This window comes from Capsicum annuum, chromosome 4 (genome assembly GCF_002878395.1).
Source record: "Capsicum annuum cultivar UCD-10X-F1 chromosome 4, UCD10Xv1.1, whole genome shotgun sequence".
NCBI lineage: Eukaryota > Viridiplantae > Streptophyta > Magnoliopsida > Solanales > Solanaceae > Capsicum > Capsicum annuum.
Genome location: NC_061114.1, coordinates 163,687,175 through 163,759,263, shown reverse-complemented (window position 1 = coordinate 163,759,263; position 72,089 = coordinate 163,687,175). Strand labels below are relative to the sequence as shown.

General features: G+C 36.6%; 1 protein-coding gene across 4 annotated transcripts; it reads right to left on the bottom strand.

Moving 5' to 3' along the window:
* Positions 1-17,409: 17,409 nt before the first annotated feature.
* On the bottom strand, positions 17,410-48,640 carry LOC107852487 (peroxisome biogenesis protein 1). Of its 4 annotated transcripts, XM_016697515.2 has the most exons (17): positions 48,281-48,640; positions 47,628-47,801; positions 45,987-46,086; positions 44,968-45,453; positions 43,683-44,405; positions 42,131-42,222; positions 34,348-34,421; positions 33,988-34,210; positions 33,352-33,445; positions 33,071-33,225; positions 31,290-31,520; positions 30,037-30,237; positions 29,438-29,563; positions 29,296-29,357; positions 19,216-19,333; positions 18,008-18,292; positions 17,410-17,911 (listed from the first exon to the last, which is right to left on the bottom strand). In XM_016697515.2, the coding sequence occupies exons 1-17, from the start codon at positions 48,482-48,484 to the stop codon at positions 17,873-17,875; spliced, it is 3,387 nt and encodes a 1,128-aa protein (XP_016553001.1). In that variant the 5' UTR covers positions 48,485-48,640; the 3' UTR covers positions 17,410-17,872. The 4 variants fall into 4 exon arrangements, 3 of the variants coding, with proteins under 3 accessions (XP_016553001.1, XP_047266312.1, XP_016553004.1); XR_001669448.2 differs by lacking the exon at positions 19,216-19,333; XM_047410356.1 differs by lacking the exon at positions 48,281-48,640 and having other exon boundaries at positions 47,612-47,731.
* Positions 48,641-72,089: the final 23,449 nt, after the last annotated feature.

The window sequence follows — 72,089 nt, the reverse complement described above, 5'->3', positions numbered from 1 at the left end:
TTGGGATCTTCTTTTTTTCCTCCTCTGGGTCTTCCTCTGGATCCTCCTCGATCACCGAAATTAGGTAATCAATAGAACCTGGGATTATCTGATTATACATGGGCGTAAACACTTCCTTCTTAACCCATTCAACCCACCGAGGGTCTGTGAGTCCTTGAAAACCATCTTCGCTCAGTCTAGCTATGTGACTAACAGTGGCGCACCAAATATAATATTCTGGTGTGCACCATTTCTCGCCTTCAATCTATAGCATAATTATGTAATCTCACTCCATCTGGAGGTTCATCACTCATGCCGTTGGAATCAAAGCGTCATAACTGTCTTCATGAAGTACCATGGTAGACCAAAGCGGGATATCCTGGATGATGCCAAATTATCTAAGGACCCGCAGAGGCGCATATGGCTGGATGCCACATAGCCCAATCAGCTTAATGAAGTACAGATGACAAGTTCTAATGAAGGCAAATATCCCCATCCAAGAATATTTCCATTGGATGGAATCCCCGGTAAGATTGGTTAAAAACTCGTGCCACTCCTCTTCTCCAGTTGGCACGATCCAATACCTTAGGCGATCCTCGTGACTTTGAATTTGGCTGTGTGCATCGATCGTGTAATCCATCTATGGAAGGCGGTGATAGAAGTGTTCTATCACCCAAATCTGTAACAGCAGGTTGCAACCCCCAAAGAAGTCATATCCCCTAGAGCAGGCAGATAATGATCAGAATACCTCTGCAAGTATCATGTGCACTAATGTGAACCTCTGTGGATCTGCAGATACATTCATTACTACTGGCAGAATATTAATGTCAACACATTGTCGTTTCATTAGGAAAATCATGATTCCAAAAAATGCCAAAACGAAGACCCTGGTCGCATATGCACCCATTGTCTGCGGGTATAAACAAACTCATTCTTGTGCTCGTCATAACTCTCCACACGGCCGAATCTTCTAAAAAGGCAATATAGCTTTACCTTTCCATCCTTAACATTCCTTAGGGAAGAAAATATATCCAATCCTAAAAGCCTCAAGAAATCCTCCTTCCTTACAGGTGATGGGAGTACCGGCAGCCTCCCTTGAAGCGGCAACTCAGCAAAGCTATTAATTTTCTTAGAGTAGGGGTGATCTCGAAGTCCAAAAATCTGAAGGTCACTGTGTTTGGGTCCCAGAACTCCGTTAATAATGTAATGAGGGTCTTATTGGCTCGAACCTTCATTAACGATAATAGAGCCCCCAAATATTCCTGAACCTCCACACCAAGTGCCACACGAATGTTTCTCCACTAATTCTGTAGGCTATCAGGGGCAGAGATGACTATTTGGATGTTTGGCAAATTTGGATTGATATTCATCTGGAGGAAAAAAAGAGGGTATAGTAAGTCGTTTATCTCAAATCCATTCCGTGTTTTAGTTTACACCGTTAACATCAATCTTCACATAAAAATATGTCGACATGTTTGTAACCTTTGACAAAAGGGTGGTTTCCTAATTGCGATGACGATGTCTTGGACCGTCTCGCCTAAGGTGTATGCAATATGACTTATTACTAGAGTAAGATCTTTCCCTAAATGTTTGAGAGTGGGATTAAATAGCTGCGAGAGGTTACACTAACCTAATTGCGCCAACTTTGAAACTAAGGAATCCAACGAAGGTTTATGGGAGTGTAAGACACCCCCCGCGTGAATTACAGTGTGTGAATTGTGTACGGCCAAAGACTCGATAGGAAAAATACAAGTGATAAAGCAGTAACAAGTAGTGTTGTTCAAACAAATAAGGAATCCAAGTTTGGATTTGGATTGCGTCCTTTCACACAGAGCATGATATAAAGATACGTAAAGCAAACAAAATAATAAAGCATAAAAATCCTAAACTAAGCATGTTAAGGTTAAAACCTAAGTTCATTATTCCCCAGCAAAGTCACCATTCTGTCGCGCCCTATTTCGAACCGGTCGAAACAACACACAACATATGGTGACGTGTGTCGTGACTCTTGGGTTTTAAAAATTATTTTTTAGAGTCGCCACCTAACTTTTTAAGAAAATTAGGAAAAACTATTTTTTTATCAGAAAAACTCTGGTTTAGTCTATCGAGTACATTTTGAGATTCTGAGTAAGGATTTTGGTTACTCGAGGTGAAGGCGTTAGGCACCCTCAGAGCCTATCCGAAGATAGTCCTTACACTTAGTTTAGAAAAAAAATTATTCTGCTATTTGCTTAAAATAGTGATAAGAAAAAATTTGTCATTATTTTTTATTTATTTCTTAGAAGAAAATTTAAGGTATAATAAACATGATGCTATCATGTACAAGAAAGTAATATAATTATCACAAAATATATGTATGAGTATTTTTTAAATACGAAAAGGGTAGTAATGTAATTTACACACATAAGAAGGTGCAAAATCTTACAATTCTATTTCACACATGTGAAGTTTAAGTGTACGACTAGAATATAAACAAATATATTTTTCATGACGTGAAAATTTATTTGCGAAATGTATATTAAGAGTATGTGAAAAAATATATGAAAGATTAAGAATGGGTTTAAATTAATAATAATAATAATATAATGCAAAACCTGTGAAATTGTTTAAACCCTCATCATCATCATCATAATAATAATTAAGATAGTGGAGATAATTGCGGTATAGATAATAACGATAATAATAGCAATATTGGAGATAATAATGAAAAATTATCATGGTAGTATATAAAATAATTTACCTTGCACGTGGTAGCAGATGAATATATATACCTCGCATTTCTATCTTGAAAACTCGAATAATATTAAAAAAAAAAAAAGAATAAAATGTAGTGCAAAATATTAGAATTATTTATTAGAAAAAATAAGTTAAAATTAGTAGGTGAACCATTTTAAAAAAAAAACATAAATTTAGTGATTTTTTTCCTATTAGTTTTGAAAATTTTATTTTTTTGTTGTATTTTAAGCGAAACGTGGTGGTTCCCCTGTTAACTTTATTTAGACATATTGGCGAAAAGAATTACCCAAGCATGATAAGATATGTATTTTAGCAACAGTCATGTGATTTGTGAAAACCTATACGCTAAAGTTACTTCTAAGATGACCAATGAAGAACAAAGCTACACAGATTCAATAATCAAATAAAGTTATCGTAAGTAAAATTAACAACAAGATTTAGTAATTAAAACATAAATAAAACTCAACATAAATTAAATCGAAAGGCGATAAAGAATAATAAACTCGATTTAGGAGCTTAGGCTCCTAATTTGCGGTACTCCGAGGCTCTGCGATCCTAATGTGGTTGAACCGATGCTTGGGACAAAGACGAGTTCCGTTACGAAACTCCAACTCCTAAATGTACATGTAAAAGAAAAGATAAAGATTAGATACTTTTTTAAGTTCAAATAAATAAATAAGGCATGGAATAGAGTATAAAACATGAACATAGAGCATTCATACAATTATATTTGTGGTCACAGGGGAAGACATGCTACCATTATTCATCTCTTTAGTTGTTACGAAAGAACTTTACTGTCATGAGCATCAAGAGAAATCAATTCAATATCCACAGATTAAATGTCGGTCAAAGAAGCACTAAAATAGTCCAAATCAACATACTTCCTTTTACCAATGTTGGGGATGCAAATGTGAGGTTTCAACATCGAGAGTTTTTCGGCCGACGAACTCAACTGTAGAATTCTGACTTTTTCACGAAACTTTGCCCTTTTTTCTCGATTCTTTTCTTCCCTCTGTTCGATTTTTAAAGCCCTTTTTCTCAAGTTTTTCAATCTCTTTGTTTTCTTCTCCCCCTAATTCTCTCTGCTTTTCACTTGTTGTCTGTTTTCCTTTTTCTTCAATTGTTTCTTCTCCTCTTCTTGTCTTTGTTTTTGATTTTTTTTAAGCCCCTTTCCCAATTTTCAAGATTTCTTTTCAATTTTTCCCCTCCCCTTCTGAGGTTGACAACACCCCTTTTTATAGGTGAAATCCGGACTTCAAAAGTCCGAATTTGAAACTACAACTTTAAGAAAAAAAATATACTTTCAAATTCAAACCCCATTTTTCCACAGCTATCATGATTAATTGAAAGATTTTGAGTTCTTTTCCTTGAAATTGAGTCTATTTCACTGTTTGTGGATTTTTGAGGGGATTTTTGAGGTATGGAGGATGGTTGCGCAGGGGGTAGTTGAGGTTTGTCGGTGGGGTTTAGGATTTGGGAGCGTCATGTAGGAAAGGGAGAAGGAGAAGAGAGAAGTAGAGAGGAGAAAGAGTACTATTTTGATAGGGAAGATAGGGACTGTGTACGCGTGACGGCAGATAAGAAAGGAGAAGAGACATATTACTACTTTAGCAGGCGATCGCTTCCATTTGTGTAAGAGGACCGTATTTAATTTATCGGGTGTGGGAAAAGCCTACTAATAGGCTGATTATGGTAACTCAATCGTAGGCCGTCCGATCGTTTGATCAGACGGATTAAAATAGACATTCTAAAATAAATAAATAAAACATATTTGAATATATATGTGTATATATATATATATAAATATAAATATATATAAATTTAATTAAGAGTTGATTTAAAATGTGGTTATTTTTGTCCGTTCAGTCTTCGATCGGAAGGGTCTGGACTCAATTTTATAGAAAAGGAGGGAAGAAAATAACTACAAAAATAAATAAATAATTAAATAAAATAAATTATATATATATATATAGCGATAACTGCTAAAATTTCGAAATCCTCGAATTGAAAAGTTATCCACGGATTAGATTCATTCGAGTTTATGGGAATAAAATTTGGTGTGTTTTTGTATGACGTTGCAGCGTGTGATGGGTGATTATGACGTGGGAGTTGGTCCGAGTTTCGAACTGATTTTGGACTTGTGTGACTAGAATTTATGAGAAATAATAGGTCTTGAGTAATAATATCAAATTTGTGTTACTGTTGGCTTGAATACTTTTTTTCTACTGAAATTAGTTTTGTCAATGCTCCCTGTTATCCTAAAATTATTTTAGTCTAATATATATAAATTATATAAACAATTTAATATAAACGTCTAATATATTTTTTTTTCATTAACCAAAATATATGTGTGTGTAAAAAAATAAGAATATATAAAAATATATATATAATATCGCCGTGAAATAACATTAGAAAGAATGCAAATGTAATTACCTAAAGATATTTTTATTTTATTTTATTTGCTAAAATATTTAATCATATTTGATTGAAATATTTTATATTATGATAAATAAATAAATAAATCTCATTTTACTTAAATATTAGTAGAAATAGATATAAAAATATGAATTTTATTTATATTTAATTTTTATAATTTATTTAGGGTCAAGGAGCATCGGTAAAAAATAATTAGAGAAAAAGGGGCGAGGCAAAATTGGGTGTCAATAATTACCTACCTATTGCAGCATATGTCTAAATCTGTTCGATATTTTCCAATAGATGTACCATCTGTTGCAACAGATACATTACCAGTTGCAATATTTGAATCTAGTATTCCATTTCAATTAACAAGTTCAAATCTAAGGAAAAAATAAAATTCATAGATAAAATAAAATAAATCGAAGCCTTAAGAATTAGCTGAAATAAATCAATGAATAAATAAAATATAAAAAAATTATTATTGGTACAAATCTCAACAAATACATCAACAATTTAAATATTGATGTAGAGGATGATTCCTAGGGAGGGATGAGGTTATTACTTTGACAGACTCAAGCTATAAAGATCTACTCAATATGGATAAGTTGTTCTTTATCCGGTGTTATAGAATTCGGCTTTGCTCATCGTGGATCTTTATTGTCGCTTACGTACGATTTCTGCACTTTCTGTTCTCCGTATTTTCATAAAAAGAGTAGCATATTGTCAATGTTGTTCAGCAGTAGCTTTTACATCCACACGGAAAGCCAGAATTGGTCAATGTTAATCACGGAGATACAACAAAATGGAAAAGGATAACTCATCTGTTCCAGCAAATCAAACAGGTCTTCCTCCTATTTTAAATTATCCCAAACAAATTATATTTCTGTTGCAATAATGAATCAACTATTGGGACAAATTTCTACATGAGAAAGACCTATATGATAATTTTCAACGGATGAACCATCTGTTGCAACATATGACCATCTATTGCAGCAGATAGGTCATCTGTTGGTATAAATAAAAGAGGTACGAAGAGCTGTTTGATTTGCTAAAATATACAAGACATATATCGCAACAGATACTTTATCTGGTGCAATAAGTTAGTCAGCTGTTGCAACAGATGTATATATCTGTTTGATAATTTTCAGCAAATGTATCATCTGTTGAAACAGAAATGTGTCTGTTTGTTAGTTAGAAGACATATATATTCACCTTTTTTAGCTCGTGTTGCTCTCCTTCGGACATTGCACATTGCTCAGTGCAACACACGAACAGAGGAGTTGCAATTTTGCTTTTATGGATGCTTGATAATGCCTTGGAAATCACTTTCCTTATCCTCTTAGCCTTAATCTCTAATGGAGTTTATGGAAATAAAATTCTCTTTGATGGAATAACACCCCTCTTAGATGTCAATTCCTTTACAGAAGCAGTTAATGTATTAATAACATTAATCACTACATCATGTTTCCCCCTGCAGTCTTGACATTTGCATGCAAAACATTCGCTGGGAGAGACAAAATCTATGTAACTAGTATGATCATACTCATAATGGTTTATTTTAAATACTGTAAGAGGAGCATCATTAGTACCAACAGCAGCACCACTACTACCTCCAACAGCTCCATCACCACTGAGATCATCAACAACAAGTTCACCCTCCAAAAATTATTTTTCCACTAATGATTGTTGCTCTAAATAATTTTATTTTTATTCTGTCGATGACCTTAGGGTCCGATAAAGTTTGCACAGACCATAAAGTAAGAAAAAATGGAATCTTCAATTCTCGATTGGTCGGAATTAGCGACAGATGCACAATCTAACATAAATCATTACATACATTAGAATGATGATTAGATCATTCAAAAAAATCATTAATTAAAATAAAAACTTAATTATAATTATACTTACTGCATCCTTCGGGGGTTGAAGAGATTAAGAAATTTTGCATTTTTATCAGTTTTCGCCGACAACCATCTCAAGATTCTTGGACAGGAAACTTCTTCCTGGTAGTTTACTTGTTGTCTCAAATAAGAAACGGCTTCAAACGTTTAAGCCTATAAAATAACGCCAATAAATCAAAACCATTATTGAGTAAAAAAATAAACGATATCATAATAAAAGAAAGAAACATTTACCATGAAAGCCCATGAAAAGCCATATATGTTGACTGTCTTTGGCACTAACGGAGTCAACAAATATTTGACAGTCATTTTGAAGCTTTCATAACCCCAAGGATAGCTGTTAAATGCCTCAAGATCCTCGGAGAGCTTTATTAAACCAACGCTTATGTTGTTATTAACGTCTCTCGTCCAAAGAATATTATGTATAAACCAAACCAAGCACAATGACTGTCTATGCTTCTTTGAAAGTCCTTTACATTTCAACGTTTCTATCAAATTTTTGTTTTTAAAGCTTGGACCAACAATGGACACCAGGTCATCATGATCACACGACTTGTCTTTGTCTTTTTTGGGTGTGCGGGGTACTTTTTTGGGGTTAGAATAGGTATAACTTGAGAAGGAGGATAACATTTTAGTCCAGTAACTATGGAAAACTCCTTCCAATCAAAACAAACAAGCATGCCACATAATTTATCCATACTTCATCCACCTTATCTTTGTTTTCATACATAAACCTACGCTTGAGAAGTTCATATATCACTTTCATTTGGAAACGAGCATTGTTGTCCTCCAGCAAATCAAGATACTTCCCAAAGCAGCTATCCCTGAAATAAGCATTTAATTTTTATTCTCGAAATATTTTTTTGAAGGCGTTGAAAGATTTTTTCATGGCTGACTTAACCACGAAACCCGTTCAATCTGTGGCACTATCGCACTGCATTCTTACAGGATAATGATCAATTCTGAAGGTTTTGAATAACTCTTCGGTGGAAGGGCTATTAGCATTTGGATCATCTCTTTTGAAATATTTCTCCTCCCCGTGTTCATCATATTCTACTCCTGATTGAGATAACACTTGTAAAGGAAGCTCATAGAGTGGAGGATATAGCCTAATTGCTTCACTTATTCCTTTACTTGGACTTGGTTCAATTTCTGTTCTTTTGGGAGCCATATTTTATAAAATTAACAGGAACATAAAAAAATATATCATAGTTGATTAATGCATTGTTAAAAATAGATAACAGTAAATCTAGCAAGCAAAACAGTAAAATAACAGTTCCAACAGATCACTTATCTATTGCACCAGGTAGTATATTTGTTGCAGCATATAACAAACCTGTTGCAGCGGATGGGCAACCTGTTGCAACAAAACAAAATGTATTACTCATCTTTTAAGACAGATGAATGGTCTATGCAACAGATCACACATTGTTGTAATATATGAGTGATCTGTTGGAACAGTTAAATAACCTGTTGCAATAGATGAGTAATCTGTTATAAAAATACAAAACATATCACTCATCTATTGAGAAAAATGAATGGTCTGTGCGGCAGATCACATATCTTTTGTAATATCATCTATTGCAACATATGAGTAATCTGTTAGAATAGTTAAATAACCTGTAGCAATAGTTGAGTAGTTTATTGCGATAATACAAAACATATCACTCATCTGTTAAGAAAGATGAATGATCTATGCAACAAATCACACATCTGTTGTAATATATGAGTGATCGGTCGGCACAGTTAACTAACCTGCAGCAACGACTGAGTAATTTGTTGCGACTATACAAAACATATCACTCATCCATTGAGAAAGATGAATGGTTTGTGCAAAGATGAATGGTTTGTGCAACAGGTTACACATCTGTTGCAAAACATGAGTGATCAATGGTTAATATTGTTTAGATTTTTCCAACATAGGGTCGTTTATCGAGGCAGATGAATGGTAGTTGGAAAAATAAAGTCTTGGACATGTCCTGTTGGAAAAGCTGATAGGATTTTATCCAACAGGAGGTTCATCTGTTGCATCAGATCATTAATTTGATGATTCTTTCGTTGCATCAGATTGTTAATCAGTTAAATCAGATTTTTTATCCGATGCCTAATCTGTTGCAACATATGGTTAATTTGTTGCATCAGATAGTTAAATTGTTGCATCATATGCTAAATCTGTTGCATCAGATAATTAATTTATTGCATCAGAATTGTAATCTGATGGTTCCTCTGGTGCATCAGGTGGTTGATATGTTGCATCATATGTCAAATTTGTTGCATCAGATGGTTAATATATTGTACTAGAGAGATAATCTGTTGGAGAAAACAAAAAATAGTAGCACGATTTTGTTCAACAGAAAAACAACAATATCGCCATTTTTACCAAGAACAAGAATAAAACAGATCAACCCAAATCATTGTTTTATTTTTATAAACACAAACAACAAAAATCAAACTTCAAAAAATACAACAAACAACAAAAAATCATAATTCACTTCGTAAAGAGAAGAGAAGAAATACCAGAAATTAGAGTTTTATTCAGAACGCATTTCAAATGAAAGCAACAAATATTGAAATGGTTAATCAATACCATAAGAGAAGTTGGCTCAAGTTCATCATTTTCTTCAAAACTAAAAAGGCCATAAATTTTTACCTGTGAAAAAAGAAAAGGAACGATGATGAATTTGAAGCTATTGTGGTCGGAGAGCTAGGTTGTCACAACGATTGAAGGTTGAAGAATTCAAAGCTATTGTGGCCGGAGAGCAAGATTGTTACGTCTATTGAAGGTTGAAGTCGAAAAGAAACTCGAAGCCCAACTATTTATCATTGGATGTTGAAGTCATCGAGGATTGAAAGGAGAAATTTGCAGAGCTGTTGGTTGGGAGAGAGTTGAGAGAAGCTGTCGAATCCCAACTATTTATCGTCGAAGGTTGAAGTCGTCGAGGATTGAAAGGAGAAATTTACAGAACTGTTGGTTGGGAGAGAGTTGAGAGAAGCTGTCGAGAGAGAGGAGAGAGACTGATTGATTTGGATTGAAGAGGGATGTGGGTTGGGTTGATTTGTATTTTTAAAAAGATTAGAAAGTTTTGAAAATATTAATCAAGTCCACAATTAACTTAGTCAAGTTTTCTAATGATGTTTGACCCTTTAACAACAACAACAACAACAACAAACCCAGTGTATTCCCACCTAGTAGGGTCTGGGGGGGGGGGGGGGGGGAAGATGTACGCAGTCCATACCTCTACCTCTGATGAAGTAGAAAGGTTGTTTCCGATAGACCCCCGGCTCAAGGCACGAGATACCACACAAACACATAGTAAAGCACAGAAGCAGATTACATAACATAAATACGGCACCCATAAGTAATATAAAACAGAGGAAAGCACACAGAGTCGTAATAAAACATGGAACACGGAACACGGAATCATAACGGGAATAAAACCCCCACCAAGAAATTCCCTACACTAGCGACCCAAACTGGCCCTAATCCTCTGCCGTAATTCGCGCCCTCCAGACCTTCCTATCTAGGGTCATGTCCTCGGTGAGCTATAACTGTTCTATGTCCCGCCTAATCACCTCACCCCAGTACTTCTTCGGCCTACCCCTACCCCGTCTAAAACCATTCAACGCTAGCCTCTCACACCTACGGACCGGGGCATCCATGCCCCTCCTCTTCACGTGTCCGAACCATCTCAATCGTGCTTCCCGCATCTTACACTCCACTGAAGTCACACCAACCTTCTCCCGGATAGTCTCATTCCGAACTCTATCCCCTCGAGTCAGTCCACACATCCAGCGCAACATCCGCATTTCTGCCACCTTCATTTTTTGGATGTGGGAGTTCTTAACTGACCAACACTCCGCTCCATACAGCAAGGCCGGACGGACTACCACCCTATAGAATTTGCCTTTAAGCTTGGGCGGCACCTTCTTATCACACAGCACCCCCGACGCGAGTTTCCACTTCATCCATCCCGCCCCAATACGGTGCGAGACATCCTCGTCAATCTCACCGTTACTCTGGATCACGGACCCAAGATACTTGAACTTATCCCTCTTACATACCTCCAGTGCTTCCAGCTTCACTACTACCTCATTCTCCCGCCTCACGTCATTAAACTTGCATTCCATATACTCTGTCTTGCTTCTGCTCACCCTGAACCCTTTAGACTCAAGAGTTTGCCTCCACACCTCTAATTTGTCATTCACACCCCCTCGAGTCTCATCTATCAGCACTACATCGTCTGCAAAAAGCATACACCACGGCACCTCCCCTTGAATGCGCTGCGTCAACACATCCATCACCAATGCAAACAAAAAGGAACTAAGAGTAGATCCCTTATGCAATCCTATCAGGACAGTGAAATGCTCTGAGTCCCCTCCCGCCGTCCTCACCTGGGTTTTCGCTCCATCATACATATCCTTAATTACTCTGGTATATGCCAGCGGTACTCCACTCACCTCCAAGCATCTCCAAAGCACCTCCCTGGAGACTTTGTCGTATGCCTTCTCCAGGTCGATAAACACCATGTGCAGATCCTTCTTCCTCTCCCTATACTGCTCCACCAACCTCCACACCAGGTGGATTGCCTCCATCGTCGAGCGGCCGGGCATAAATCCGAACTGATTTTCCGAAATAGACACTATCCGTCTCAGCCTCACCTCGACCACTCTCTCCCAGATCTTCATAGAGTGACTCAATAACTTAATCCCCCTATAGTTATTGCAACTCTGAATGTCCCCCTTATTCTTATAGAGAGGGACCATGGTACTCCACCTCCACGCCTCGGGCATCTTTGTCGTCCTGAAGATTTCATTAAACAATCCAGTCAACCACCTTACACCAGCCTCTCCAACGAACTTCTAAAACTCCACCGGTATCTCATCCGGCCCCGTCGCCCTACCCCTTCACATCCTGTGGACAGCCTGTCTAACCTCTTCTACCTTAAAACGTCTACAATAGCTAAAATCCCGACACTCCTCTGAGTGCTCCAGTTCCCCTAACACAATAGCTCTATCCCCTTCGTCATTCAAGAGCCTATGAAAATACGACTGCCATCTCTTCTTAATATGGCCGTCCTCCACCAACACTCTACCGTCCTCCCCCTTAATGCACCTCACCTGATCGAGGTCACGACCCTTCCTCTCCCTAGCCTTAGCGAGTCTAAACAACTCTTTCTCCCCTTCTTTCCCCTGTAACCCTGCATACAAGCTCTCAAAAGCGGCCGTCTTAGCTGCCGTGACTGCTGACTTTGCCTCCTTCCTCGCTAGCTTGTACTCTTTCTTGTTTACCCGCTTCTCCTCTTCGTCCTTACTTTCCACCAACTTAGCATACGCCCCTTTCTTGGTCCTCACTTTCTTCTCCACCTCTTCATTCCACCACCAATCCCCCCGATGGTGCCCGGCCCAGCCCCTAGAAACACCCAACACCTCACTTGCATTCTCCCTGATGCACCTTGCCGCCCTGTCCCACATACTATCTACGTCCCCCCTACACTCCCACACCCCCATTCCCGCCAACCTCTCCTCTATCTCACACGCATTCACTGGCGTCAGGCCGCCCCACTTAATTCTCGGTCTACACTCCTTAGTCCTCCTCTTTCTATTCTTCTTTATACCCAAATCCATAACCAAGAGCCTATGCTGGGTCGAAAGATTCTCACTCGGGATGACTTTACAGTCCTTGCACAACGCCCTATCCCCTTTCCTAAGCAACAAAAAGTCAATCTGAGTCCTGGCTACCGCGCTTCGAAAGGTGACCAGGTGGTCGTCCTACTTCGGGAAGCCCGAGTTCACCACCACCAGCCCAAAGGCCCTCGCAAACTCCAGTAGGGTCGCCCCCTCTTCATTTCTCTCCCCAAAACCAAAACCACCATGCACGTCACCAAAGCCTCCCGGTAGCGCACCGATGTGCCCGTTGAAATCCCCTGCTACAATGATCTTCTCCGAACTAGGCACGCCTATCACCACCTCCTCCAAAGCCTCCCAAAACCGCATCTTCTCCTCCCCCTCCGATCCCACTTGCGGCGCATAAGCACTGCACACGTTCAGGGTAAACCCCCGAATGACCAACTTAATAGTCATCAACCTATCGTTGATCCTCTTCACCTCCACTACCTGACCTCTAAGCTCTTCATCTACTAAGATGTCAACTCCATTCTTACGCCTGTCGCTCCCAGAGTACCACAGCTTGTAACCATCCACATCCCTAGCCTTAGACCCTACCCACTTGGTCTCTTGGACGCACGCACTGTTGATCCTCCTCTTCCTAAGAATCTTCACAAGCTCTATAGATTTACCCTAAAAGGTCCCTATATTCCAAGACCCAACCCTCAGCCTACCGTCACGCCTTCCACTACACCCCACCCCCCCCGACCAAACCTTGGCCTCCTTCCCACTCCCGCCTTCTCCTCATCCCTCGCCCCCACCACGGCCCCACTCCCCAACCCCCTCGGACATGACCCTATTCACCCATTACCGCCCACAGCCACAACTACATGAAAGTATAGGAAAATATACAGATATACACGGTGGTAGTATCAAAGCAGCAGCAAGGAAATACAAGGCTCACACAAATTCAAAAAAATACTCCCGAAACAAAACTATACTCAATTAGGGGGCAAACATCACCGGACTCAACACCCACCGCCCCAAATACAGGTTCCCAGCCAATAACCCAATCCAAAGCAGTGGAAGAAACGACCACAGCAACAGCAACAACAGACAACAGGCAATGTCCACAAATTCCACGCAAGTCAAGGTACAGGGGCTACTACTAGCATAATACTAAGAATGGAATATGAAATAATGAAATAAAATGGAATATGAAATAACGAAAATAACAAAGGTTAGAAGTCACCGGATTACGCTTGGAGCTGCGGCTGCTAGAGACGGAGCGGCGGGTGGCGGCTGGAGACCGGGCGGCGGGTGGCGGGTGGCGGCTGAAGACCGGGCGGCGGCTGGCTGTCTGAAGGCCGAGGTGGGGGGAGGGCTGGTGTATCCCGCTGGGGGAGGGGTACGAACAGGACAGGTAAGGGTGGGGATGGGGGGTGAGGGGGGTGCACAGCGGGGGGGAAACGGCTTGGAACCGGCGGTCGGCGTCGGAAGGTGGCGGGGAGCGGCGAAGGGGGTCGGCGCCGGGGACCGGAGGTCGGGGCCGGCGGTCGGGTCGGGTCGGCGCCGAAGGTCAGCGACGGCGCCGGTGACCGGGGACCGGTGCGAGAGAGGGGGAGAGAGGGTAGAGAGAGAGAGAGCCGTTAGAAAGAGAGAGAATCGTTAGGGCGGCGCCGGGGGCCGGAGGTCGGGTCGGGTCGGCGCCGACGGTCGACGACGGCGACGAGGCCGGTGACCGGTGCGAGAGAGAGAGAGGGTAGGGAGAAAGAGAGAGAGCCGTTAGGAAGAGTTAAAAAGACACCTTTCCTTCAATTTTCTCCACAAACTATGATGCAATTTTAAATAGAATGGTTAATTCTACAAAATTCGAAAGGGCAAGCATTGAAGAGTGATGGATGTCTTAGCAAACAAAGTTAAAAATCAGTAAAATACCATACCACATATAAACAATTAGATTAGATAGTTGGGTTTGAGCATATTTTTTAAGAAACGAAACTTAAAAGTGTTGTATTGCATCTGAAAAAAGTGGACTAAAATTAAATTAATGATTAAAAGATATAAAATATTTATAATTATTTATAAAAAATTAATATCACATATTCAAATAATCATAAAATTTATAATATAATTTATCCGATTCAAATTGGTTATTTATTCGATTCTTTTTTAGTAAAATCAAAACCAAATTAAATATTATCAATTTTTAAAATTTAAAACCAATTAACCAAACCCCTGCTAGTGTTTAGTAATGAATATTATTTTAGTCACAATATTATTTTGTTCCATTCAATTAAAGAAGGAAAAGGAAAAAGAAACCAAAATCCTATCTCCAATTCAAAAGGGAAAAGGAAGAGGAAGATTTACCGGATTTGATAAATTAACATGGATGAGTGTCAATTTCCTTACCCTAAATTAATTTGCTGAGTAAAAGGAAGCTGAATAGATGGAGGAAAAGGCTAAGCTTTTCAAATTTGTGCTTAAAATAGTTGGCTTTTCTGTTGTTGCAACTTTGCTTGCTTCATCCGAAAAAAGATTATTTAACTACTTACTCTCCTATCAAATTCATAATGAGAAAAGAGCATCAAAGAAAGCAAATTTTGATAGGAAGAGAGTTACTGTGACATCGTTAAAGAATAATATAAATCAGGCTGTGGAAATCCACTTACCAAGGGAAATAACTATGGACATCCTACAGTTACTTGTGCGGTCTCTTCTTTGATTCAAAATCTTGGGAGACATTAAATTTTGAATTGTATTTTAAGATGAAGCATAACAACGTGCCAAGAATAATAAAAAATTTCTTATTAGCCCTAAGGTTGGTACAATGTGTACTATTTTCTGCGTTCACTTTTACTTATCACTAATTTTCTAATTGTATTTCTGCATCTACTTGTTATTTTTGACAAATCAAGAAAAAGATTAAAAAAAATCTATTTTATGTTATTAATTGTTTTTGTGCTAAATCAAAATGTGATAAAGTAAAAGCGAACAGAAGAATATTCTTCGTCTTTATCCTCAATTCAACCGATTGAGAATGTACAAAAGTTTGATTGCCCTACGAATGATAAATCATGCAGTTACATAATACAATGATGTTGCGATGGCTTGTTTATCTCTTCTTTGGTTTCGTCGTGATCATTTCTTGTGGTGCCCATCCACGAATGAATCAGTAGTACTTCCTAATCCCGAATTTCCACCGCACTTCTCTTGCACTTATGGAATAGGATATGACTCAACTAGTGATGATTATAAAATTCTTAAGATTGACAATAAGGGTGATGATGTCAAATCATATTGTAAAATTCTTGCGTTGAAGAGTGGTTCGCGGAGAAAAAATGATACTTTCGCGATTGTATGTGAGGTAAGAACTCATTGGCATTTATTCAAGGCGCATTTCATTGGATCAGTATGAATATTTTATCTAAGTATTTTATTGTTTCATTTACTATATCAAATGAGGTGTACGGAGAGATACCATTGCCGGAGGAAATTTGCAATCTTTCCATCCTATTTTACTTGATACGAGATGTTTCAGTATTAAGAGGACTGCTTTGTGCTCGTTGTACTTATAGAGATACGGAGTTGGACACATAAGTTATGGATAATGAAACACTATGATGTCAAGGAATTTTAAACTGAATTATCAACTATACGAGAGACTCATCTTTATTTAGTCATACCAATATATATGTTTTTGGACGGAGAAGTGCTGCTCTACTGCGAAGGGAATGGATATTTTTGGTTTTGGACATTGAAAGGACCATTTCGATCGCTGCCTCCACCTTCTACCATTCATCTGGGATTCATTTACATGATAAGTTTGAGCGCTCCAAAATGGTTTACTTATCGGGAGTGATCTAGAATTTAAATTTTATTCATTCAACTGTTAGAGTTTGTGGCAACGAACTCATTATATTTGTAATATTCTGTTTTTTCTATATTTATTACATTTCTCTTTGTGCTTTTCAAGTCTTGATTAAAGTGTTTCAAGGGAGTGTTGGGCCAAAAAAAAGAAAACGAGTATCCAGTTTTTTTTCTTCTTTTGGAATTTCTATGTTAGAATAGCAAATGATTAGATAGAAAAAAAGTACATAAAATTAGAAAGATTGTTAAAGATGTGCAACGAAATCTATTTGCTTTTCATCAATAATTTTTATTTTTTGAAAGCTGCTTGCCCCTAAGTTTACATATAGTATAAATTCTTAGCATATTTACATGTACTTTTGAAGTGTAACCATAAGACTAGAAACAGTAACATAACAAGGGAAAAATCGGAGCTTAAATTAATTAAATCTTTTCAAAGTTCCTGAGATTCCAAATATATAGATTGAGAGCATATTCACCTTGTCCATGTGTCTGGTCTCTTTGAGGGGAAATGTTAGATTCATGTGTTTGGGAGTTCAACTTACTCCAACGAAGTGGAGCTGAATTAGTCACCCGATCAAAATTAGAAAGCTAGGATGAAAAAGCCTAACGTAGTCTTGTATTTAGAATCGAAAACAATTGATCCTAATATTTCTCCTATATATGCATACTTGTACCATCCTTCTTTACTGTAATTTAAACAGAAAATAACGATGACTTTTTTATAGAACAGCTAAAACTAAAATCTTGCCAAGTCTTTCTCATCCTGCACTGAGCACCTTAGATAGAGACATTTGTATATTAATGGAAAGAACAAAATAGAAATTGAACGATAATGATAGGAAATCTAAATAGTTGGAGAAGGGGGGAGGGGATTAATTCCATTCCTTCTGAAAATGAATTTCAATCAGGGAATCAACCTCAGCCTCGTATATAAATCAAATTTGATAATCCAACAATCTTGTGTCAATTCTTTTGTGGTTCTAACTTCTACATAATTCTTTCATTCTCAAGGGGGAAAAGGAGAAAACACATACCTGCAATTATTGTCTGATTATTCAATCATCGCTTCTTTTTAGACACATTTCAGCTGAAGAAAAACATATGTAAGATATCGATAACACATTTGGCCTAGGCTCTTCTCCTAAAACTAAGACAAATGGCCATAATATTATTGGCAATTCAGCAGATAACTTTCACTTTTCCCTTCTAACTGTTGCCCCACAGAGAGATATAATGCTACAACAAGACATTTCCAACTTTAAAAGACAAAACTTCAACCCAAAATGCAGCTTCTATAAGTGATCAGGCTGATGTGTCTTTGGCAAGCTCTTGCACATAGAGCTTGATTAGCAGTCAAATCATTAAGCAAGGGTTGCTCTTTTGCCTTTTGCATCTCTTGACTGTAAATAGACATGGTCGTTGGTAGTTAGCAATATTAGAAAGCAATAGAAATGTAAATCGTCAACCACACCAGTGGTAAGCAAAGAACAGAGTACCTGTGTAGCCACTGATCGTTTTGAATCCAAAAACTGACTGTAGATATCATATAATCGCTGTTTTTCAGCATCAGAAACAGATCGCTTTGCCTTGGATGCAATAGATTTCAGGAGAGCATCAGAGATGACTGGCTTCTTATCATGCTTTCCCGCATTTTCACTATCCAGAAGATCATGGACAGCCTCAAGCTGTGCATCGGAGAGAAGAGCTTGGAGGTCAGCTCCACTGAACCCTTCTGTCAAACGAGCTATGCCATCCAAATCGACATCACTCGCCAATGGTAACTGTATATCAAGCAAGTAAATCAGTTAACCGTCTTCATTCAAATAAATGTATGCATAAGAATTAATTAATGGGCCATCGTCAAAGCAAAAGCTTTTACTTGTTAGAAACTTATCCCAAAACGTCTTCATCCCTCCCAAAACTACTCATAGGAATACTCATGTTTCCCTTCTACCATTTCTTTAACACCGGCAATGAAATCATTTGAAAAACACTTCGCTGTTATATTTTGTCACTTTGCAAAGATGGGAAGAAGAGAAAACCAAGTCCGGAAAAGCCTTTTCACTCCACTTCCAAGGAAGCCTGAGTCAGTGTCAGAACGCAAATGAAATCTTTCATTGGTAAGCTCTTTAGTCCAGTCATCCGTTTGTGTTTCAAGGTTATTCCTAAGTCGAATTCAGCCACAGTTCCTCCAGTAACTATGAGCAAATCCAACCAGGTCAAGCCCCCATTGCCGTGTAGCTGAACAGGGAAGAAGCATGTAAATTTGGTCTCGTCATAAAGGAACTAAAGGCTACCAGCTTGGGAATTGATGTAGTCGAATTTGACACTCACCAACTTGCTGAGTTAACTTGAAACTTAGATAAGCTGATAACTAATAATCCTGTTGCTTTCATCTGCTCTCTGGTTAATTTTCATTGACTGGGATTGATTTTCACGGAAATTAAACGATAAACTGAATTATTGCATTGAGTTTGGTCGAGGAGAGTATAAAATATTAGATTGAAAAAGTTTAGTTGATATGATTTAGTTGATATGACACCACAGCAACACTGTTGCATGTATTGTTTCTTTGCAAAAAATTAGAATAGTCACATAAACTAATCTGGAAAGGCATACTGAGGACCTACTGTTCATGATGAAATGTATTTAACATCTATTTGAGATTGATTGTAATTAGTTCCCAATCAGAATTTGGACTTACTTTTCTTGACAGAACTGAAAGAATCTCCGACCTCTCATGCTGTGAAGGAAAATCACAAAAGAGAAGGCGATCCAGTCTTCCAGGTCGCAAAAGTGCAGCATCAAGCAAATCAGGTCTACTGCTTAAAATGAGGAAAGGTCAAACTTGATCAGAAAAATTGCATCACTATGATTCTTCCAAAGAAAAGAAGGCTAAATGAATCCTTGTTCTTCATAAGGATCCTTTAGTAAAATACAAAGGTATAGCATGATCAGACAACCTCAAAGGTTAAGAGAGATGGTATCGCTGGGTGTTTCTATCCAGTTGGCTGTTGAAGTTCCATTTGAAGAAGGCCAAATAACATTATAGTAATGAATTCAATTCCAACATTCAGACTCACAAGTCATTGATGTACCTTTTTACACTAAATGCCATTAGGTCAACAACAACAAACCCAGTGTATTCCCACTTAGTGGGGTCTGGGGGGTAAGATGTACGCAGTCCATACCTCTACCTCTGATGAAGTAGAAAGGCTGTTTCCGAAAGACCCCCGGCTCAAGGCACAAGATATCACACAAACACATAGTAAAGCACAGAAGCAGATGACATAACATAAATACGGCACCCATAAGGAATATAACACAGAGGAAAGCAGAGGAAAGCACACAGATTCGTAATAAGCATGGAACACTGAATACGGAATCATAACGGGAATAAAAAATCAAAAATAAAAAAAAACCCCACCAAGTAATTCCCTACACTAGCGACCCAATCTGGCCCTACTCTTCTGCCGTAATTCGCGTCTTCCAGACCTTCCTATCTAGGGTCATGTCCTCGGTGAGCTGTAACTGTTCCATGTCCCGCCTAATCACCTCACCCCAGTACTTCTTCGGCCTACCCCTACCCCGCCTAAAACTATCCAACGCTAGCCTCTCACACCTACGGACCGGGGCATCCATGCCCCTCCTCTTCACGTGTCCGAACCATCTCAATCGTGCTTCCCGCATCTTGCACTCCACTGAAGTCACACCAACCTTCTCCCGGATAGTCTCATTCCGAACTCTATCCCCTCTAGTCAGTCCACACATCCAGCGCAACATCCGCATTTCTGCCACCTTCATTTTTTGGATGTGGGAGTTCTTAACTGACCAACACTCCGCTCCATACAGCAAGGCCGGACGGACTACCACCCTATAGAATTTGCCTTTAAGCTTGGGCGGCACCTTCTTATCACACAGCACCCCCGACGCGAGTTTCCACTTCATCCATCCCGCCCCAATACGGTGCGAGACATCCTCGTCAATCTCACCGTTACTCTGGATCACGGACCCGAGATACTTGAACTTATCCCTCTTACATACCTCCTGTGCTTCCAGCTTCACTACTACCTCGTTCTCCCGCCTCACGTCATTAAACTTACATTCCACATACTCTGTCTTGCTTCTGCTCACCCTGAACCCTTTAGACTCAAGAGTTTGCCTCCACATCTCTAATTTGTCATTTACACCCCCTCGAGTCTCATCTATTAGAACTACATCGTCTGCAAAGAGCATACACCACGGCACCTCCCCTTGAATACGCCGCGTCAACACATCCATTACTAACGCAAACAAAAAGGGACTAAGAGTAGATCCCTGATGCAATCCTGTCCGGACAGTGAAATGCCATTAGGTCAAAATAGGAAAATATCCATGAACAGAATTACTTTCCAGTAGAGACAGAAAAGTCATTAGACGAATGTCAATACACAACAGAGATAATTATAGGTCATTTAAGAAGGATTAAGTCAAAGAGAAAGCAGATGCTGATCTATAGAATATTTTAGATGTATGTTTCTCTTGTGCACAAGCTTGCATGTACAACCTATCCAAATATATACATATCTGTGGGCTAATTATGAAGTAAATCACTTGATAAAAATCTCGTCATTTCAAAGACAGACTGAGACTACCTAGAACCAATAATGTCAACATGATAAATAGAAATACAAAAATGATGTTGGCTCCCAGACACGAGTCCCAATGCAACTTTAAACTTCCCTGATTTCTCCCTCTGCTCCCCCTCCTGTGGTCCTTGTGAACACCGGTTTCTTCCCCCTTTCTTTTTCCAGAACTCACTATTGTGAATGATGGATAACACCATCTATTTCGCAGTAGGTTTTAAATCCTTTGACATAGAAAAGCTATCAGGGGCCACCGGCACATGGTACGAATGAATGGAGAGGAGTAGGAATGCCATCAACAGGACCTCTTTTAGCAAAAGATCGATAGAACGGATAGTGCAGACCATGAAGGAAGCAATTAAAACGAAGGGAAGCATTGTTAGAAGATGGAGGAAAACATAGGCACTATCTGAGAGTTACTTAGCACCTAACTTAACAAGTTTGGACGCTACATTAGCCAGATAAACGTGAGGGGTAGTAGGAGATCAGTTCTTATCATCCCAGAGCTGATGACTAACTCTGAGTGGGTGGACATTGAAGAAAAGATATTCAGGTTCATAAGCAGGCTGAAGAGGAGAGGAGAGATTTATTTTCATCTGTAGGTTTCAAGAGATCCCAAGTTTCAAATACTCTAATTTGGTCCCTTTTATGTTGATTAATTAAGTTAAGTAAATGGAGAAAAAGAAAAAAAGAAAAAGGGGCCCACTTCTCCCTTTTATTTAATTAGAAACTTGAAAGGGCTTCTCAGCCCATTTTTCTCCTATCATCCATTAAATCCTTAACTTCTCAATTTCTTGAAGCTCTTAAAACCTGTGAGACAGACTCCGAGGGGAATATGAAGGAGGCGATGACAGGAAAGAAGTTGGTGCGAGCTCTCACATGAAAGCACAGAATTCAACACAATCCAATGAGGAGAGAAGTATTATGGACCACGAAGAGGATGGGGACAGGTCAGAAACACCAAGTAAAACAGCAACTAGAGAAACAGAGCTCCAGATACAACAAATACTGGAAGCAGAACCAGCAAATATGCAGATTTGGCAGAACAAGAAACGACTGAAATGGTGACACCAAATTGGGTTGAATCTAATGTTCTGGAATTGAGTAATATGTATGGGGTGGCCTTTGAAGGGTTTGAAGAGATTCTTGCTCTCCTCGTGAGAATTGATGAGCGGAAAACAGAGCTGAACAACAACAAACAGGGGCAAGAAATCAACACTCCAAAAAGCAGGGGAATAGGCAAGAACGAACTCAAAAACCTGCAGTCTAGCCTTAACAAGGAGGTGCAGGGTATCAGAAACAGGGGGAGGGCACTTAATCTGTCTTTTAAATGAATATAAAGCTGATTACATGGAACATGAGCGGTCTTAACAACAACACAAATAAGAGGCTGGTTAAGACTTGTTTGCTGAAATGGAAGGTAGATGTTTGTTCGCAGGAAACCAAGGTGAATAAGGGGATTGAATGATAGTACGCCAACTCTGGCCTGGCAACAACAACATACCTAGTGTATTCCCACAAAGTAAGGTCTGGGGAGGGTAAAGTGTACGCAGTCCATACCACTAACTCTGGCCTGGCAGATGGATGAGATTCGGGTACACTGAAGCAGGTGGCAGCAAGGGGGGGATTATTCTCATGTGGCACAGTAGAGTATGGAATGGTAATTGGGTGGAAGAAGGTACATACTCGATCACTTACAGATTCGAATCAATCCAAAATTCCTTCTCCTGGTATTTCACTGGAGTCTATGCTCCACATAGTAGAAGTGAAAAGTTAATTTGCTGGGAAGAAATGGCTGCATATATATATATATACAAGGAATTGTGTGAATGACCTTGGTTAACTGGTGGAGATTTCAACACTATAAGGACCATGGCGGATAGACCTGTGCAAGAGAGTCACCAACATCATGAAAGATTTTTCAAGATGGATAGAAGAGTTGGAGCTTCATGATCCTAGCCTGATTGGAGGAAAATTCACTTGGTTCAGGGGGGGAAATCAACACAGTGCGGCAAGATTAGACAGGTTTCTATACTATATGGAATGAGAGGGAAACTTTTAAGAGCATTAAGCAAAACATTCTCCCCAGGGCCGGCTCAGACCACAACCCTGTTATGCTAGATAGTGGCAACTGGGAACAAAGGAATCTTTACTTCAATGAGTCTCGAAATTGATGGTTTCACTGATATAGTACAGGAGTGGTGGAACAGTTTTGAGGTTGAAGGATGCCAAGACTACAATTTGTGTATCAAACTGAGAATGCTAAAACAGAAATTAAAAGAGTGAAGCAAGAAGAATTTTTCTGACACAGCCAACAGAAAAATTGGTTTACTGGAAGAGTTGGTCGACTTCGGCAGGACCAAAAATGAAAGAACCCTCAATGATGAAGAGTTGGTAGACTTAGCTGTTAGAATATGAGTAGGAATAGGAATAGCATATAAAATCCTACTTGGAAAAGGATTGTAATGTAGTGTCCTATTAGGAAAAGGATTGGAATGTATTGTTTATAAATAGGGCCTCAATGTAATAATGTAGTTACAACAATTCAATAATATTTTTCTCTTGTATTTTCTCACATGGTATCAGAGCTTCCACGATCTTGGTAAAGAATCAAAGAGTTTCCGCTGCCGGCGGACGGCTATAATCCATATATGCCGCCCGTCTGGCCAATGATTATGTAAGCAAAAGTTGGGTCACTGACTCACTGTGTATCTTTCTAGCGACTATTTTCTCATATCTTTGCGTAGCATCATGCATCTGTCCGGTGACTACTTTTTCATATTTATTTTTCTTAGCACCGTACTTCTTTTCGGTGACTATTTTCTCATATCTGATTTGCGTAGCACCGTACACCTTTCCGGACTACTGTCTCATATCTGAGTTGCATAGCACCATGCATCTTTCTGGTGACTCCTCAGATTTAATTTACATAGTTCCGTACGTCTTTCCGGTGACTCCTCAGATCTTTTTCAGTAGGGTCGTGCCATCATTCCAACCCTGCCCATATAATTTCTCTTTTCCAGTAGGATCGTGCCGTCATTCCGACCTACTCATATAATTTCTATTTCTCAATAGAGTCGTGCCATCATTCCGACCCTACACATATTTCACTTTTTCAATAGGGCGTGTCATCATTCCAACCCTACCCATATACTTTTCTTTTCCACAGATTGTAGTCATTTTTCAGTCATCAAATCTAATAATCCGGTGTGTGAGCATGTTTCGGCTAAGTTTCCGGTGACTTTCATGTTCAAGATCTACTCGTCTCTTGATTTCGAGATGACCCATGTATTTTATACCAGTTTTCGACAATTTTCCAGCGACACAGACTTTACGGCAATATTTACTACTTTTCGAATCATTTTTTCAATTTGTTCCGTTTCAATTAAGGTCTCCCAGACGTCCAAAGCAGTCCTTATCAGTTTTCTTGCAGATATCTTCACCAAGTCCCTCACCGATTCTCATATTAGTTACATCCATAACAAGCTTGGTACATATGTCTTCTATGCACCAGCTTGAGGGGGAGTGTTAGAATATGAGTAGGAATAGGAATAGCATATAAAATCCTACTTGAAAAAGGATTGTAATGTAGTGTCCTATTAGGAAAAGGATTGGAATATATTGTCTATAAATAGGGCCTCAATGTAATAATGTAGTTACAACAATTCAATAATATTTTTCTCTTATATTTTCTCACATAAGCCAGGACCCAAAATGAAAGAACCCTCAATGATGATGAAATGGTGGTAAGAGCAACAATTCTTCTAGAACTAAAAGCACTGGCCAAGCAAGAGGAAGCTAGTTGGATACAAAAATCTAGAGTACTGTGGTTGAAACAAGGTGCAAGAATACCATATTTTTTCAAAGATTAGCAACAGCTCATAGGAGATGCAACACAATTGATAGGTTGGTTGTAAAAGGGGAGGAGATACTTGAACCTGAAGAGAGAAAAAGCAATGCTAAACTTCTACGCCAAATTATATTCCGAAACTAAGTCTTGAAGGCATGCCCTACAGTGTCCACAGAAGAAAATGAATGGTCATAGAGACCATTTACAGAAGAGGAAGTGCTACAAACCATCAAACAATGTGATGGAGAGAAAGCTCCCGGGCCTGATGGCTTTACTATGGAGTTCTTCAAAGTATGTTGGGGAATCCTAAAAGAAGACCTAATGCAAACTATACAGAGTTTCCATCAAAGGAGTGTGTGTGAGAAATCCTTCAATGCTACATTCACTGCATTAATTCCTAAGAAGCCGGGTGCAATTGATCTAAGGACTTCAGACCTATTAGTCTAATAGGAGAAGTCTACAAAATCATTTCAAAGTTGTTGACAGAGAGAATGAATTCAGTGATGGGGAAGTTGGTCGATGAGCACCAAATGGCTTTCCTGAAAGGGAGGCAAATACTAGACGCAGCTTTGCTGGCAAATGAATTGGTAGATGGCAGGGTCAAACAGAAGAAAACAGGACTTTTGTGTAAACTTGACATCAAGAAAGCTTACGACCATGTCAATTGGAATTTCCTCCTAAAAATTCTAAAGGACGTGAGATTTGGTAGCAAATGGATCAGCTGGATCAAATATTGCATATCAAGTGTGAAACTCTCTCTGATTATAAATGGGAACACTGAAGGTTTCTTCCATTCAAAGAGGGTACTTAGACAGGGGGCCCTTTGTCTCCTCCTTATTCCTGCTAGCTATGGAAGGGTTAAACCATATGTTTAGGATAGCAAAGTCAAATGAATGGTTAAGAGGTTTTAGTGCACAAATTGGAAGAGTTATGGCCTGGAGATTACTCATTTACTCTATGCCGATGATGCTCTAATTTTCTGTGAGGCAGAAGCAACTCAAACCATACACTTAAGAGCTATTCTCACAATTTTTGAAGGAGGTCTCAGGCCTCGTCCTCTGGTTAAAGAGTCACATTTTCCCCATCAACCAGGTGGACAATCTATCTGGTTTAGCGGAGATGTTGGTTCATCAAGTAGATACATTGTCAACAAAATACTTGGGATTACCTTTGGGTGCAAGAATAAAGAGTTGGAAGTGTGGAATGCGGTGATGGAGAGATGTGAGAAGAAGCTATCTAGATGGAAAAGTCAGTATTTGTCTCTAGGTGGCAGGGTAACTCTCATCAAATCAGTGCTTGATGGGCTACCTATCTACATGATGAGCTTGTTCCCAATTCCTTGGAATATTGAGAAGAAAGTCAATAGACTATGGAGATCCTTTCTCTGGAAAATCAACAAGGAAAAAGGAGGCTACAACCTGGTGAAGTGGGACTCTCTCACACTTGGTAAAAAACAAGGTGCTCTAGGTTTGTAAAGCTTGAATATCCAGAATGGCAGCCTCTTACAAAAGTTGCTATGGAGATTTTGTTCTGAAGACACAGCCCTATGGAGAAGATTTATATCAGATAAGTGTGGACTGCTCAACCAGTGGACAACTGAAGAGGTGATGGGTACTTTTGGATGTAGTGTTTGGAAGACCATTAGAAGACTCTGGCTGCAGTTTAACACTAACATCAGTATTATTGTTGGGGATGGACAGAGAACAGAATTTTGGAATGAAATATGGATAGGAGAGAAAAATTTAAGGAGCCAGTTCCCCCACTTATACACTTTGAGCCTGCAGACCAATGCTACTGTGCACAGGTTTGGAGTCAACATGGTTGGATTTTGGTGTTTAATAGAGCCTTAAATGACTGGGAAATTGAGGAAGTTGCTAAACTCTTAGGGGTCCTTAATATTTTCCAAGGTGTACCTTTAAGATCCGACAAACCAGTCTGGAAAGTGCACAGTAAAGGAGTCTATACAGTGAAGTCCAACTACAGGAAGATGAACCCTACCCTATCTTTGACTGAGAAATGGCCCTGGAAGCTGATTTGGAAGATTGATCGCCCACTGAAACTTTCTTGTTTTGCTTGGTTGGCGATCAGAAAAGCATGCCTTACTCATGAGATTCTGCAGAAAAAAGGCATGCAGATATGCTCAAGATGCTTCATGTGTGAGAATGAAGTTGAGATCAATAGTCATCTGTTCATTCACTGTCATAAAGCTGCCAATCTTTGGAATATGTTTTTGAGTATCATGGGAGTTAATTGGGTGATGCCTAAATCTACTATGGAGCTTCTGAGCAACTGGACAGGAATTGGTAGCAGGTGCAGAAAAGATAATGGTGGAAGATCATACCAGCTTCCATTTGGTGGACCATATGGAAGACAAGAAATGCTAGGTGTTTGAAGAACAAGAGCTTAATTTCCAGAAAATGAAAATGAATTGTATTAGTCTTCTATATTTTTAGTGTAAGCAAGAATTGTTAGGGGAAGCAGTAGATGTAGTTGATTTCTTAGGAAACTTGTAATTTGAAAACTCCTATGGGGGTGTGCCCACCACTCTGTGGGATGTAAGTTTCCAATTCATCATCTCTTGGTTGATGGATTTTTTGTGGATATAAAGTTACCCTTGTTTCAAAAAAATAAATAAAAACACAAACTTGAAAGACTCTAGCTTGGTGTTTAAAGCATGACACACTTTTGAACCACCTAAGCTTGATATAACCCCTGTTCTTGATTATCTCCTCAACTAAGATGCTAAACAAGACGGACAATAAATAAATAAACTAACCAAGCTCTTTCAATTTTTCCTTTCTGGCCTTTTTTGCCCCTTTTTATAGCACATGGTGCCCAGGAAGTAGCTAACTTCTAGAGAGTACAAGAGAAATTTCTAAATCTCATTTTTTCTGAACTTATCTTCCTACTAATATATCAAAAATATAAAACAAACTAAAAAATCTTTCTACTACATTAGTAACATTGTAAAATGAATGCTTAACTCAAATTTTAATATTAGGGTGTGTTTGGTTCCAATTTTTCTATGCTTAGTTGATCAAAATGTTTTGGAAGACAAGTTCCTTAAAAATTAAGAAAATGACTTCCATAGTTCATTTAGGGAAAACAGATTCCATCAGTGGCATTCCAAGCTCAATGTCTCCTCCCCACATCCCAATGCTCACCAACCCTCAACCAGTGGTGGATTCAGGGGTTCAAAAAATAAAAAAGTAGTGCATGAGATTAGAACTTCGAACTTCAAGATGAATTTTGAACACCCTCAACCACTAAACCAACCTCTAATTTTATGTTTAGGTGGTTCAAAATCAATTTATATACATGAAATTTTTTTAAAATAGTTTATATACAGTGCAGTTTTTTGCCAAGGGGGTTCGGGTTAACTCCCTCGCTACCCTCTAGATCCGCCCCGCTCTCAACCCTAGACTAACCAACCCCAACCTTCCACCCCTTACCCAACCCCACCCCCCATAGTGTTTTCCTAGATTACATATAAATGCTTTTGGGACAATATTCTTTTGCTTACTTACCAAGCAGCAGAAAATTTAAGTAAGAAAATCACTTATTTCTAAGAAAACATTTTTCTTCATATCAAACACACCCTCAATCTTTGTGCTTATTGTAAGGAAAAGGTCCAAACTTCCCCTAGTACTATCCAATTGCTCAATTTTCCCCTCAGTTTACACTGTTGATCCATTCATACCTTTGCACAAAGCAAACTGTTTCATATTTGTCCTTACCATTAGCGAAGCTCCAGCATGAAATGGGAGGACTCCACGTGTCCAAATTCTTCAAGAAAAAGGTCCAAATTTATCCTTCAACTTTAGACAATGCTTAAATTACCCACAAGGCTAAAGCTCCGATAAAGGGGATCAACAGTTTTAACGGAAGCAAAGTAGCTCAATTTGGGTTGTACAGACGTATGTTGACCATTTTACCTTTTTAAATGTTTACTCTCTGCTGTAGAATGAAGAAAAAGGTTCAAAAAATGGCTTTATTCTATAAATTCCTCAGTAGTGCATGTCTTGGTGTAAAAAATTTCCATCCTAGCAATTAAATTACTTTCTGTGTGATCAGGAAAATTCACTGTATGGTATTAGACTTCAATGTCAGCAAACTTGGAAACTAACTGATGAACTGTCCATCCTATTCAGTGATGTGAGTCTGTTTCAATCAGCATATCCTCAACCGATTATTAGGCCAAGAACGACAGAACTTACCAGTGGATGGAATAGAGATACCACATTATTCAAGTGAAGCCAAAAACATGAAAGTGATAATAAACAGAGACATCCTGTTAGTAGGCGCTAACCTTGTGGCAGCAAAAACAAATACACCCGTTAACACTTCAACACCATCCAATTCCGTGAGAAACTGCATCAAATGAACTAGGATGAAAATTATGCAAGGTAAAAAGAGGATAGAAACAACAAAATATATGAGCAAGAAATAACCTGATTAACAACTCTATCAGTAACACCAGTGTTGTCATGGCCTCTCTTTGGCGCGATAGAATCAAATTCATCAAAAAATAGAAGGCATGGTGCTGCTGCAGCTGCTTTTGAGAATATATCTCGGACCTAAAACAAAATAATTAGTGCCAACAAGCCAAAATATCCAAGAGCTAGAACTTAGGGGGGTGACAATTAGACTTGGCAAGGAAGATTAGAACTTTTGACAAGGGAGAAACACATCCTACTTCAGATAGCTATAGGATCTTTGGAACACTTAGCTTTGACCTATCTACCACGTGAAAACTTAAGGATGTGACTAGGAGCCACAAGGTTTAACTTTGTCCAGTTTAGCCCTATCTATTACTTAACCAGTCAACCTTCTGGGAGATGGGCTGGGAGATGGATAAGAGCAAAAAGTTGGACCCAAAAGAATTAATATTCCATATTTTATCTTGATGTTTAATATATTTTTTGGTTTTTACCTTTTTTCTTTTTTTATTGGGAGGCAGGATAGTAGTGATGGCTGGTGATGCAATTTTGGCATCATCATCATCATAAAAAAATGTAATCTGAAGTGGAGAAGTTGCAAATTCACTTACAGCTTGCTCAGAAGCACCGATGTATTTATTCAGCAGTTCAGGACCTTTGACTGAGATAAATCTTAGTGAGCATGCAGCGGCTGCGGCACCAACAATGTGTGTTTTGCCACAACCAGGGGGACCATATAACAGAACATTGGACCGCATCCTTAAAGGAGCTTGTGCAAAAATATTTGGAAATTTGGACGGTAACTCAATCATCTGACAGAGGCAAAAACAGGAACTTCATATGCTGAACAAAATGATCCAAACTAAAATTGATATGAAATATGAAAACACACGTTTAAATAAGGTTCATGCAACCCTTAGAACATGACTTCTGTTCAGCTCAATATTCACACTACTTAATACATAGTTCAAAGGGATCTACAATCATTTATCATAATTCAGTATCAAACGGTGTTCAATCCATCTTTGCTATGAGTGAAAACATCAACATCATACCCAGTGCAATCCATGCAATCCAACCAGTGGACTAGTGTAGTTTATGAAGGGTAGGATGTACACAGAAGAGAGGCTATTTCTGATAGACCCTCGGCTCAAAAGAAAAGAAAAGAAAAGAATTCGAGCACGATAGAGAAAAAATATGACAGCAAACTAGCAAGATACAAAGCAAATGAAGCAACAAGAGAGTAATACACATTGAAGAAAAAGGAACAACGCGACTACTAAATAATACTACTTCTAAGGAGAAGGCGAGACGAGGTTAGCCCCTGCCTTTCCCACACAAAGTGTGACACCACTCGGCTACCTACTAGCCTTCTAGACTAATTCTCAACCTCCACACCATCTTATCTAGGTCATGTCCTCAGTAAGCTGAAGTAGTGCCATGTCCTGTCGAATCACCTCCCCCAGTTCTTCTTCGGCTTATCTCTCTCTCCTACTCATTTCCGGCACATAATTTAAAATTTCCATATCCAATACCTTCATTGGGAACAATTTTTTACTCAATCAATTAAAAGGTTATACGAACAATTTATTAAAACCCAAAGTTTTGAAAAAAAAATAGGAGGATCAAAGTTAACCTCCATGTGTCAAATTAGTGTTGATAATGCAAAAGATGAAGTAGAGAAAAACAGAAGAAAACATAAAAGGGGAACATAAATCATAAGTCGACGCATAGACATCAAAATAAAGAACTGATTGGTTACAATTACATCAATGTGTAGAATGAACTATGACAATAATTAGTTTACTAATAAAGGATATACAACCACAGAAAAAAGGATGAGAAGAAGAACATAAACATTTACCTCTATAATAGCATTCCGGATGTCATTAAGACCTCCAACATCCTCCCAACCAGAACGGCCACCATCAGCAGCAGGTTTAGTGATGTCACGCATTGCCACTGGAACAAACTCATCCATGGCACGGAGGAAATCATCCTTAATCAAAATAGGTTTTTCCTGTCTCCCAATACCCAAATCACTAGACAAAAATCGGGCAGTTGCAGCATGAACAGACCTATCAACCAGTATTTCCTGAAATAAAATAAAACCCAGCATAAATGCAAGTGTACCCTCTGATAGCTAAAGAATGGAAATCAGAAACTCCATCAACTTATGGTCAGAACACAAAGAATAAAGCTTCACATGAACACTAAATTTGGGACTCAAAACTTCAAAAAGATACAACTTTTAAGACATTAATCATCGAGATATATGATACAACTTGAAAATCGACAATATTAAAACTTTCTTCAGAAGTTATAATACAGATTATGAAGTACAAATAGTTCATTGTGAAGGGATGTGGCCGAATGGTAAAGGTTCCACTAACCTTATCTAAAGGTCTCGGCTTCATGCCCTAGATATGAAGTCTCGTTTGGTAGGGGAGCGCTAAAACCCCCCAATGTGGGTTTCCTATGGTACGAGTTCCAATTAGTCAGGCCAGTGGGTTCCGAGTACCATATGGTTAAACCAAAAAAACAATGGGAAGAACAAACACTTCATTCTAATTGCCATGCTTATCTAAATGACTTTTTTCTGGATGACTATTGCTTTTTGAACAGAAGGATAGAGAGGGGCAGTTGTACTGATTCTCAGTCCAACTGTGAGTAGGAGTACTAGAAAACCGAATCATGTGCATGATGTAACGAAATATTGAAAATAGGTGGTCCAACTGTTAGCTACCCACACAAAAAGGAAATAATTCACCAGACATACAACTATTCATTCTTGCACAGAAAAAGTCAGCTACTTCGTGATCCCCCAATTCATGTTGTACATGGGGATGGAATATTAGGGCTCGACCATGTAATCAGTTAATAGAATGTTGTAGCCCAACTAAATAAAAGACAAGTAAAATACATAGTTATAGCAGCTCAGGAACTCATCCTTCTAGTTGAGAAAAAAAGTTTCTGATTCCACTTTTTCCTGGATAGACAGAACTTAGTTGTCTGCTACTGGCCATCTCTCAATTTAGATAGCCTTTCACGGTCCTAAATTAAGAGGAAGTTGTTGCCTCAAAGGACCATTTGAAGTGTTCTATAAAAAAAGACAGCTCGCAATTCTACTGTCATACCCATTTATAAAGGGACTTCCTAAAATAAATTACTTCAGCACTTCTTTTTTATAAGGAAAAAAAACATTGAATTGATTTATTTTACTTCGGCATTGTTCCTTAGTTCTCTGTTTGCAGGAGGCAGGAAGTTTGGAGTTTGGACATCTAAGCTAAATTTGCAATTCTTCTGAACATACTTCAATGCCTACTGTAAGCAACATATATTTTCCCAACACTACTCTTAACCAACTAAATTAATCAGGGAAAATAGCATAGAAAAGATAGGTGGCACCAAATCAACTGAGTAAGCCTTTCAGTTTCCTATTGAGAAACTTCGTACCCACAATGTTTTGCTTTGGTAGGGAATGCTAGAATGTTGGTGTTTCAGTTGGACGGAAAAGCAGGAAGAGATAGATTTATACATTCCAGATCAAACTAAAAGCTAATCATATGCTGCTGAGGTAGTGGCAAGCAATCACAGAGAAGTGTTGTAATCAGTTATTAACAAAGCTTAGAGCTTAATAAGTACCAGATCATATGCATCATATCCATCACACTTGGAGGCTATATCCAGTAAGGTGTCATCAGAACACTGCAAAGAACGCTTCTGAATTATATGTTTTAGCAAGGCACCACGCTCTGTGGTAGCAGGTGCAGGCAATTTAACATGAAAGTCAAACCTCCCTGATCATAATAAAAACAATATATTAGGATTAAGAATAAAGTGTAGTGATACTAAAGCTAGAGTAAGACAGTTTAAACTGTCATAAGCAATAAAACTAATTTCTCCCTGAAAGATGATGGACTAACCAGAAGAGGTCAAGTTCTGTGGTAAATTAGTCAGAGACTGTGCACATGCAAAAAATGCAACTGGGCCAATCCCACACGTGTTTCTCCTCTTTTCCTATTTAACATACAGAAATAGAGTTATCAGTTAAAAGGATCTGTGATGAAATCACTCAAGAGCCCAAGAACTAAGTGAAGTTGCAAATAATACTCCAAACCGTGAATGTTCTCAATGCATAGAGAAATTGATTTTTAATAATGATGGTGTTTGGGTCAGTTTGTGTGCACCTCGACTGTTCCACCAACTACTAGAATATGAGAATTTTCTAGGTTTGTCTAAGTTCACAAAAAAATAATATGGGAAAGAAGCAAAGTACAATCATAATTCAAATAGAGAAGACACATGAATTCCACTGTTTCATAATCCTATATGTTCTCATCAGTTGTGTTATTTCTACCCCATTTAGAAGAAACTAAATCTCCTGCCAATTTTTGGAATAGAGGAACTGAGTTAGTGGAGACCCTAAGATGAAAACAAAAATCAAGCTGACTCTGGAAGTTCTGAAATCCCAGCTCGTTTAAACCCAAACACCATTGAACACAGATCACCCCTCGGATAAATATTAAAGTAGCTCCCTACACAGGGTTCAAACAAGTCACCTCATATTCATCCATAATATCAGCAAAATAATCTGCAAGCACTGGTGATGAGGATGAAGGTTGAGAAGTCTCAGATTCAGAGGAGGCTGCAACAATGCTATCAAGATCATCAAATACCACAACAGAAGGTGCATGATCCAAAGCATCAGCAACATAGCTCAATAGAGTTTGACGAATGGCTGAAGGTTTTTCCAAAGCAAGCTTAGAACAAGATAAGAATATTCTGCAGAAAGAAACAAGAGTCAGGCCTCATCCCTTGATACAAAATCATTAATGCTCACACTGAAGCTTCAAAATGGAATAAAGATGATGTCAAACAGAAAACAAAGGTTGGGTGGGATTGGCGAAACAAATCCTTACATATGGGCCAAGATGTTCTCACTTTCTTCAGCAAATTTAGCAGCGACTGTAGCTAATAATGTTTTCCCGGAACCCTAAAAACAGAAATGTCCAATTAGGGTTCATTCAACAGTGTGTAAAAATTGTAAGATTCACATTAGTCAAGGTCAAAATAATACTAAAAACTAGCCTAGATAAAATGGATATAAGAATTACACTTATCCACTTACATCCCACATATTACACAAATTGCAGTTCTACGCATTCGCTTCATTTGGGTACCGTAAGTTCCAGGACATATCCTAAAGGATACCATTACTATTAAAGGAAGTACAGCACTTTGTGACCATACACTTCCTTACTACACATCCCTTTCATAATTGTTGTATTCAGCTTGTATCACCAAGGATAATATACAAAAGATTATACCTCAATGTGCAGCTGCAAACTATCTTTAAAGGACAAATGGATGAAATGATACCTTTAACAACTTTTGCATTTTGATATTTGGCTTCATCTTTTAAGATGGTAAAAGGAGTGAGATGAAAAACTAAAAAGTAACAGTTCGCAATTGACGATTAACTTAGTTTGGGATTTCCTAGTTAGCATCTCCAAGTTAATATGATTTAGTCTATGCTTAAGTAGTCTGAATCTCTGAGAAACTCAACGAATCGGCATTTAGGGAGCTACTGATCCAAATAAGGGTTTCCTAGCTACTAGCATCTCTTCTTCTTCCATTAAGGCCAAACAAGAAGTTAAAGCCTAATTAGTTGCATTCAACAAATAGATCCAAATTAGATAAATAGATCAAGCTCCAATGTAGATTAAAACCCCTTTTTACAAGTACCAAGATGGCATGTAGATTGAAAGCCTATGACAAATCAATTTTGAAAGTTGCTAATACAAGACACACTACCCGTTTCTTCCCTTCTAGTGATAAGTTTATTAAAGCCTTTTGTAAAAACTAAACCTGTTTGTCCCTAAAAGAGTGAACCAAGTGTATTTTTCTCAAACCAAATTGATTTTCAATCACCATGGTCTCCTCAAATTTTGAATCTCAAAATCATAGCATTTTATTTCTGATAAGTAAAACAGATTTTTTTTTTGTGATAAGGTAGATATTTATTAAAAGGTACCAAGGTGGTACCTTAAACCGCCGACCATCTCCGGCGATCTCTTTCTTTTTCAGATCTTGATTCGTCCAGCGACTCTCTTTCTTTTCCAGATCTTGCTTTTTCCGACGACCATCTCTCTCTCTCTCCAGTCGGATTTTTCCATCGGCGACCACCTCTTTCCGGCAAAATCGACCAAAAATCTCGTTGGAAACAGCACTTTTGTCTTTTTTGTTGTGCTTTCTTCCTTTTACAGGATCTTCCAGATTCGGTGTCCCTCCGGCCAGCAGCTAGACTGACGTGCAGCAGCCCCGCCAACAAGTTCCGGAAACCAATTTCATCATCAAATTGCCGGAACCTAACAACTCGACCAAGATCAGGTGAACGCTGCATTCACATCGCATCAAGTGCACTCGCTCCTCTCATCTAGTTCTTTCATGTTTTCGGTTTGTTGGTGACTGATATCTCCTATTTCAGCCATAGTGGTATCTCTGTCTATTGATTCCTCGTCTGTGATTATCCCGATTATTGTTTTTGTTTCTCTGTGGTGTTGTAGTAGTTAGTGGAGACACATATCTTTTGGTCCTTAGCATATAGTTGACACAGCTTCACACTTCATTACTGATTTCATTCGTTATAAACCATTGTTTCTTTTTAAGCCTTGTTTTGTAGCCTTAAATATTTGTGCGCCTTCTTATTTCCTTCTCTTATTGAGTAGTGGCTTTGGTGGTCGATGATAGACTAGAGTCATGTCATATGTCGGGGTTGGGGTTGGGGTTGGGATCGAGTCCAGGGTGAGATCGGGGTTTGGGTTAGGGTCCAGCCCAAGGTTGGGGGTGAAGGGTAGTAGGGTTAAGTGGGATAAGGGAGCCTATAGGTCGAGTGTTGGGTCTTGGAACATAGAAACTCTTCAAGGTAAGTCCATAGAGCTCGTGAAGATTCTTAGGAAGAGGAAGATTAGTATTGCTTGTGTCCAGGAGACCAAATAAGTAGGGTCTAAGGCGAAGGATGTGGACGGGTATAAGTTGTGGCACTCCGATAGCATGAGGCATAGGAATGGGGTAGGTATCTTAGTAGATGAAGAGCTTAGGGGCAGGTGGGGTGGTTAAGCGGGTCAATGATAGGTTGATGTCTATTAAGTTAGTCATTGGAGAGTCTACATGGAACGTTATTAGTGCCTATGCTCCGCAAGTGGGCTTGGATAAGGAGGAGAAGAAAAGGTTTTGGGAGACTCTAGATGAGGTGGCGAGAGGCGTGCCAAGCACCAAGAAATTTTTCGTAGGAGGTAATTTCAATAGGCATATAGGGTCATTATCGAGAGGTTGTGATGATGTGCATGGAGCGTTCGGTTTCGGGGAGAGGAATGAAGGAAGAGCCTCAATTTTGGATTTTGCTAGGGCCTTTGGTTTGTTGGCAGCGAATTCGAGCTTCCCGAAGAAGGAGGAACACCTTATTACCTTTCGTAGTTTGGTGGCCAAGACTCAGATAAACTTTTTGTTCCTTAGGAAGAGTGATAGAGTGCTATGTAAAGACTGCAAGGTCATACCTAGCGAGAATCATTCGACCCAACATAAGCCTATGGTGATGGACTTGGAAAGGCAGAAAAAGAGGGGTGTGGAGGATCGACTCAGGATTAAGTGAGGTAGCTTGACTTTGGCCAGTGTTTTGGAGATAGGGAGAAGTTTACGACTATGGAGGCTTAGGAGAGTAGTGGGGGTGTGGATAGTATGTGGGAGACGACTGTCAGTTACATCAATCAGGGAGACAGCTAGGGAGGTGTTGGGTATCTCGAGAGGCCGATCTGGCAAGCACCGGAGGGAGAGCATGGATGACAAGGAGAAGCGAACGAATAGAGTATAAGTTAGCTAGGAGAGAGGCTATGTTAGCGGTTACCGCGGCAAAGACAGCAACTTTCAAGAGCTTGTATGCGGTTTTAAAGGAGAAAGGTGGGGATAAGAAGTTGTATAGGCTTGCCAAGACTAGGGCCCGTAACCTTGACCAAGTGAAGTGCATCAAGGGTGAGGATGACAAAGTATTGGTAGATGACACCCTCATTAGGCAAAGGTGACAATCTTATTTTCATAGACTTCTGAACAACGAGGGGGTGGAAGGTTTAGAGCTAGGGGACTTGGAGCACTCAGAGAGTTGTCACGATTACAGTTATTGTAGGTGTATCAAGGTCGAGGAGGTCAAGGATGCTATTCGTAGAATACATAGGGGTAGAGTAATTGGGCCAGACGAGATTTCGATGGATTTTTGAAAGAGCACCGGCGGGGCAGGCATGGAGTGGTGGCTGACAAGGTTGTTTAACATCATTTTAGGACGACAAAGATGCCGGAAGCTTGGAGATGGAGTACAATGATTCTTCTATATAAGAACAAAGGGGACATTCAGAATTACAACAACTATAGGGGTATCAAGTTGTTGAGTCATACTATGAAGGTTTGGGAAAGAGTTGTAGAGTTGAGGCTGAGGAGGATCATGATTATTTTCGAGAATCAGTTTCGTTTCATGCCAGATTGCTCAACTACCATAGTTATTCATCTTGTGAGGTGATTAGTAGAGCAATATAGGGAGAGGAAAAAGGTTGTGCACATGGCGTTCATCGATCTTAAGAAGGGAAACGATAAAGTCTCAGGGAGGTTTTGTAGAGGGGAGGTTTTGTAGAGGTGTTTGGAGGTTAAAGGTGTGCCTGTGGCGTACACTAGGTCGATTCAGTACATGTAATACGGAGCGAAGACTCGTGTGAAGATGGTAGCAGGAGATTCGGAGCACTTTTCTGTTTTGACAGGGTTGCACCGGGGATCGACTCTTAGTCCATTTTTATTCGTCTTGGTGATGGATGTATGGACACAGCATATTAAGGAGGTGCCTTGGTGTATGTTATTTGCTGATGGTAGTGCTTATTGACGAGATCCGAGACGAGTTAATGATTAATGATAAGTTGGAGGTTTGAAGACAGACCCTAGAGTCTAAAGGGTTTAGGTTTAGCAGGACCAAGACGGAGTACTTAGAGTGTAAGTTTAGTGATTTGACCATGAGGTTGACATGATAGTGAAGCTGGATTCTTCGGAATAAAGATAGTTTCAAATATCTTGGGTCTATGATTCAAGAGAATGGAGAGATTAACGACGATGTCATGCATTGTATTGGTGCAGCTAAATGGAGGCTCGCTTCGGGAGACTTATGTAATAAGAAGGTGTCTCCTAAGCTTAAAGGAAAGTTCTATAGAGTGGCAATCCAACCGGTTTATGGAGCGGAGTGTTGTCCAGTTAAGAACTACCATATCTAAAAGTTGAAAGTGGAGGAGATGAGGATGTTGAGATAGATATGTGGACTTATGGTCAGGGATAAGGTTAGAAATGAGATTATTCGAGAAGGCGGGAGTGGCTTCAGTGGAAGACAAAATGAAGGAAGTGAGGTTGAGATGGTTTGGACATGTGATGACGAATGTCCCAATATAGAGGTGTGAGAGGCTCGTTATAGATGGTTTCAGATGGGGCAGAGGTAGGCCAGAGAAATATTAGAGGGAAGTGATTAGGCATGACATGGAAACGTTACAACTTACAGAGGACATGCCCCTTGATAGGAAGGTGTGGAGGACGTAGATTAGGATAGAGGGTTAGTGGATAGGAGTGCGTAGTGGATAGGAGTGCGTCCTTACTAGTAAGGAGGAGTGCTTTATTTATCGATGTACCTATAGTCATAGTGTTATGTGTTATGCATGTGCCTTGTAGTTTCTTGTTTGGGGTGTTTTGGTGATGTTTGTGATTTTGGATAGATAGTTCATAGTATTACTCTGTGAGCATCTAGTTTCTGATATTATCCAGTGGTGTGTTACTCCATTTTGTTGTTTGTTTTTATGTTATACTGTTATTTGTCACGAGCCGGGGGTATCAGAAATAGTCTCTTTAATTCATCTGAGGCAGTGGTATGAATTGCGTACACTTTACCCTCCCCAAACCCCACTTTGTGGGAATACACTGGGTATGTTGTTGTTGTTGTACCAAGATGGTACAAGAAAAGAAACAGAAACACCATAAAAACAAAAAACAGCTCCTATGCTCTTCTTCCTAGCATATCCACTAAACCGATATACATATACTGGTTCAAACTTTCTATTAAGCAACCTTTACTCCAGAAATACAAATTTCGTAAACATCTATCCATATTTCTAGAAATGTGTGTTCTCTGCCCTTCAAATTGTCCATAAGATGCACAGCGGAATTTTATTCATCAATTTGGAGTGCACTAAACAAGTGTTGATTTGTTGAGAGCATTGTTACAAAAAGATACATGTACGTTCTCCTATAGTTTCTCAAGAGTGTGAAGTAACTCAAAGTACTACTATATACGTTGTATAAATATTTCAAATTTGTCCAAACAGCTAATAATTACATTTCCAATTTTGTCCAAAAAAGTGTATCTATGTTGTATACATGTGTTGCAGCCTCTTCATTCTCAAAACACCAGCTTGTTTTCCATTCTATATCACCCATAAAATACAAGTTGTAATTATAATCCATAAGCCTATACACCTTCTTTTCCCCCTTTTTGCCATTCAGCATATAATAGCATCCTTTAAGCTGGTTCACGTCATTATTTTACATTGAAAATACCAAGGAACATATGCCATAACTGAGATGCTATGGTCCCAGTCTTGCATGTCTTATATCCCAAGGAGCCAAATTTTAGATACGTGTTAGTCTTAGTCGACTTCCTCAAGAGAGTGGAAGCCATTCAGCTTCGTTCTTTCCTTATATTCTGGCATTTTGTGGTTCGGAATTTTTTATTTTTTTTTCCTTTCTTGTTTTGGCTTCTTCCTAAATTTCTAAGTTCACAGGTTAAAGAAGGAAAAGAAGAAATGAGCATAAATTATAGAAATGAGCATAAATTATAGAAATGAGCATAAATTATCTCCTGAAATAAGCTCTAAGGGTGTGTCGGTATGGAGGTAACTGTTTTCCATGGAAAAAACATTTTCTAGGAAATAAATTGTTGCTTACTTATTTTATTGTGTTCAGTACGCAAGCTTATACTATTATCCTAAAAGCATTTGTATGCACAAAACAATGAAAATGAATAGAGTAGAGTGATAGATATTGTGGTGGGGGAGGGGGGAGGGGGGCAGGGGCGCAGTGGGTGGGTCGGGGGTTCGGTGGTGGGGTGGAGTGGAGTTAGAAAAATAAATAAATAAATAAATAAAAGTTAAAAAAAAAAAAAATAGGAGGGGGGGGGGGAGGGTGGAGGGGGTGGGAGCGTAAAAAATAAATTGGGGGGGGGGGTAGGGTGGAGATGGGGGTGGAGTAGGTGATTTTGAGAGTGGTAGAAGGCATTGCCACTTGTTTTCCCTACTTCCATTAAGGAAATCATTTTCCATAATTTTCAAAGAGCTTGTTTAACTTTAAAAAAAATAAAAAAAATAAAAAAATAAAAAAATTAAACCAAACGAATAGGATTGTATGGTCCCCCTACATTGTGGGCCACTAATTCTTGCGGACTCCACACATCTAATGATCTAAACATTGCAGAGACCAAGTTAAACCGGGGTTGTTGGAAGAATGTTCTAGACAACTAAAGCATATAAAACAATAGCAGAGGAAGTACAGCTTGCTCTTCTCCCTTTTTACTATGTTCGTCTTTTTTATGTGTTGACCTCTGGGACCATTCTTTCTTTCCCTTTTGACTTGGAAAGCATGAAAGGAGAAATAAATTAGTTAATATTTCCTAGACTGTTCCATCTCCCGAGGAACCAAACATTATACCAGCAAAAAGGGAAAAAACAAAGTAACTTGTAAACCACCTAATTAGTTCACTTTCAAGCTCTTCAGAGATCACAACATCCTAATATTCAGCACATACACACCAAAAGTGATAGCATCCAGTCTAGCCCGCTTTTATTAAAATTGACGGGTTTCAATGTGAATCAAGAAGAACTTATGATGGAAGAAAAACCTAAGAACGAGCCCGAGAATTATGGAGAAGCATAGGCTAAGTGCTATACATATTTCACGATTCAAGTCCAAGTCCAAACGGAAGAAGATTGGGCCATATGAGTTTTGATTAAATTTGTGAACTTTTCCTTATTTTGTTAGGGATTATTTTTGATATTATTTTCCTAGTTTAAAGTTTCCTAGATTTATTTACTTTCATAAAAGTAGAATTCGAATTTCATGTTATTTGGGATACGTTTTTTCCCAATATATATAGGGATGGATTTTGTTATTTTGAGGGAAACAATATTATTATTAATTGAGAGTTTCTCTTATTTACACCTTTGTGTGTGGCTACTTGGGATTTATTTTGCAACCTTATAAGAACGATTCTTTAGGAAGTAAGATTAATTCTTAATTTGATATCTTTGGTTTCTATTAAAGTTAATTAAAGAAGGTGATTAGTCTTATACTAATTGTTGTCTTTAGTTTCTTTGAAATAGGGGTCTAGATCACTTTTGATCTAAGTTCTTGAATTGACTCTATTAGTATCATAATTAGTCTTAATCCGTTAATTTTGAATACTAAGATTAATTAGGGTTCTTAGCACTTAACCTCGAAATTGGGGATTATATTCTCCAATTTTGCCTATCTTTAATTTCTTGCCTTTAATCTTAGTATTTTCGCTTCCGCATTATTTTCTTGTTTATTAACGTAACCCGATTCTTATCAAAAAGGAACTAGAAGAAAGGAACTCACAGAAGGCCCATGGATAAGAATATGTCCTGGCAGCGGAAAATCATAAGCACTGGACAACATCCAAGATGCAGAAGATAACAAAACTACCAACCCTGCAAAGTGATGATAGTATTCAGTCAAGGTGAAAAAATAGTACTTGTCTGAATAAAAAAGAAATTTCTCCAGTCACAAAATCAACTTGGCAGACAACAAAAGGAATGTGCACAACTCTCTGTGACATACTACACACTTGCATAACAGAAATATCGTCACAATCTTTTCCGTTAAAGCTGAAACCTTTCACGACCTTCACTGATGTCAATGCGTTCGATAACTTGGATTGTCAGTTTCTAATTGGCAAAAGTATTCTTCCATCCATTTATCCTACCAACCACATAATGGCTTTATGAGGATTTATTTCTTCATCAACTAACATGAATGAGAATTTGAAAACCGAGATTGCTAAAGGCATCAGAAACAAACAAGTACCAAATATTGCACACTCCATTCTTTTATTCGCAATTCATGCTCTCCCATTTGGTAAATTTTGTAGCTTAAATACTTATTCCATTGCCCAATGACCCAAACCTAGTCCTTTTATCATACATAGCATGTGAGTGTGACAGCCATCTGCGTTATTGAAGAATGAAACACGGAAATAATAAGAAAGCTATACCTCTCCATTTCACATGAAAGCAACCTTCAACTATCACCCAAGTCCCAATGTTGAATAACCAAGATCTTTCACCACTCCAAAATTTCTTTTCCCAGGTCTTCTGCAGCTAGTGATCTATGCGGCTTCCATCTCTTCATTTGCCCACCCCCTTTCCTTCCACATCCACAGTTCACGGTATCAATCTCTTCACTACCCTCCAATTTATTCCTTCCTTTTTGTTGTTGTTGTTGGTAAGGTAATGTAATTTATTTATATGAAGTCAGTACCATAGAGATACAGAAAATAGTACTAAATTCATCTATGACCCATACTATCCAAAGAATACAAAAATGTGCCATACTATCTAACATATGGCCCTTACACCACAAGTATACATTTTGTTAACACCTATGTTTTACAAAATAAATATTGTCTTTCTATCAAAGCATCTTTTGTTTCTCACCAGCCAAAACAGTCCAGAAATACAAAAAGGAACAGCCTTCCATATCATCTTAAGTCTTTCATCAATCCGCTGATCCTGCCAGCATTATAGTGGACTCTTAATATATCCTGGCATATCCCTTCCTTTATCCATTCTGTGCTGGCCCCTTACTATTACAGAAACACACTCCGCCTTATCTAGCACATAGAACAGAAACCTTGTTCAATGTAAAGGCTCTGATGCATGTTGCATTTTGGAAATGTAAGCATACCTTTCTCATACAACTTTACCAAAACCTTACTGATTGAATATATCATCATTTACGCAGTAAAAAATAGAAAAGAATGTCCTTGAAGGGCGGAAGAAAGAAGAGTAGAATATTTGCAGGTGAAAGGCTCACCATAGATCCCAATGCATTTAGAGTTAGGTTCAGATACTTAAATGCATTAACGCAAATAAAACAAGGAAATACCTACTATTAATCACATCAGGTGCAGCCGTCCCCATCCAGTCTAATGAAGAAGTTGTAAGACTGGTGCTTTTAGCAAATAATTTCTCTCTGACAGTCCTAATGGAAAGACCGTGGCCTAGTTGAAGCTTTCCAAGCCAAGGTTCGAAGTTTTCTGGGCTGGTAGTTAACTTGCTTCCTTCATCAAATGCAACTTCATAAGCATCAATCTTTTCATCACATATTGATTCATCAGAAGTTGACAACATATAAATGGCATCTAGTGATGCTTCTCCGCCATTCATTGTCTGAACACCATGTTTTATGGATCTGTTGTCTTTCACTTTGAAGTGAAGCAAAGTTGTGTTTCCTAAAATCAATGATTTAACTTCCACTCCCGCCTTGATCGTGACAACATGTAATTGTGCAAGGCACCATCTATGCAAAAAAGCTGCAATGTCCTTTTTGATATCAGACTTGATGCTCGTTTCTTTGTCTTCCTTGCTAGATTCAGAAGAAAAGGCTGCGGCAATTTTCTCATGGATTGACCAATCAATAGTACCCATTTTAATATCTGAATTGGTTCTGAGAAGTGTTGTTAATGTTTTATTATTATTATTCTTTCCCAAAACCTCAGCATTATTTCCTTCAGAAACCCCCGTCTCAGGGAATATCTTGAATTCACAAGGTGAAAGCGAAACTAAAGGAATCTCTTTCTTCAACTTCACATTGAATCTCTTCACATATACACCTGGAAACAGAGTAACTCTTTTTAAGAAGGCAGTAGGAAAATCGAAGTGAAATAATTGTTCGCAAACCAACTTATATCTTGATACAATGCTGGACATCACAGGAGAAACATTTTAGTCCGGAACATGTCAATCGTAATTGACATACATCAAAAGGTAAACTTCAGAAAGCTCCCTTTATGACTTGGCTAAAGGTTTCAAATGCAATGATGTCTGCAAAGCCTTTTTGAGGTTCTTCTATTACTTTTCTGACCGGAGGGGGTTTTAAAGAGTGGTTGCTAGCAGGTTGGACGATAAGTAACTTTTATTAATCAATGAAACAAGTGACAAAATGAATGTGATGTTCCCTATTTTTCTATTTTCTATGGAAGTTGGATCACAAAGAATAAAATAGTTCAAATGGTATAAGACAAAACAAAATAATAACAAATGAAAATAGACGTCACTTGCTTCCCGTATACCAGCAAGTCTTGGCCATATAAAGAGTAATTACTTGAACTGTCTAGATAACACCAGCTTCTCTGCAGTTGGTGCATCAATTTAAGTTCTGAAAGAAAAACCTACATGAGTGTAACTCTGCTCTCAAATAAAGCCGAATAGACCGAGGAAGCATGATATGTCCTTTAGCCACTGATTCTGAAAATATTAGACGAACCATTGCTTGATGGAAATCGTGATTGTCAGGTAGAACCCCTGCATTCCCTTCCTTTGAAGTTACACTATTTTTCCCTCTACGACTATCTAGCTCATTATTTTTCTTGGTTTGTCTGGGAACCGATCTGGGAATTATTACCACAGTCTGAAGAGGTTCAAAAGCGTATATACTGGCTGTCTCAGGATGAATGAAGATAGCAGAGGTTAAAACCACTCTCATCTCGACTCCATCAGCCTCGTATTTGTGAACACATTGATCATCAGAATCTTGGACTCTCAATAGTGCCTTTGAGACTGAAAGTGTATCGTCTTGCATCATGGAATCCTCACCCGAATTAATATTTCTTTTGCGCCTTTTTGGAGCAACAGCAACTTCAGTTCCTGGGACAAGTTGTACTGATAACAACCAGGCAAGTCAGATATTCACGAATTTGAAGTTTACAAAATACAGATTAAGCGCATGAAAAGAACATTTTATATGTCCTACCACTGTTGACATCATTTGCTACCAATATGAAGTTAAAAGGAAGAGGCGAAAAATCAAACAGGCACATTGCAAATTTGCAAACATGCAAACATTCATCAAAATGTACATCGTAATCTTCTTCCATCCTTAAATAACATGTATATATTAAATGAAGGCAACAAGAAGCCTTAATCCATGATCTTGGTAAACGACAGTCCCTGGTAATAGACACCAGCAATTATCTTCTCTTTCTAGTAAGTAATACAAGGATTTACGCAACATTGTCAAATAATACATGAAATAAAGTAGACACTAAACTCCACGACATGCATCTCTCTTCAGAAACTTTAGATTACAGTTGGGCAAGCTTTGGAGGAAATTAACCCAAGTTTCTATCCAGAAATAGAGCACAACTATAAGGAATAAATCAAATCGATCCACCAATGAATTAACATCATCTTACCTACCGATGTCAGCGGAAAGGTTGAAACAACTTTAAATGTGATAATTGTTTGTCCATGCAGCCACAAAGGAAATCGCATAGCTCCATAGACAATAGCAACCTGCATAACATACAAAATAGTTGAATATTGGTCAAGAAAAGATTATTAGTCCCTGGGTTTCAAGTTAAATATTTTGTTTGACTTGACACTGTTTTTTTTTTTTTTTACTTTACACTGCTTTGAAAGAAACTTACAGACAGAACAAAATTATTCAGATTTAATTAGTGGAGCGAACTGAAAGTGCGCAACCAGGAAAAACATGAAAATGTATATAATACTCGGTAATATGCTCAAATTAATCAAAATGGATATTAAGTTGGCATGACCGAACTGAGACTGTGGCCTCTAGTATTTAAAAGGAGTATGTCACGTCATAAGTTAAGTCTTAATATTTTTATAGAATTTTAGAGAGTATCTCTGTCCTCCTTTTTCTATGGACAGGGATTACTTTTTTTAGTTCTTTAAATAACTGTGGAACTCTGGCCAACCTGCTTACATGGACTCGTACACTTGGTACCTACCACACAGACAATTATAGATAGTACGTAGGATCTGAAATAATCAAGCATTCTCTCCCACAAGTTGCCAAAACATTATAGATGCACATGCTTATTCTACTTTAAATTTTTAGTACTTTCTGGTGGAATTTTTGAGCAATAAACCAAAAACACAGAGTAAAAAAGAAAGGATGCCATTCAGCAACCAATAGTACGATTCTTTTCTCCAGCAGCACAGTATTGACTTGAGTATCAAAGCTATCAAATCCCACTTTACTGCCGCACAGCAGGTCGGTTTCTCATAAATTCAACTATAAAAGAGATTACTTTAAAAAAAAATAGAAGTTTGATCAATTGTCCAACAGCCTTGACTTCTCGGGATGAATGGCGTATGTTTCCTTAAGCTAACAAAACCCCATAAAGCATCCGTTTATCCGTTGCTTATTTATCTTAGTAATGTACATAGATCACAACATTCATTAGATTGGATCCTTCTAAAAAACTGTACGAATTGAGATTTATTTATGTATCACACTGAAACAAATATAGGAATCAGTCAGAGTAATGCAAGAAATCGGACGAGCAACATGGAAAAAGTATACAAATAAACATGTTGTCCTGCAGCTACACCACCCTTGCACTTTTTTCACCCTTTTACTGCTCCATCCCCATCTTCCCAAACTACAAATCCCATAGGGTGGTCATTCCAACTGTAATTGTCATTTCTTTTTTCTTTTTTTTTTTCCTTTTCTCAAAGGAATAAGCAGTTCGCTAGAATCTCTGGCTCCAACACTAATGTCGCAGTCTTATGCATCGCCATTCTTATGAAATTTTAAGTGATTAGGGATAAGGTTCACATGAAAGATCATACCCCGGTAGCCTCTTATCATTCCACTTTGATCTTAACCTTTTTTATTTGACAACGGTAACAAACTTTGGTCTTAACCATTTATAAGCAAAAACTACAGAAAAACCTGTAAAGACTAAAACAAATTGATATAAACGAGAAAAAGTTACGCTTTGATAAGAATCAACAAGGAAGAACTTTAAACAAGCGGAACAACAAACTAGCTCTCAATAACACATACTAATAATATGAAGCACCTGCTTTAAGATAGCCTGCTCGGCATGCTCAGCATTAAGCTCCAAAACTTCCCAATCATCTTCAGTATCTGGCTCTATGGTAACCATAGTAGCTTTAGGCAAATTAGACAACACTTTTACTTGAACCACAGTACGATCCGACAAGCCAATACACTCTGCATATTGCTGTGCAATCTAAATCCACACGCAACAAACAACAAAAATACACATAACTAACAAAAAAATTTACAAAAATTGTGCAGTTAACTCTACTTATTATTACTACTAAAGTTTGCCTAATCATTTTACCACACCCCCTTCTAACAGAGTCTATAAACCGAGAACTGAACATTGTACAGTTACCTATCACACTACTGTAAAAGGAACGCCATGATACAAACTGGTCTGGTCATCCGGGACACTTATTACTACTAAAGTTAGCCTAATCATTTTACCACCTTCTAACACAGTCTATAAACCGAGAAATTGAACATAGTACAGTACTACAGTTACCTCTGCTTATTACAATTAAAGTTAGCCTGATCATTTTACCGCTTTCGAACAGAGGCTATAAACCAAGAAAGTGAATAGTACTTTCGTGTAGTTTTGATTTTTGAATATCCTAATTTATAAAATATCCAACTAATTTTGTGCTACTAAATTGAAGTGCGGACCTGAATAGAATTAGGAAAAGGATTGGATGAGGCGGAACCGGACCAGGCTAGGCGCCAGAGGTTGTTACCCGAGCGGAGTTCGAGGGCTAGAATAGGAGGAAGGTAGCCGGAAGCCGTAGTGGATTCCAGAGTTTGGATTAATGTCACTGGTAGCGATACGAAGCAGCTCTCCATTCCGCCGACGACTCGAACCTCCAACTCCATTTTGTTTTTGTTTTTGTTTTCTCAGATGATTTTGATTTTGATTTTGATTTTGTTGGGAGTGTGAGATGGATGAATGGGTTCTGACTGCTTACTAAAATGTTTGCTTTTCCCGAGGACTCCTCATCATTGACGGTGGTAAGATAGTTGCTAGACCCGACCCCAATAAAATGTGGCCGGTAAACGGGTCGTTTGGTAAGTGGGAACCTTCCTCTTCTATTTCTTTTTTGGACATACTTGTAATTAGGGGTGTACAGATCAAATTGTTAAATCAAATTGAATCGATGAATCAAATCAAATCGAGAAAACTAACCTACTTATAATTTGGTTTGGTTGATTTGGCGTTAGAAAAAAAAACTCGATTATTCTTGGTTTGGTGTTGACCAAAACAAAGTCAAATCGAACCTGAATCAAACCGATATAATATATATATATATATATTCGAACTTTTTATACATAAAATACTAATTATAATCTACTTTTAAATACTTTTTCAACTAGTTATACATAAAATATATATACTTTTTATTCATTAATTATAATCTAATTTTTAAATACTTTATATATTTATAATATATATATATATATATATATATATATATAATATTCTAACTTTTTATACTTAAAATATTAATTATAATCTACTTTTAAAATACATTTTGAACTAGTTTTCGTAATTTTCAGTAATTTGAAAGTAGATGTAGATATATATTCAGAATTGGGCCTTTAAGTTATAATATTTGTTCATTAATTATTAATTAAATGATCCAAAACTCAATATAAACTTAAAACCTAAACTTTTCACTCTTCACCTCACTTTTTAATTTCAAGAGAGTTTTTCACTTCTCATTTATTCATAATTATGGTTTTTCATTAGCACATGAGGAGTAAATTCTTCATATTGTCACTCAACTTAGCAAAATATCACAATAAAGTCATTTCTCTTTTTTTTGTTCCAATAATATCATCGAACTTTATCTATTTTTCTTAAAAATCAATAATTGCTAAAAGTGACTCAAAAAATGAGAGAAAAATGGTCAAAAAAGTCCTTTAAGGTTGAACTTTGAATTTAAATGATCCGTATTAGTTAACAATATGAAACATCAATAACCTTTCAACTATAAAATATAGTGAGTACAATCTTCTTTCAACTTCTAACTACGATATTAAATCTAATGACGTCCACCAAAAATTGCAATTAAAATTGTTAGAAATAAGTTTATATGTACTGTATTTAATTGGAAATTTATGAGTTCAATGATAAAATAATATTCTATATTTATTCATTTTAGGATTAATCTTTATTTTTAATAAAATAGTTCAAGTTAGTTGTTAGTTTCTTCTACTCCAAATTATTGTCGAAAAAATTATAATTCATAAAGAAGACGATGAATTCCCGCAAATAAAAAAAAAACTAGGATCTTTAGCTAGTAGAAGAACCATATATAAATATTTTAAATAATTTTTATTTTAAAAAATAATGCATATTAACGGATACAATGATAATAACATCAATCATTCACTATCAAATAAAATTAAGTGATTTTATATAACCATTTCGTAACTTAAAAATGTCTTAAGGTTTCAATATTATTTTTATCAATCTTGTGATATTATTTCAGAGAAAATTATATCGCCTGGTCAACTTGGCTGTAAAAACTTAATACATTTACCAATTTGGACAATAAATGTACTTCATATTTATTTCATTTAAAATATAACTACCTATTTTAAGCTCTAATTTAACATTCTTTGTCTTTTTAATTCGTTTTTAATATTATGATTTGTGTCTTTTTAAATTATATTATGCACTTATTGATAAAATATATTTAAAACTAATTTAAGAAGTACAAAAGTAAAAATAATTGGAAGCCTATTAATATTTCATGTAAAAAATAAGGACTATTTAAATTCAAATTTCAAATTTGATGGACTATTTTGGTCATTTTTTGAGTCACTTTTAACAATTATTAGTTTGTAAAGAAAATGCACAAACTTGAATGATATTATTAGAATAAAAAAAAAAAGATAAATGACTTTAGTGAGACATTTTGCTAAGTTGAATGACAATAAGGAATTGACTCGCACATGAGTGAAAACATATTTGATCTAGTCTTTGATCACAATATAATTGTAAAAACTAAATATTATAAAAAAAAATGAAAGAACCGACTAAACTTAAACCGAAAAAATCAATTTTATATTGGTTTGATTTGGTTAATAGTTTTAATAAACCGACATAATTGGTTTGATTTTTCTTTTAACAAAAATCGAACCAACCCGACCTATGTACACCCCTACTTGTAGGATTGTTTATTAGGAAAAGTACACCACTTTTTAAAATAAAGGCAAAATGACCTTCTGGATCCTGTACTATGTTGATTTTGTAAGTTGTACACTTCTACTTACATATTTGTCATTTGGACCTTTGAACCCATTAAAAAGTAATATTTTGCACCCATTGACCGTTGACCTTACTTATGTGGCATTGAAATGGTGACTAGGACAAAGAGAGTGTAGCCACTCGCTTGGGGATGCGTGGAGGTCAATTTTTGGCCAATTTTACATTAAAATAATTAAAAAATAAATAAAAAAATTTTAAAAAAAATTTAAAAAATAAAAGGGTCCTTTTTTCCCTCCATCTTTTTAATTTAAAAATATTTTTAAAATATTTTTCCCTCCCCACCCTACCCTAGCCCGTCCCCACCCCTACACCCCATCCAGCCCTATCCCACCCACTTCTAGCCTCCTCACCCTACCCCAACACCCGTCTAGCCCTTCCCCACCCCCACCCCAGCCCATCCCCACACCCCACACCCTACCCAGCCCTATCCAACCCCACCCCCAGCCCCTCCACCCCACCCCAGCCCCGTCCCCACCCCTCCTGTGATACCCCGAGTTTTTCTCGTTAAATATTTTGCTTCCAAATATGCCGAGTCGTTAAAGCCTTTTTATCTTGCCAAGAGAAGCTTAGCACTCAAAAAAAATTTTGTTAAGTGTTAAAACTTTCTCATTTAGACCTCTGATCTTCGGGTATTTATTTGATGACCTTTCTGATATCCGTTTTTTGATTTTCAAGTTGCGTTAGGATGGGGAAAGGTCGTAATACATCCCGAGTGAGTTTCGAAATTTTTGGAGTAGCATAAGGGCACGTTTGGGTGCCCAAAACAGTGGCACCATGCGATTAGCATGCTCCAGAAATTTTTAGCATTTCAGGGCCAACTTCAAACGATCATCACTTCCTGAATATAAGGAACTGGGAGATCTGCTATATATTAAATGAAAGTTCTTTGAGTCTTATTTCCAATGCAATTGGTTTCACCCCATTCCAACATCAGAGTAATAAGTTACAATCAATTTATTTCAGCATGTCAAATCAGTAACTGAGGAACAAATTTGATTTGGGTCAACTTTAGTTGATCATAACTCCTTATATATGACGAACTGGGTAGCTTACCATATATAAAATTAAAGATCTTTGAGTTAGCTTTCCAACGATATAAATTTTGCAAAAATCCAATACCCGAACAAGGAGTTATTCAGTTTTTCGTGGCTAAGGTACGCAGGATTTTTCTGCAATTTTTCAATTTCCTTAAGGGAAATCCAGTTATTTCACCCTTGCCCCATTTCGTGGAAATAAGCATAAAACTGGTTTTGGGCATCAAAGTATGTTATTTTCAAAAAAAATTCTAAGAAAGAAACCCTAAACCTCTAAATTCCCCTTCCTAAATCTTCCAATTCCACCATGGAAATTCCAAATTAATCCGATAAATGAAGTCCCCGTTTCGAGCTCTTCGAGATGCACCAATTAATTTTGTGAATAGTGTTCCGAGTCAAGAATTCATTCCAATCTTTAATTTTAAGGTATGTGGGGTTTGAACAAGAATAATTCTTCCGTTCTTGTGCCTGTATCTTTAAATTTTATTATGGATTATTATGAGTTTGGCAAATGAATTTATTTCCAAGATATCCTACCATGAGATTTTGATTATGTATATATGTAAATTTTTCAAGCTTGCCAATTATGATTATTTAATGGATTCATATGGTTCTGTAAGTTGAATTATGTCTAAATAATTCGATTATGAACTTATAAAGATTTGAATGGTAAGTTTTGAATCACATGAGTATTTGACTGTTTTCGTTCTATGAATTGAGATTTAATATTGGGATTCTTGGTGTTTCTATCAAGAATTGATATATTTTGAACATGTATCCACATTTTAAGTTTAAGAATGAATTATTGGTATTTTCAAGTGTTTTCGAGCCATGTGTCAAATTTTGAGCTTCCTTATGACGATTTGAGTTATTAGGTATATTGATATCGAAGTTGCAATGAGTCTTGATATTTTTCGAATGGTTTTGATGAGTTAAATTGTTGAAAATATTACGTATTGAGTCTTCATATTCTTGTCTAAATGTCTAGTCGGTTATGGTTCAATGCATTAATACCTTGTTGATGTTGAGGAAGATCAAAATGTTTTAAGCTGAAATGTGTTGAGTCGGGAATCCACAAATTGATATGATTTGATAAATGAGAAAGAGATTTGATTTGGTCTTTATGATAGACCCTTGTGATGTTATGGTGGATTTCCTAACGCGTTCTGAGCTTGTCGGGGAGTAGTACTTAGCACCGAGAGGGAAATTTGGTATTTCCCCAAACCTATGTTCCACCGTAGAGTTGTTTGATGATGATATTATGTCACGCCTCAAATCCTATTAGGGCGGACTGGCACCTGTAACCGAGGAGGCTCGGGAGAACCAGCTCATAACCTTATACTTCCCATGCATACCTCTATGACAACCCGAAATTCGGACAGCATCATGTCGCATATAAAAGGAAATAATCACTTGTATAAGCTCGAGCACACATATATATGTATCTATAATACTTGGCCGTTGGAGCCATCACGTCTATTAACAAAACACCACCTTGACTGTACATTAGGTCTACAAAGCCTTTAGATAATACACAGAGTTTAACTAAGGTCGGGACACACCCCGCCATATAACTAACTTCTATACAATACCAAAAGTGATTAGATATGACACGGAAAGCCCCAAAGCAAACTGGAGCTCACCAAAAGTAGCTGGATATCCTGGCTCCTACTTGTGTGGTGTATGAGCTGAGGTACCTGTGCCTGCAGAATAAAATGCAGGTCCCCCGTGGGGGAAGTCAGTACGAAATATGTACTGAGTATGTAAAGCTGTAGATAATCACATATGATATAGGAGCTCAATAGAAATCAGAAACAAGTGAATAAATCGTAATAGAAGTGGACCACACTTACTAGAACTTGTGACAACCTGTAAATTGTATTTATTCAATCACTTTACCTTCGTTCTTATCATCTTTGTAATCATTATTGTACTGTACTGTGACCATTAGGTTGCCTCCAGTACATATCAACTGGGATCGACCCATGATAGGCCTATGCCCCTGGGATACCACCCATAAACACATAAATAGGGATTGACCCATTATAGGCTTATGCCCCTGGGATACCACCCGATAAGAGAGAACTTTCATTACTTAGTTCAATTAATCTTTGAGATTGTTATTTCGGTCGCCACCGCATTTTTGATACTTTGAAACAATGATACATCAATAAGAGACATATATATAAACCATCAATGCAATAACAATGAAGTAAGAACCCATTGGCATATCAATGAAGTGTTTTGGAGTCATCAATGCTATAACAATGAAGTAGGAACTTATTGATATATCAATGAAATGTTTTGGAGTCATTAATAGAATATGGATCTTGTTTGAGTAACCGGATACCTTCTGACATTCATTAGTGCAATAAACATGTAAGATTTGGAAAACAAGTAAGTATTGAAATGTCTTGACATCTTGTAGGGTGGAAACAAGTTCATTGGTAACATAGGACATCATACAAAACCATTATGGATCACATGTTATTGAATAACTTTGGAAACTTTCTTAATAGAACAATTGTTCACTTTCATGCCAAAGATATGGTATAGAGTATGCTTTACATACCTGACTGTCAGCCTTCAATACTAGTCCCAAATGGACTTCTCGTCTTTTCGGATTACTTATCTACAATGAACATATATAGCAATCTAGTATTAGCAACCAAACGTCACAATTCAATTATTTGAATTCATCAAACTAGTAGTTGAGTAGTAAACCTTAATTACACCATAAAGGGTGTCACTTTAACCCTCTTATACTCCAATTACATTCACATGCCATGCATATTCATACAACATCCTCCAATATCAAGTATGGATTCATTTATCATTCCAACCAATCCATTAAACCAAATTGAGCCATAGACATAAATAATCATCAATTCAATAGTATATCAGCATATCCACCTTCCATAACTCAATTACCATATCCACCTTCTACAATTCAATACAACCAAACCATGCAAAATAGTCCATAACCCTATTTCCACCACCTTTTAATAACAACCAATACATATAATCCTCTATCACACATATACATATGGAAAAGAACAAAGGCAAACAATATTCATACCTTAGAATTCACCTCTTGATTATGAAATTGTGTTTGCACAAATAATAGGTGTCGTTCAAAGCTCTCGAGATGACAAACGCAGTTATCGAATTACTTTAGAATTTCTACGGTTGAATCAAAAGTAATTTAAAGGTCAAATTTGGCTAGGGTTTGTTCTTTCTCAATGATTGATGATGAAAATGAGTTTTTGAACTCATATACATGTATATATACACATATTCCCGTCCATAATATATAGAAAATGACCAAAATGCCTTTAAAATTTAAATAATGTCAAATCCGTCCTTTGGTGGACTGTTTTGATAAGCTAAAGTAGATCGACCATAACTCTTTGCTTCGATATCGGATTTGGGTGAAATTAGTATCGTTGGAATTATAATTCAAAGGGCTTTCATTTTATATAAAGTAGGCCACCCAGTTCGTCCTGTACAAGGAGTTATGGTTGTTTGAAGTTGACCCTAAAAATCTGTTTTGATAGGCTGAAGTAAAACGAGTATAACTCCTTACTCAGACGTTAGATTTGGATGAAACTAATTGCATTGGAAAAAAGACTCAAAGATATTTCTTTTCATAGGTCGCAGCTCTCGCAGTTCATTATATTAAGGGAGTTATGATCGTTCGAAGTTGACCCAAAAATTCGACTGGCCTCAGTAGTTTGTGTGCAGAAAATTTTCCTGCACATTTACTATTTCCAAATATTCCTGCCACCGTTTTATAGTTTCGAACATGCTCGATTATATCCGAAACCTATCCATTTTTGGAAATATTTATACCGTTGGAAAGTTTATTCAATAACCTTCGCATGGAACCATCGACGGATAAATTCCGGTATAAATAAAATAAAAAAATTCCATATAAATAATACCAATACACGTACTTGAATACGTCAATACACGTACTTGAATACGGGGTGTTACATATTATTGGCCAGAGAGCCTGATTGTGATTATTGCAGTTTTAAGGTCGTACTCCCTGGCAAAGAGTATGACGCTCCCACCAACGGAGGTTTCAAACGTTGGTATTCCACGTAACTCACGTGGGCTTGTCGGATATAGAAAACTCCCGTGTCCATAAGATTAAGTTTCTTGAATTACCGAGTCACTCCGAGATTTGAGTCAAAGAGTTGAGATGTTTATGATGTCTTATGGTCATTTATGATGATTTATAATTACCTATGATGTTTTTTGACGATATGATAATTTATGATGATTTAGGATGATTTATCATAATTTATGATTTATAATGATTTATGTGGATTACGAGATTTTATCATATGAACTGTTTATTATGAAATTACGAAAAATATGATTTGATATAACTCAAGCCAAGTGAGTCATCATTGTTCGTATGCATGTTTTCATGAAATTGATTATACTATTTATATTGTTGCATGCACCCTCATATACTCAGTACATTTCAAAGTGCTGACCCATATATTTCCATGGGCTACATTCTTACCAAAATGTAGGTACAATCTGTAGCGCACTTATCATGTTCAGCTGGGTTGCAGCTCTCGATCGGCAGGTAATTAGTCCTTTTGATTCAGGGACTTGAGTTCAGATTTGAGATGTATTATATTTTCTGTATTCAGTCGTATTGAGTAGGGGTAGTTGGGAGTCATGAACCGGCTATCTTTGGTTAATGCTAGTAGAGGATTCATAGACAGTCACTAGTAGTCAGTTTCAGATTTGTATATATGAGCAGAATTGTGACCGTGTAATTTTACTTTCATGTTGGTCAGACTAAGTTATGGGTTGTTTCCGCATTATTCCTTCTATTTTATGTATTTTATTCAGTTACTTTGGGTTATGCCAGATGAAGGGTTAGCTTCGGGTCACTTGTGACCTTAAGCATCGTGCGACGTCTCGGGATCTAATTTTGGGGCGTTACACCTCCACACCTCACCAGCCCCTTCCCACCCCGCCCCCAGCCTCCATTCCCCTCCCAGCCCTATCCCCACCCCCAGCCCCTTCCAGCCCCTACACCCCATCCCAACACTCTTCCAGCCCCCCACTACCACCATCTTCGCTTTTTTTTATTTTATTTTAATTTTTCCTCAATTCAATTCTTTTCATTTTTTTTGGAATATGTATCTATATGAGATATATGTATAGAAATTGTATAGCTCTATCAAATATGTATATGTATAATATATATATATATATATATATATATATATATATATATATATATATAGAAAGTGTATGAAAATTATATAATTATTGTATAAAATGTGTAAAAAAAATGTACAATTATTATATAAATTGCGTATCGAAACTGTATAATTTTCGTATAGAATATTTATATCTATAAGATATGTATAGAAACTATATAGAAGGTGTGTAGGAACGATATCAAACAAGTCAACAAGTTGAAATAGTTAGAAAGTAAAATTTAAATTTCATGGTCATTTTCGTGAAAATAGTTTAATTTAAAGTGTTGTTTCTGTCATTTCTCTTTGTTTATTTGGGATACTAGTTTTTTTTTTGGTTTCCTATCCGGTGTTCGGTACCCGCATTGCAGCATGATTTATCCGAATTCATGTCGGGTAGGGCCCCATTCGGGGGTAGCGCTCCCAACAAAATTTTCTCCATGCCCAAGATCGACCCCTCGACCTCTGGTTAAGGGTGGGATACTAGTTTCACTAGGCCTGACTCCAATTTTTAGATATATAATTATAAAAAAATAATAATTTAAAGAGGCATTATTTGTATGTATATTTTTACTGCATATTCTATAATCTATAATCTATAATCTTTATTTATAATTTATAATCTATATTTACATCTATAATCTATATCTATAATATATTAAAAGTGTGAAGACCCTTAGAAAAGTGATTTGAACTTTTTACCCTTTATTAAAACATTATTCTTTAGATAAAATCATCTTTTTTACTATTTTTTAAATTATAATTATACATAAATACTAATAATATATATTTTGGAAAAGTAAAAAGTCATCATTATTAAAAGAATCCTAATTATAGTACCTTATATTTGAAAAATAAATACAATCGTAGAAGTAAATATTAATAATTTATATTTTTGGAAAAAAATATAAATTACATGTACTGGTTTTTAGTTAAGGTAAATCAATTTTCTTTCCTTATTTTAATAGAGATGTTTGATAGTAGTATAATTTGTTTAGGTATAAATATTGCTCGAAAGTGTTCTCTGCGAAATTGATTTTTTAGGAATGATTGGCACTTGGCAGTTGTGTTTCATCTATTCCCTCGAAAGTTTTAATTATCATATTCTACAATCTACACATCTTTGTTTTCATTATGTTGGTAAATTACAAAAATTAATAAAGCAGCAAAGCTGGGTAGTCTAAGTTTCAGATATTGGAGTGTACAACATCGAGGAATATACATAGTTTGGTTCATATGAAGACTAAGGCGGATCCGTCAAACTTCTTTTAAGAATGAACAAAGCATCTCTCTTCACTTACTTGGTGGATGAGCAAAGGTGAATACTATATCAATTTTCTTTCTTTATTTTAATAGAGATGTATGATAGTAGTATAATTTGTGTAAGTATAAAATTTCTTTAGTATTTATGCATAAATACTAATAATTTTTATTTTTGAAAAAATTATAAATTACGTGTACTATTTTTTAGTTAAGGTAAATCAATTTTCTTTCCTTATTTTAACAGAGATGTGTGATAGTAGTATAATTTGTTTAGGTATAAAATTCCTTTAGTATTTTTAGTAAAGATAAAATATTTTTCCTTCCTTATCTCTAATATACCATAATTAGAATTCTAAAATAAATGTACTACTCTACCTTATATTTACACGAAGAGATGCCACAACACCTAGTGAATTTTTGTGCTTCAAGTGTATTCAAGTTTGTTTGGTTGATTTATCAAACATTTTTACTTTTGTAAATTCGTCTTTTGATTAAAAGTACTATTAAAATTTTTTTTTACGTAAAGATTAAGTTTAATTGTATTATTTTGATATCTCTAATTTGAGAATTATTTGTGTAAAGGTTAGGTTTAGATGTATTGTTTAATATCTCTATTATCATATTATTTTGCTGTAGTTTACAGGTGGTAGATGAATGTTTGTCGGCTTTGAGAAAATTTTTGTTTTAAGGTTAGATTTAATTGTATTGTTTTCATTTCTCTATCATTATATTATTTTGTTATAGTTTACAGGTGGTAGATGAATGCCAATCATTTTTGAGATTTTTTTTTTGTAAAGGTTAGGTTTAATTAAATAAATTCTCCATCTTTACATATTCAAAAGATGCTGAATTTAATTATTATACATATCTTTATCAATTTAAACAAATATCCTATTTAGTGTAATATTTGAATTCATTAAAGTGAGATACACGCGCGAAGCGCTGTAACGCCCTGAATCTGGTACCCGAAACGCTACACGGTGCTCATGACCCCGAAGGACCACAAGCTAACCGAGACTGATATCTGTACTTGTATACTGCATAATATATTGCATAATGCGGTAACATGGACTAAAAGGCCATAAGGTTCAAAACTGAGACATAGTATCTGAGAAAATAGAACATCTAGGTGAGGTATGAAATACCCAAAATAAAACTAAGATAGATTATTTGAACATACTGTAGTCTGAAAAGCCTCTAAAACATGACTGTCTGCATAAGGAGTTGATGGGACATGTCCCCAACTAAATCCAACTAATAAAATAATTAATGACATAAATAAGTAATGATCATGTCCCCGAAAGATGAGAACTCACTTCTAACTCTAACTGCTGAGACTGGAATGCTACTGGTGTTTTGGAGCTCGTGTCTCTGAACCTATGGTATAAAACACCATAGCGCGAATGCGTTAGTACTTTGAATGTACTGGTATGCATGTGAGGTAGGCTAAATGCATGGGGTTCATATGCGTGAACAATAATGATAACAGATTGACTATTATGAGCGTGAGAATACAGGTATGCGATATAATAACTGACACTGATACCGTGATAACATGATTATTGAATCTGAATACTGATAACATAAGTGATTGTATCTGACAGTCCTGATTCTGATGGAACTATTTGAGTTCCGTACTAAACTGATTTAACTGTATCTGACAGTCCTACAATCTAAAGATACTGATACTGAAACTGTGGGAAGTAGTTATCTAACCGACATGCCCCAAATGATGCATTATAGCTGAACTGGGGTCCAATCTGTGCCCTGATTGGAAGGGTGTCAATACCGCGCCATTGGTAAGGACAACGTGTGAGTGACCCTCAACTAGAAGGTTACTCTAATGAGAACAGTGGGAACCCTCAACTAGCAGGTTAAGCCACCTCATCTACCCTCAACTAGCAGGTATGATGTCTCAACCTACGCTGGCTACGTAGTTCTGGAATGCGAAGATTGGTCCTAAGAATCACACCCTCCAATGGCAAGTAAGTTCCCATCCTTGGGTTTGCTCGGTGCTAATTTCTACTCTCATCCGAATAGACAATAAACATGGATTACTGAATTAAATTGGACCGAGTTAACTGAGTTTCGTTGACTGACGGAATATTCCTGAGATTACTGAGTTTTTCTGAGTCATGAGACTGACTAAATTCTACTGAACATGACTTGACTGAGAGTATCTTAAAAACATGACATTGGCTCTAGGCATACAACTAAATTGTCGGGTATAAGTACCCCCAGGACTCGATTGAAGAAAATTGACAAAGCCTGACTTTCTTGAATACATGACCAACACTGACAATCCATAATATAATAAGTTGGGGATTTCACGAAGTACATGGTTATCATACTATCTAACATGGACGGGAATTCTTATAATCATATCATAATCTCATGTTCTAATATCATGGGCATTCCAACAATATACATATTTCACAAGGATAGCATGGAAACCATTTAAACATAAGAGGATGACAAACATGTCGCATTTAGTTTATGTTTTGGGCTATAAGACATGATTTCTACTCTTCCAAGCATTTTATGAAACACCTTGCATGCATAATTTAGGACATAGGTGAAATAATCAAATTACACATCATAAGCAACTAAATTCATGGATTTAATCTTACATGTTAACATAATATCATGAAAAACACACAAAGATTCCAACTTTGAAATCAATCAACGTCAACTACATGACTCCAAATAACCCACAACATAAATACCATGATTTATAGATAAAACAAGGTTCTTGAGCTTCATGGATGGAAGGATTCCATGAATGACCACTGTACATACCTTGGTTCATAAATACACTAAGATTGACGGAGGAAATTCTTGATTTTGAATCTTCTATAAAAAGCCCTAGGTTGTTTCTTGAGAGGTTTTTGAGAGAAGAGAGTATATTTTGGGTTTCCAATAGCTGAATCTCGTGTTAAAGGGCTTAAATAGTGGTGAGAAATTGACCCTTTTAACTCTGGAGGCGTCTTGTAATTTCTGTAAAAAAATTTCGAACTGGACCCCTGGCACGACGCGGTGCTATTGCACCGTGTCACTGAAATTTGACAATTGGGAAACTGAGGGATGGCGTGACACGGAGCCATCGCGTTGTCACTTCCTTTGTGACTTGGAAGTTTGGTGCGACGCAGGAGAAAATTGCGCTAATACACTGGAAAAGGACAATTACCATTTTAGCTTGTGGCGCGGCGCGTCACTGACCAATATGGCGTTGTTTTACGACGGGAACTTGAAATAGTCATAACTTCTTTCCCGGTTATCGGATTTAAACGAATCTTATATCGATGGAAAGCTTATTGAATTTTCCAAGAGATCAAAAGTGAAAATCTTAAAAATACCATGTGTACAAAAGTGGATTCATCTTTCAAAGAAAGCTTCTAACCTTGTTGGGACAATTTCAAGCTAGGAAAAAGTACGGGGTATCACAAGCGCGTACACCTATACTAGTAGATTGAAATAGAGAAAGAATATAAACCAAAGGAATAAGGAAAGATAAAAAGAAAGAGGAACCAAAGAAATAAGGGGAAGATCGATTAACAACATCAATATTCAAATAATTGTAGAGTTCCATGTTGGAATGGACAAATAAAATAGGAAAAAAGCTCAAATATGTCATCGAATTATTGAAATAGTTCATCTATGCCACCCGTCATAAGTTTGGATCATCTATGCCGCTGTCTTAAAAGTTTGGTTCATCTATGTCACTGCTTTTATGAAAAAAATCATCCATATCATTATTTTACAACGGTGATTTTTGTCAAGCTTATTTTGCCACGTGACCTTTTAATAGAAGTTCACACCACCAAATTTAAATCAAACAATATTACTTAAATCAAAATAAAAAATCATACTCATTAAAATAAAATCCGTCACAACTAATATTTTTTTTCACAACTAATGGATTTGATTTTTATTTTTAATTAGTTTGATTTTTATTTTTAATGAGTCTAATTTGTGTGGATCAAATTCATTTTAACGAGTGTAATTTTTCTTTTTTAATTTTAAATAACAATGATATATTTGAGCTCTTTCCTAAAAAAATAAAATGAGTACACAAACTAAAATAAACAAAATAATGATAGCCACATGTATCTTGATTACTTGATGTCATCAGAGAATAGCTGCTTTCCCTTGGTGTGGATGAAGGATCTTAGGATTCTCGTTTTTATATAGTGTAAATATTAAAAATTTAAATTTGACTATTAATATTTTTTGTAATAACTTAATAATAATAATAATAATATAGAAAAAAGTTATAAATCTTTCGTAATTTACTAAAATAAATAAGTAAGATAATAATTAATTTTTAATATAAGAAATAAGTAAAATAAATAAATAAGTAAGCTAGTAAGAAATAAGAAAGATATTTATAAAAAAACTACCATTATATATAATTCAATTGTAAATGTATAAATAAAAATATAAAATAATAAATGAGGACAAATGTAACAATATGTTTGAAAAAAAATAATAAATAAGTGTGACTATTTAATTGCACAAAAATATTTGTGAGAACTACCGAAAAGGGAGATTCTCCCTTATACAGAGTACTAGTTTCAGAAAATTACTTGAGATAGACCTCAAAAGTGGGTGACTTTGGATTTTTGACCTTCATAAAAATGTCTTTAAAGACTAGTCTTTCTTCCCCTTTTATGTATAATACAAATACGTTTTTGCCCCTCTACACCTCAAGTATTTTAAATTTTTTATTCTCATTTGTCTCTCAACTTCAATTTTATTTTTTGATTTTTTTACCGTTAACTTTTATTCTTTTTCTTGTTTTAATTCTTTTGTCTCAACTTTTATTCTTCTTTTACTTTTTTTCTCATTTTTTTCCTCAAACATTATTTATTTCTTCATTTCTTTTTTTTTTTTTATTCTTTTGTCTCAATCTTTTTTTTTTTTTTTTATCATTTCTCGTTTTTCTTTTTCATTTTTCTCAAACTTTATTCTTTTTTTCTTCTCATGTTTGTTTTTCTCATTTTTTAAAAACTTTTTTTTTGTTATTTATTCTTCTTTTTTATTTTTTCTTGTCTTTTTTCTTTCTTTTTTGCTCAATCTCTTTTTCTTATTTCTCTATTTTGTTTGTTCACTTTTTTCTTTTTTCTCAACTTCTATTATATTTTGCTAACAAATAAAAAGTTGGATAATACATAAAGAGATATTCTTTTTCTTGACATCAAAGTAAATTTAAAGGCATGACTTGTTGTTAGGAAGTCTTTTGGGATAAGTTTTGCCTCTAGGGCAAAAATTATAGAACAACTCAAATTACGACACAATGTGGTAGTGTCAAATCTTGCTTGTGGAGCATAACTTGTTGTTTTAAAATCCTTGAGTTAAGTCTTGCTTCTAAGGTGAGAGTTATCGAACATTTCATAAATAAAGAAATAATGTGGTGGTGTCAACACTTGTCCATTGGGCATAACTTTTTCTTTTGGGAGGTTCTTGGGCTAAGTTCTGCGTCGGAGGCAAGACTAATAGAGCATCTCATAAATCAATACACAATATAATATTGTCAACTCTTGTCTATGGGGTGTAACTTGTCAGCTAAGTATTGCCTCTAAGGCAAGAGTTATAGAATGTCCCATAAATCAAGACACGATATGGTAGTGTCAACTCTTGCCCATTGGCCATAACTTATTGTTTGAAAGTCCTTGGACTAATTTGTGCCTCTACAGCAAGAGTTATAGAACATCTCATAAATCAAGTATAAGACCCCACAAAAATTTTAGTCATTTCAGCCCTATATAACATGCCAAAAGAGGTCCCAGACTAACAAAATTTCGTCCCAGGCTAAGAAAATTTTAGCTAAGTGTCAAGACAGAATCATTTTAGTCTTAAAATTGGAGGATCTTATTTTCGACATTTCCAACCTTAGTATGTCGATTTTCAAGTTGATTCGTGACCAGGGTCACTTGTAGGTCATCTCAGGTGAGTTTTGGATTTTTTTGAACTAGCGTAAGGGTGAGTTTGGATGTTCAAAACAACAAGGGGTCGCGATAGGGCCGCGCTGCGAGGGCCAGTTGACCAGGCTTAGGGTCGCGCCGCGAGGGTTGCAAATGGGTCATTTTCCCCTTACATTATTCAGCCTTAACATGGAATTTGATATCCTAAAGGACAAAATTCATTCTTTGTTCACAAAAATCCTCTCAAGAAAGAAACTCTAGTTTATCAAGATCAAGATCAAGTTCCAAGAAATCCCCAACAATCTTCACGAATTCCGTCATTCAGGTATGTTAGGTGTTCATCCTTGAATTTCCTTCCATCCTTGGAGTTCAAGAATCCTTTTTAAAACTACAAGTTTATTGATGTCATGATATACATGTTTGAATTGGATTGTGTCCATGTATGTGTTATTGTAGGGTTTTCAAATCAAGATTCATACAAGTTTCAAGTTAATTAATTAGCAAGTATGTAGAATCATATGATCCTCATGTTAAACCCTTGAATTTGCAAGTTGAATGTTGTAGCCATGATGTTTATATCTTGATGATTTCTATGCGCATTAATTATGCTTTCCAAGTGTTTGATAGAATGCCTGTGTAAATTGAGTAGTGAATTCATGACAGGTTATCATGTGGTCCCATTCATGTACAAGTTCATGCCTCTCAAATGTTTGACAAAATGCCTAAGTTAATCATGGTGGACAAGTAACTAATGTAATGCCTTCAAGATTTTGCCATGTTTTACTATTGATACTATCGAGTCCTAGGGGTATTCAATACCCGACATTCTAGTTCTTTACCTAGAATTATGGTAGCTACAGAATAGCCTCAGTAAGGCTACAAACAGTAGTACTCATTCAGTTACAGAACTCAATGAACTCAGTCAAGTTTAATCAGTCCACACAATCAGTAATAGTTCAGCTAAGCCTAGTACAGTCTAGTAACCAGTTCAACATCTATTCAGTTGAGAGTAGGATTCAGCACCGAGCGAATTCAGGGATGGGGGCATTCCTGCCAGTAGAGAGTTTGACCCTTAGTAACAGTCCCTACATTACAGAACTACGTAGTCAGCGTAGGGTAAGTTGTCCTCCTACCAGATTAGGGTTGATGCAACTATATATACAATTCATGAGTCTTCCTGTCAGATTAGAGTTGACACAACATTGTTAGTATTCCTTGGCAAGGTGCTAACACCCTTCCAACTGGGGTCACAGGTTGGACCCCAACTCAATTTATAATAGGGTTATGCCGGTTAGATGTTAACTCCCATAGTTATAGTTTCAGTATTCAGTACTTAGTAATCAGTATTCAGTCTTAGTATTTAGTAAAGAACTCAGATAGTTCTACAAAACCATGGCTATCAGTTATTAGTTACTTAGCGATCAGAATTCATTACTTCAGTATCAGTCTAAACTATTAGTTATCATTATTTAGTTATCAGAACTCAAAACTTCAGTTTTAGTCTAATTCAGACAGACGTTATATGCACAAGTATTGCATTTTCAGCATGTTCAGTAGTTACAGTTTTGTATGTACTCTCTTTCAGTTACTTCATGATGTTCATTCAGTCAGTTATCATTTCATGTATATGAACCCATGTATATTAGCCTACCTCACTTAGCATACCAGTACATTCTACGTACTAACACATACTCTTTCTTTGCGTTATGATGTCTCATATCATAGGTTCGGACGCTCAAGGTCCTGACCGTACTTAGCAGCTTAGACTATCATCAGCAGATACAGTGGTGAGTCCTCATATTTTGAGGAAAAAGTTTATTTATCTCATTATTCCAGTTAGTTTAGTAGTCGGATTTAGTTAGGAACTTGTCCCATCAACTCCATATTCAAACAGTTAGAGGCTTTCAGACTAGCACAGATAGATATTCAGTTTTTCAAATGTTATTATTAGTACATTCAGTTATTATTTTAGTATTTTGAGAACCTTATGGCATTTTTAGTTATACTTCCGCATATGATTTTTTATATTATTATTCAGTGCTTACAGCAGGTATCAGTCATGGGTTAGCTTGTAATTCTTCGGGGTCATAAGCACCGTGTGATGTCCAGAGTGTAGGCTCGGGGCATTGCATCAAGATATAATATGGTAGTGTCAACTCTTATTCATGGCGCATAACTTATTATTTGAAAGTCCTTGCTTTATAAAATATCTCATAAATTAAGACATAATGTGATAGTATCAAATCTTATCCATAGAGCGTAACTTGTTGTTTAAAAGTCCTTGAGCTAAGTATTGCCTCTAAGGAAAGAGTTATAGAACATCTCATAAATCAAAATATAATATTGCAGTGTCAACTCTTACCATGAGACATAACTTGTTGTTTGAAAATCCTTGGGTTGAGTCTTGCCTCTAAGGCAAGAGTTATAAAATATCTCATAAATCAAAACACAATGTGGTAATGTTAACTCTTGCCCATAGAGCACAACTTGTTGCTTAAAAGTCGTTAGTCTAAGTCTTGCCTCTAAGAAAAAAGTTATAAAGCATCTTATAAATCAATACACAATATGGTGGTGTCAACTCTTGCCCATGGGGCATAACTTGTTATTTGATCGTCCTTGGGTTGAGTCGTAAGAGTTATATAGCATTTCATAAGTAAAAAATGCAATATGTTATTGTTAAATCTTGCCCAATGTACGTAACTTGTTTGAAAATTCTTGGGATAATCGTGCCCCTAGGGAAAAAATTGTAGAACATCTCATAAATGAAGACATAACATGGTAGTATCAACTCTTGCCCGTGGCCATAATTTGTTGTTTGAAAGTCCTTGAGTTAAGTATTGTCTCTAAGGCAAGAGTTGTAGAACATCTCATAAATGAAGATATAATGTGGTGGTATCAACTCTTGCCTGTAGGGCATAATTTACCTTGAGCTAATTATTGCCTCTAAGGCAAGAGTTGTAGAACATCTCACAAATGAAGACATAACGTGGTAGTGTCAACTCTTGTCCGTGGGGCATATTGTTATCTGAAAGTCCTTGAGCTAAGTCTTACCTCTAAGGCAAAGTTGTAGAACATCTCAAAAATGAAAACATAACGTGGTAGAATCAACTCTTGCCCGTGGGGCATAATTTGTTGTTCGAAAGTTCTTGAGCTAAGTCTTGTCTCTAAGGTAAGAGTAATAGAAGATCTCATAAATCAAAACACAATGTGATAGTGTCATCTTTTGCCCATTAAATATAACTTCTTGTTTAAAAGTCATAAGTTTTGTCTCTACAATATGATAGTGTCAACTCTTACTCATGGACCATAACTTGATTGGAAGGAAATCGAAGAAAAGAAAAAAAATATTAAAAATTACTAAAAAAGAAGAAAATAATAAAATATTAAAAAAGAAACAATAGAAACAAAGAAAATAAAAAAGAAAAATAAAGAAAATATAGAAGCAGAGAGAAGAAAAGAAGAAAAATAAAGATTGAGAAAAACAAAAAAAGAAACAAAAATAAAGATCGAGAGAAATTAAAAGAAAAAGAGAAAAAAATAAAAAAGTAGTTTTTTTCTTCTAAAAAATAGAAGTTGAGAGGAGAAAAGGAAAAAAAGTAAGGGTTGAGAAAAACTAAAATGAAAAAAATGTAAAAATCAAAGTAATTTTTTTTTTAAAAAATAGAAGCTGAGAGGAGAAAAGGGAAAAAAGTAAGCATTGAGAAAATTAAAGAGAGAGAGAGGGAGATGGAGGAAAAAAAGATAAAAATTAAAGTAAAACAAAAAAAAAAGGGATATTGAGGGGAAGATAGGTAATTATGTTATAGAAAAAATGAAAGAAAGCTAGTTTTATAAAATAATTCTTACGAGGGATAAAAAAATAAAGTCACCCATTATAAGGGTTATTTATGTAGTTTACCCTACTAGTTCCATCCAGGCTCGTGCTAAGCTCAAGCCCAAATTCAAGATATAAAGATAAAAAATGTTAATTTGTACTATATTTTTTATCTTATAATGAATGTTATTTAATGGAATATTGAACATGTTTTTTTATGAGTATTCATAATTGTTTAAGTTCATAATTATGTTACTAGATAATTTAAATTAGAATATTGTTTATAAGGAATAAAGTATTATCAAAGAATTAGATATTTTACAAAATAACATGGTTTAAAGTATATAAATAACTATGATTCGACAAAAATAATAAATCAAAAATATCGGTACTTCTATGAATTTTTTAGTATAGATAAAATAAATTTATTTTGGTGTTTATTAAGTTTTTTCGCTCATAATTTCATATGGCAAAAGTTTTTGAATTCTTTTTTTCTTCTTATAGAATTATTTAATACAAAACACATTTCTTTGACTTCAAGTTTATCTTAAAATAATTATAACATTATTTATAGCCTTAACACAAGTTAACTTAATAATGATCAATAATGATATTAAATAGTAATTGAATTATAGTAATACATTACTTATTTACTTGTCATAATTATTTTTTACACGTCTCTTAAAGAATGAACTTTTCATCCCATTTTAATTATTGATTTACTTTTTTTCATGTCCAGTAAGAAAATGATAGGTATAATATATGTAATACCCCGAACTTTCTTTAAGTCAAATCTAATCTCTAAAAGAGTTAGTGATGACTTCCTAAATGATTAATGTTTAAATCAGATAGAATTTCTCCAATTTTGATTTTTTATCATGTGAAAAATTGAATTAGCTTCCCAACGATATCAATTTCGTCCAAATCCGGTATCAGAGTAAAAAGTTATGGACGTTTTACAGAGAACTGTCGAAACTGCCCAGAAGCGACGGTCAGGCCAACGGATCGTCGAGCTAGCGACGGACCGTCGCCCAAGCCATCGCAACTAAGGCAGTGAACCCATCTTCTGGACAAGTGCGACGGTCAGGACCGACGGACCGTCGCTCAAACTGTTGTAGAAGAGGCAGAAAGTTCAGGTTCTGGTCAAGTGCGATGGACCTTCGCCCAAATCGTCGCCACTTTTGATCAGCGATTTTAAGCCATTTTTAAAAGGATATTTGAGTCTTTTTCCACCCGTTTTAACCCCTAATTAAGCCAAACCAGAGCTCATAACTTCATTATTCATCTATAACACCATATTAGGGTTTCTCTCAAAGATCAATCCCCATGAACAAGAAACCCTAGGAATTTAATTCCAAGTCAAGAATTCAAGTTTTCCTCCACCAATATTCAAGTAATCATTCACCCAGGTATGTCAAGTGTTGATTCATGGGTTCCTTTCATCCATGAAGCTCAAGAAACCCTATTTGAAATATAAACTTTGGATTCCATGGTATGAATTGAATTATATCCATGTTTATGTTGTTGTTTGATTTCCAAGTTGAAGTCTTTAATGACTATCATGAAAATATGTTAGTATGTGGTTGAAATTCTTACATTGGAAGTGTAAAATGTTGCCATGATGTATTAGTTCAATATTCATGCCTAAGCTTAAAGATATGCATGCAAGGTGTTTGATAAAATGCCTAAGAAAAACTGAATTATGCCTTATGACTCATTTGTGACCAAAATTGATGAATCCATGTTTCTTCCTTATGTTCGATATGACTCACACGTTATTGTTATGCTTTGTAATGGATTGACGTAATGCTCATGAGATTAGGCTTATAAAATTATAATATGTTTACATGCATTCCTATTCATGTGTAAGCTTATAGCATGCGAATACTTCATGAAAATCCCCAATTGTACTATGAATTATTGATTATGGTCATGTGTCAAGAAATGTCATGTTTTGTCAGTTTCATGCTATCGAGTCCTGGGTCTACTTCATATTTGTATTCGATAATTTATCTGTGTGCCTAGAGCCAGTGTCATGTTTGCCAGATACTCTCAGTCAACCCATGATTCATAGAACTCAGTCAGTCATGTGACTCAGGAAAACTCAGTAAACTCAGTAATCTTAGAAATCTCAGAATTTCAGTAATCTCAGTAGTATTTCGTCAGGCAACAGAACTTAATGAATGCAGTCCAGTTCAATTCAGTTAATCATGTTCAATGTCTATTCATATGGGAGTAGGATTCAGCACCAAGTGAGCCCAAGGATGGGAACTCACCTGTTATTAGAGGGTGTGATTCTTAGAAGCAATCCTTGCGCTACAGAACTACATAGCCAGCATAAGTTGAGACATTAAACCTGCAAGTTGAGGGTAGATGAGGTGGCTTAACCTATTATATGAGGGTCCCACCGTTCTCCTTAGAGCACCTGTTAGATGAGGGATCACTTACAGCTTGTCCTTACCAGTGGCGCGGTATTGACACCCTTCCAATTGGGATTACAGATTGGACCCCAACTCAGCCATAATAGATTATTAGGGGCATGTCGGTTCAATGACTACTTCCCACAATCTCAGTCTCAGGTTTCAATAATTGAACTCAGATAGTTCTACAGAATTTAGAACTGTCAGATACAGTTACTCAGCTCAGTACGAAACTCAGCTAGTTCCGTCAGAACCTAGACTGTCAGACACAGTCGCTCAGTATCAGTTATATCAGTTATCAGAAATCCATGTTATCAGTATTCAGACTCAGTAATCAGTGTTGTCACAATCTCATTTACAGTTATGTATTCATGCATGTATTTTCACATTCATGTTACTCAGTCAGTCAGTATTGTTCATGCATATGACCCCTTGCATTCAGCCTACCTCACTTGCATACCAGTACATTCTATCGTACTGACGCATTTGCATTATAGTGTTTTATACCATAGGTTAAGAAGTACGAGTTCTGGAGCATCCTTAGCAGATCAGACGTTCAGTAGCCAGACTAGCAGTGAGTCTTCATCATTCGAGGATAGCATAATTATTTTATTACTTTATTATTTCAGTAGTCCGGAGTTAGTTGGGGACATGTCCCATCAACTCCACAGTTTTTTTTTACGGTTTAGAGGCTTCCATACTATAGCATGTTCAGATAGTTATTTCAATTTTGTTTTGGTACTGATATACCGTATTTCCGGATGTTATGTTTTATCAGATATTTGAACCTTATGGTCTTTCAGTCTTTTATTCCGCATTTATACAGTATCTTATGCAGTGCTCAAGTATATATATTAGTCATGGGTTAGCTTGTGGTCTTATGGGGTCATGAGCACCGTGTAGCATTTCGGGTACCAGATTCGGGGCGTTACAATATATTATTTATTAAGTTGCCCTATTTAATACTTATGTTTTTTTTTTTAAATAAATAATATTTTTAACAATTACAATGGTGTAGTAAAAAATCATTGCAAAATTCAATTTTATATTAAAAGTTAATTTTGACATTTTTTCCAAGCTAAAGTGACTGTTTTTAATAAATAAAAGAAGTTTTAATTAAACGGCGATTCAATAAATAACAAGAAGAATTCAATTACAAAAGACCAAGTAGAGATGGTCTTAACAAAAAAAGGAGGGGGGGAGGGTGGTAAAATTGTAAATATACAGGAAAAGGACATCATACACTATAAATTTGACATGTGTAGCAAGTTTACTTCACCAAAGAAGTGAAATATCTAAAAAGTCTTTATGAGGACTACCAAAATGTGTGATTTTCTCTTATATAATATAAGTATAAAACTAGTCATGAGAAGCTCGTGTAACGCACGAGTCCAACATCTATTCTAAATTAATATTGTAATAATAATATTAATAATAATAATAAAATTATAATATTTTTTATTTAGTTAAAGGAATATCTGTTTTTGTTCTACTGTATGTTGTTGATACTTCATCCAA

Coding starts and splice junctions, on each gene's coding strand:
- LOC107852487 (XM_016697515.2), bottom strand. CDS start 48,484: ATGGAGTTGGAGGTTCGAGTCGTCGGCGGAATGGAGAGCTGCTTCGTA. Junction 42,223..43,682: donor TGCACCTGATGTGATTAATA/GTAGGTATTTCC, acceptor ATCACTTTGCAG/GGTTGGTAGTTTTGTTATCT. Junction 19,334..29,295: donor TTTGTTTTTGCTGCCACAAG/GTTAGCGCCTAC, acceptor CATTTTAAGCAG/TAGACCTGATTTGCTTGATG.